This window comes from Lethenteron reissneri, chromosome 29 (assembly GCF_015708825.2).
Source record: "Lethenteron reissneri isolate LAM-NWPU_2019-01 chromosome 29, ASM1570882v1, whole genome shotgun sequence".
Classification (NCBI taxonomy): Eukaryota; Metazoa; Chordata; class Hyperoartia; order Petromyzontiformes; family Petromyzontidae; genus Lethenteron; species Lethenteron reissneri.
Genome location: NC_083807.1, coordinates 7,013,596 through 7,085,684, shown reverse-complemented (window position 1 = coordinate 7,085,684; position 72,089 = coordinate 7,013,596). Strand labels below are relative to the sequence as shown.

Genomic DNA, 72,089 nt, shown 5'->3' with positions numbered 1-72,089 from the left:
TCTCAACGATTGCTTTTGCATAACGTATACGGCCGAATGGTTTAATGACGAAATGCACATCTGTGTATGTTTTTTTTTAATATATTTGTTTTCCAGCCTGCACTATATTATTTTTGTTGTGATGCGTTTTCTCGTTATTTATAATATTTAAATTTTATGCGGTTTTGTGCATGTGACAAGATGTTCCAGAAAGGGTTCCCATCTCGGAGTTACAAAGAAATGGTACATAACATGGGAACAAATAACTCACTACTGATAGAAGGGAAAATTACATTTCAATGCATTGTCTTGCGTGTAATATTACATATTGTGCAACTGACAACAGGATGTTTTATGTTCTGGGAAGAAATAGATTTTCCAAAAGAGTTACCCAAAAGAAGACATTTATAGGAAAACTAGCACAGGTGGTCAGCCCAGTCCCAGCAGATAAGTGAATCATACCCAAGTATGGAATCAAGCGAAAGCTTTCTTGAGAGAGAGACACATAAACACTTACTTAGAGTCGCGCGATAATACAATTTTAATTTAAAATACCATGGAAAAGTAATTGACACCAGACGTAAATGTGAAAATATTCCCACAAGGGACATATTATTTCAAAACCAATCACACAGTGTCAGCATTAACAATCACATGCAGTAATTGTGTCGACATTGACATAAATTGGTGATAGGATATATAATTACATTGGGAGCAAAAGTTTCTGAGCCAATGCTTCGATTGAACAGTTGTATTTTAAAAATCCATCTTCATAAATCGTCATGCAATGTGTGTTGGCTATCCTGTACTTTAATCGCACTTTATTTGCACTGCAAAATAACAGTGGGACGTTTATATTATTGGTTCTTTCGGCAAAGTCACGTAGATAGAAACAAAAAATCAAAATTAAAAGCAAAAAACCCACGACGTTTCGATCGCAACATAAGCCGTCTTCTTCAGGTGGAAAGAAAAGGTCTAAAGAAAAGGTCTAAACGTTCCACTTTTAAGTCTAAAGTGGGACGTTTGTTTTCCGCAAGGTGGTGACATTACCCTACTTAGGAGGGTTTAAACTCAATGCAAAGTAGGCTACGATGCTGTAAACTTAACAAATAATCCATTGCAATACGTAAGAATGTTTTTCAAAATGCAAAGATCGTTGGCTCAGTTCCGTCTCGCTCACCGGTTTAACCAGACACGCTGAGACCTTGAGCATTCCACTGTGGGGTGTGGCGGACACGAGGAATACACGTCACAAGCAACACCATAAATCACCCAATTAATCCCCTTCTCACGCCTGCGAACCCGGTTTGGGCGGTTAGGCAGGTGAGCGATGATCCTGTTTACAAGGGCAATGTCTTATACAGTGTATATGTTGCCAAGGTATCAAGTATTACCAAATACAAACCAAAAACTCAATAACAATTAAAAAGAACTTGATCGTCAGCCGTGGTCAATCCACTTCTTGATGAAAGCACTGCCAAGAAACTTTTCTTTCTACTGCGATCCAGCGATTCAACGGTCCACACATCACCTGCACGCGTGTAGATTTCACCGCTCCATCTCCTCTGGATGCGTAATCTCGGAAGCTATCTAATTAATTGACTGCTACTCCTGCACTAAATTTCGATTTAAAGCTTTCGTGACTGCAGGGATTCATCTTCTTGGTTCTTTCGGTAAAGTCACATAGAAGGGAAGTAATAAAATAATAAAAATAAAACATAATAAAATAATTCTTATTTTATTATTAATAAAATAATTCTTATTTTATTATGTTTTATTTTTATTATTTATGTGACTTTACCGAAAGAACCAAGAAGATGTACTCCTGCACTATTTTCGACGACCAGTCATCATCCCATCTGGCGACTTATCCTGCTCAAGCCCTCTATTCTTCACAGTTTGAATTTCATAACTGTATTGTCTTAACCTGCGTACGTACTAAAACAACTAGCTTTCCTAAAAATATCGAATCACTGTTGTACATGGTGGTCCAGATTTCATGTGACTCCAATTTAATTCTGGAAAACTTAGTGTTTTAAGTAAGGTTTATTGAAAACAACTGAATTTGCATTGGATAAAAAATGTTAGGGGATCAATTAATTGCGGATCACAAGAAATGTGCTAAATAAAAAATAAAGCCAAAATGTTTATCTGATCATTTTTTTTCAGGTCACTAGCAAATGAGACCATCCTGGTGTCGTGAGTTCTCACCCGATTAAACAAACTACAATTTTGGTCAAATCAGCATAAAACATGGTCATTCCCATTAGCAGCAAGCATGGGGATGTGGACATTCCACATTCTCATGGTGAGAGCTCGTGTTGTGGGATTATTACTGTACTGTACTCTTGACTTTCCACCCCTGGGTGGATTATGGTCAGAATCTCCGATCATTCAGCCAATGAGCCAATGAGCTGAATGATAGGAGATGCCGAGACAGAACAGAGCTCTGCTTGTAAATGTCATCAACCATCCATCCAGCTTTATGATTGTTATGCTCTTCAACCACATCACCATCCACCAGGTTCATCTTGTTAAAGCTCATGGTTTATATGCAAGCTATTTAATCCGGAAATGTATGTACATATTTTTGAAAGACCATCCTCATTTAGGATTATAGACTGCTAACTTATGTCGCACATTAGAATATGAGTGGGGGCAGGAATGAATGCGTCGTTTGACCATCCCCCGTTGCCTGACTATTTTGTCTCGTCTTTTCTAATGTTGACCCACCACGTTCTGGACTGACATTAGGCTGAATCTACATTGTGTGAGGTTTAGATTATAATTTCAGATACTCATTTTGTTCATGGGTGGAAATAGAAGCAGGGCTGCCAAGGATCACTGCAGGCACGCAGCTGCTAAGCACTGCACGTGCATTGCCACTGTTTGAAGTTCGCCCACGGACACATACGGACATTAGTGTACCAGTTAATTATGGTTGAAGTATTCATAACGGAAGCACACTTTACACGGTCAGAGCAGTAGAACAACTAAACCTTTTGAGAAAAATGTGTTTTTCGTTGCGCATTAGGGCAGTTTAAGAGTCGGGGGAGGGCTAAGAGTGAAGAACAGGCACTTCCTTGTTTTGGAATTTAATCTTCAGTATTTGCAAAGAAGCACTGTGGAAATTACCAGGCATTGGGAAATAAATAAATAAGACATAGTGTGTATCTTGTGCTCAGAGCCGGCACTAGGGACCGAGAGGCGGCATGCAAATGTGTCAACACATAAAAAAATAACCCCCACCAGATCATTGATGAATCAAGACATTTAGAATCCTGCTTCCGTTAAAAACATATTCATATGCCTATGTTCTGACCTTCGAAGATCCTGTTTATTATGGCGACAAAAGTTCCTATTTTGGCAGACAAGTTTTCCAATCAAAGGAAGTACAAACTTATGTTCATAGTATCCATGGTGTCACGATCACTAGCCCCTTTTTAATGCACGCCTTGCTTGTCCGCGGTGACGTAGTTCAGATTTTTTTTTAAATCAAAATACTAGAGGGCAACGACCTCAACGACGTGTGTGGACACTAGTGTCGGTATAGAATGAAGGTGACTTTGTAGAAACTTGTAGGATGATTTTATGATGGCAAAATGGTAATGTCAATTGTCTCAAATCCACCATAAGTAAAGGGTTTTTGGTTTATTTCAAAACAGCACAAAGCCTGAAATGGTTCTGAGAATACATCATTGGGTAAAACTGACTGTGTTGCTTTAGACACAAATGGAATACTTGGCTCTTGACATGAAACATATTTTAGTGGCTGTTATTACCAGTACGATTCTCACGTAAGGACCATTCAAATGCGTGGCTCTGCCTTTTGTTTCCATCATCATCATTATTAGCAGCCTTTATATCACTACTGAATGAAGGCCACCCCAACTTGTTGGCACTCGTAACAGTCCCACGATGCAACAATCCACCCAGCAACTGCCCAAGACTATATTTCATAGATGCATATATGTGGTGGACGTCCTCTCAAGCACTGCATTAGCAGCCACTGTCATACTGGTAGGAACCTCCTGGTTACACCAGCCCACAGGGGATTATTGTGTCTGTCTGTCCGTCGTGCAGGGAGGGGCTGGGTGGGGAGGGAGGGGCTGGGTGGGGAGGGGAGGGTGGGGAGGGGCTGGGTGGGTAGGGGCTGGGTGGGGAGGGTGGGGAGGGTGGGGCTGGGTGGGGAGGGTGGGGCTGGGTGGGGGGTGGGGGGGGGTGGGGCTGGGTGGGGAGGGGCTGGTCACCCCGTGGTGCCCTCATGAAACTCAATGTTTAACCTACTCACGCCGGCTTGTGCCCGCCCTCACAGTCGGGCATATTTGCGGAATACACCACGTCGCCGTTGACTCTGGCCATTGACCGAGCAACCCAACGTTCCTACCAGCTCCCTCCGCACGAATGTGTTTATTCCCGACCATCAGCCATCATCTCTTCTCAACAGTCAGCATGATGTATTTAGCCTCTATATGTTCTCGAATCCACATTCCTCTTTTTGCGTCTAAATGCAATTCCAATTAGCGTGCATCTCTCCATGCTTCTTTGTGCACTTTACCTTTGTGTGCCACTCAGTATGTATTCTCACCCAACAGCTATCATCCCCTGTCGCAATGTGTCCTGCCCAAGCCCACTTTCTCTCTGCTGTAGGCATTGCTGAAAAAAAAGTCCATGACATCCTGCTCCTGCTGAATCAGTCCAAGTGCTTTATCAAACCGTGTTATAAGAATAAAGAATATTGCTGTATTTTCCATGCTGTAAGGGAAGTTTTTAAATGTGCAATCGGACGTACTGCAGTTTTTATAGACGCAATCCAAGAAACAATTGTGTGACATTTTTATTAAATTAGCTAAACAATATGAATCTATTTCAAGGTAGATATAGAAATGTGTTGCGTAAATACAAAAAAGGTGACTGATTTTGTTCCTAAATCCCAACGCCCAGATAGATAGATGGTGAACAGCAGTGACGTGCGGTAAGGTCAATGGCTGGGGAGGCACTGCCTAGTGTCAGAGCCAGATTCACACGCTGAGGGGGGCGTGGCCTCACGGAGGGGGCGTGGCCTCACGGAGGGGGCGTGGTCTCACTGAGGGGGCGTGGCCTCACGGAGGGGGGCGTGTTAGACACGTCCCCCTCAGTGAGGCAAATGTGATAGCTGCCTCCCCTGGTACTTTTTCATTGCAGTTTCATGACGAGACCAGCGAGCCTAAATATCTTTATACACACATACGTGAAATAAGTTACCTAGAGTATGGAAGGCGAGGACATGAAAGGAAGGGGTCTACAAATATTACATTGGTGACATACTGAGATAGTAGCAGGCGTATTGCCCGCACTCCATCCAGTTACTGAGGTGTTGCGCACTCAGAGGGGAGGCTGAGCTCGTCGCTGCCTCGCCTCTCGTCTCTTCTTGTATTTGCAGCGCTGCTCCGCAAATTTGGCGAGTTTGACTAAAAATGATTAGAATCGTACATAAATGACATTTATAGCACAGATCAGTGGACATTTTTTATGTTTATTTAATTTTATTCTTCTTTATTTTTACTTTTTGTAACAGCTATTTTAATTGGAGTATTACAGATGAGGCTCTGCCTCCCCTGCCTCCCCTGACCACACGTCCCTAGTGCACAGCCATGAAGGATTTCAACTTAACCTCCACGTGCTGGGCTCCATAGACAAACATAGAGATGCTCCCAGAAACCATTAAACCAACTCGAACGAGGAAGACCTTCCAGGGGCCCCTGTCGTGTCAATAGAGAAATGGGGGGGGCCTAAGGTCACGTGGCTGTTGACCAGCAACTTTTCTTTTCCTCGACTCTTTGGACATACCATGATGTTTCCACAAAACAAAAACGATTGCGTTTTCTACGTGTTGTGTCTTTCTTTAATAATGCATCTTAAAATCATATTATTTTAAAGAAGAAGAACAATTCTGGCTGGAGAGAGGGACGGATGGACAGTCACATCCAAAGTGTTGCAGTCAGGATTTCACAACAATCAGTTTACTCAATTGGATAGCAATCATCGCTTCTACTATAAAAACTAAAACTTGACAATATCCTCCTGAAAAAGTGATGAAACTCAGTGAGGTTTTCTTGGGTAAACAAACGCAATAATAAAGAAAAAAACAAGAATAATAACTACCGGATTGTGAACAAAACTCGCCCACATATGCAGTCATATTGCAAGTTGCTCCTTTCTTCATTTGGAATGCAGTTTTCATTGGCAAGTCTAAGCAAGTGGTGAAAATTCCACATTCCCATTGCAGGGGCCACGCTCCACATTCATATGGCAGAAACTTGAATTAGTACTGTATTTCACTCATAATGAGCATACAAAGTAACTCAACCATTATGCTGTGGTGCATTCCTGATGCAATGTTAGAAGAAAATATGCAAAACTAAATGGCAGGCAGCGTTAAGCCAATCAGGGGTCTTTAATGATGTAGCCATAAAATGATTGATAAACAAGTTAGCAAGCGAAGCTTGGGACACACGAATACATAAATGCTACACGTTTCAACACTCTTTACTCTCGTACCCAATAAATGGCAATAACCCAGTAAACATTACACTTTGAGCCAACGTTCGCATATGGTTGGAGCCATTGGCTCAATGTGCCATGTTTATTGGGAATGCCCACAGATTAATTGGCTTAATTACTAAACCTTAAACAACCTTAAGATTGTCACACACAACATGCTCGGCTAACTTATTTATCTAAGATATCTGGCACAAGTTACTTGACAATGTATATTCATGTAGGATGTCTAATGTATGTACAGCCCTTTGTCATTGACGTAAAGCTTTCGTGACAGCAGGAATTCATACTTTATGGGTCTTTCAGTAAAGTCACGTAGATAGAATAATAAATGAAAAAATCACGACGTTTCGATCGCAACACCACCAGGCTTGGCAGCGTATATTTAAGCTGGGTTGGAGGGGGAAGAGCGCCTTGACAAAATAATTTGCATATCAAGAGGAATTTACCTGGTGGTGTTCATTCAGACGCTGTCTTTCCAACAGACCTGTTCTTCACCTGAGGACGGCTGCTTGCGTTGTGGCCGAAACGTCGTGAGAATTATTTTATTATGTTTTATTTTTATTATTTTATTATTTCCTTTCTACGTGACTTTACTGAAAGAACCAAGAAGATTAATCCCTGCAGTCACGAAAGCTTTAAATCGAAGTATAGCCCTTTGTCATTTCCCTGCAGAGCGATGTCAATCATGGGGGGTTTTTGACCATTCTTCACCACACTTGTCAGTGTAGGTTTGTGAAGGCGGACCTCAAACTACTTCAGATATCATTCGCCACTGATTTTCACCATGGCAAGGAATTGAACTCGGGTTACTGAGTTCGTAGCGCAGTGCGCTGACCGCTGCACCACCACCTCCCCACCCATGATGCAAGTAACAGACATCACAACTTCATATAATTAAATAAAAACTGTTGCATATGAATGTCCAATGTGCATTCCAACTTTAAATTAATTACCCAGCCTTGAGGCCCATGAATGCTCCAATAACCTTTTGTTTAAAATTAAAACTGTGTTTATAAAAAAAACTTCAACAATTTTTATTCTTTGGGTCTTTCGGTAAAGTCAGGTAGATAGGTTCAAAGAAAAAAGAGGGGGAGAGCTGCTGAGACAGCTGCCTCAGCAGCTTTTCCCCTATTTTTTCTTCCTGATGACGAACGCTTGTGTAGCGATCAAAACGTCGTAGTTTTTTGTTATTTGTTGTGATTTTCTTCTGACTTTACCGAAAGACCCAAAGAATATGAATTCCTGCAGTCACGGAAGCTTTAAGTCAAGATGCAACAATGTTGTATTGAAGTAGGTGGTCTGTGAAAGATGGTAGTGTTCAGCTGATGACAACTTGTTCCGTAGCACATGAATTGCTACTTGTCTGCTACGACCATCTCTCCACATTGGAACGAACACTTTCCCATAATTAACACAGTCACATCTGTATAGCATACAGTACTGAACTTAATTTATGTTGTGTATGCATGTATTTGTGTAAGAGATTAAAATGCATCTTCTCACACATTCTAAAAGTGGCATTGGATTGTATCTCTCGTAGCAAAGTAAATCAATCATTCGTATTCTTAATATTCAACTGTAACTACAACAATTATCTATATATGGTGACCAGACTCTGAACACCAACTCACGAATTTGAGAACCGAGTCTGATTCAAACCCAGAAACTTAACAGTGCTGGCTCACTGCTTTGACAGTATTAGGACCCTAAGCCACCCAGCCAACCGTTGCGTTTAGTATACCTTAATCTGTATTCGTCTAAACCTTTGTGCCTCAAACTTGGCTTTTATGGCACACTTCAATGATGTGGTCAGATCTGTTGAGCATTTGTATTCTATCTTGTGATGCATATGCAGACGCTTTAAGACATTTATTTGTAGTGGATGAACAATGTATAGATGCTTGAAAACATTTCCGTTGTATTCATTTGCTTTTTTAACATTACCGTATGTATGTAAGCCGATATATAATGGCTGAGCATTCCACATGACTCCGCATGCTCAGTGACTCCATCACTTACCGGCTAAGTATGAGCCCCTGTTATTTTATCACATTACAATACAGTTTTTGTTTTTTTATGAATGCATTATCGAGCATCAATCTTCAGTAAACGTGTTCACCATTATGTGTTGGGGGACATAGACCCACACTGTGCTGCTGATCCTCGAATGGCTTGGGACCGTTCCTGGGCTGCTAACAGTGGTCTTTTAAACGTAGCATCAGTGAACCCTTAGATCAACGGCAATGTTTCCCTTATAGTTTCCAAGGTCCTCTGATGTTTTACTTTTTATAAATTTTTATCATGGCTGGAGCAGGGAAGTAATGTACTGATATGATGTGAGCATGTCTCTAACAATAAAAAGGGCATCACTTATGGAATCGCTTGGTATCTTATTTTTATAGTTTTTCTTACGACTACAGTAATTCTGATTGTGCTATATACATGAAATTGTGTTGTGAAATAAAACATACATTCTGAATTCTCACCACGCTGTGTGAGGAAATAACACAAAGGGTTTCTTTAGCCTAATTTGTAAGATGTATATTTCCTGCAAAGCAGGCTTGTTGCATGACATGTGCATGCGCATGTTCAGCCCAATTCTCAATCCACTGCTGAAAGAGGACCTCCCTATGGCACGAGGGTCGTTAGGGTTATTTGACCATACTTCCCCACACTGGTCAGTGTAGGTTGGTGAAGGCTATGAGCATAGAGCTACAGTATGACAATTGATGTTTTGCTGCCCTGTCTACAGTGTCGCTCACATCTTATAACACCTAGTTTATGTATGGCAGTCACTCATTCAATGACTGCTTAACTTCTGAGATCTGATGAGATCGGATTTATACTGGGTTAATCGGTCATGGACTAATTGCATATCCATCAAATCAAATTATTCAACTTTCAGAGCTGGAATACGCCACATTTTGCAGAAATTAGTGACCTGGCTGAGACCATAAACATGATAAACTGACTCATTTTGAGAACCTGGTCTAGATTCAAACCCAGGGCTGTAACGGCGCTGGGACGGTGCTGACACCGTCTCTTAGTCCACCTGAGTCACCCAGCCACCTCGAGTGTTTGCTATACTGTAATCTTTATTTGTTTGAACCTTTGTGCCTCAAACTTGGCGTTTATTGTACACTCAAAGTCTGGAGTCAGATTGATTTACACTTCAGAACCACACCCACCCGTTGTTTTTCTTCGTCTTTACTGTAAAGCATGCTGCAGAGCATCTTACCAAGCACATGCAGACACTTTGAAATATAACTAGAAACAGAATATGCTTTAAATATTGTGACCACTCACCACTCCCCCTCCTCCTTTCCTCGTTTAAGCTCTTTGCAATGTGGGGATGAATGACCCATGAAGTGCATGTCGAAACCGGTCCATACTTTTGCTTATACAGTATTGAACCAAATGCCAGAGGTGTGGACTCGAGTCATGTGACTTGGACTCGAGTCAGACTCGAGTCATGAATTTGATGACTTCAGACTCGACTTGGACTTGCATAACAATGACTTTGTCCCACCTCTGAGGTGTGGACTCGAGTCATGTGACTTGGACTCGAGTCAGACTCGAGTCATGAATTTGATGACTTCAGACTCGACTTGGACTTGCATAACAATGACTTTGTCCCACCTCTGAGGTGTGGACTCGAGTCATGTGACTTGGACTCGAGTCAGACTCGAGTCATGAATTTGATGACTTCAGACTCGACTTGGACTTGCATAACAATGACTTTGTCCCACCTCTGCCAAATGCTGCTGAAATAATGCATTCCAAGCAGGTCCTGTGGTTGACTGGAAGTGTAAAAACACTTTTTGTTTCATGTGAAGGGAGAGATATATGAAAGAGACGTATTGTCTGCGTATGTATTGTGTTACTCCACAATGATGCGAATGATTATTTTGTGTTATATGTTGTATAATTTTGTGGTGTAAAGAAAGGGCCAATGCCTGTAACATCTCGAAGTTCAGCAGAATTGGTTCAAGCAAGCCTGACTCTGCTGATGAGACACTGTAGGTCAAAACCGGTCCAGAATTTACTTGCGTTGAACCAATGCCGGTGAAACTATGCACTCCCAGAAGGCCTTGTAAATGACTGGAAGTGTAAATTATGCTTTCGTATGTTTTTAAGCGGAGGGACTGGTATATGAAGGAGATATATTTGCTTTTTAGATATTTTTTTTATTACTTATATTATCTACGCAAACAACAACACATTTTTGTGTCATGAAGTGGGAAGGCACCTGTCGTGGCTGAACAATGTATAGAGGCCTGACAACCTTTCTCTTGTATTTATTTGTTTTTGACATTACCGTATGTCAATAAGCCGAGATGTAATGGCTCAGGACCACACCACTTTGCGTGCTCAGTGACTCCATTACTGATTGGTCAAGTATACGCCCCTGTTATTTTATCACATTACGAGACTCATTTTTATTATTGAGCATCAATCTTCAGCAAATGTAGCAAAGCTATATTTTTTCCTTAATGAAGGTCAAACATTTATAAACAGTTGTAAGGGTGCCTCGCCTCATATACAGGAGGGTTCGATCCCGATCCCGACCGTGACACCAGTATATTTGAAGTGTGCATGTTCTCCCCGTGGTCACGTGACTTTTTATTCGGGTCCTCCGGGTTTTCCCTCCACATTTAGAAACATACATTTAGAGTATTTGTCTGCTATAAGTGTAGACATGATAAGCCACTTGGTTGAGCTATTGGTTGTGGCTACGTCTCTTATGAAAAAGAGCTATATAGCTCGGTGGGCCTTACTTGGTAACATGTGGTTCATATTTTTGTGTAAATAGTATCCCTGAATACAATTGCATTCAAAATTACTTTTCTTTGGGTTGGTTTACATGATTGAGCTTATTATGACATCGAGAAAACTCACTATGTGGATAGTCCTGGTTAAACGTAATGTGGAACCTGTCCCGTAGATTAGGGTTGATTTCTAAGATGTTCATTTTCGTTTCGAAGAGTGGTTTTATATCCGGTTTATGTAATCGGTGAGTGTTTTTTTAATCATAGGCCTTTGTATCTCGAGAGACAATTCTTTTGCGCCTTACGAGGTCAGCTGTAGGGTTTGTAGCGCCTAGAATTACTTAGTAGGCCAATTCTTGAGTGTCAATCCTTGCCACAGCACTTGCAAGTGAATGCGGTGGCAGCTCCAGAGGTGTTTGTTGCTTGTTCTTTACGTCGCTCCCTCTTGGTCTGCCAAGCGGTGTGTCCTTTCTCCTCGCCTCTCCTGAGGCCTGTTTTCACAGCCTGCTGCCAGCTGAGTCAGTCGCCGGCAGTTTTCTCCCAGTCATTTGGGTTGATGTCGCAACTCTTCATGTCCCGTTTACAGACATCTTTTGAATCACTGCGTTAAATACCACCCCATGTTTCTCAGAAGAGCTGAGTAGATACAACGTATGACATTTTTTTTTACATTTTCCAGAAAACTTCACAATTGGGAAAGTTGAGAGTTAATGCGAATACATTCAGCATGTAGGATACATTACAATAAGTACTACTAGGTGGTAAACAACAGTCAGTTAAATATAAAGGGTATCCTTATAAATACATTAATATTTTCCTCGGGCCCCAACGTCATTGCAGAGGACTCAGTAGACATGAATAAAGCAATTGCTTTACATCCACGTGGTTATACAACAGCACCTCGCCTAACCTCCACTGCTATAGTTTGAAAATAATCAGGGTATTAAAATGAGACCATTGTGGCATTGCAGACTACGAATTAAAACCGCGCGGCTTGCTGTCACAATGGGTAGGGGAGCTCTAGTAATCTCATATGGATATGTATCTCCACAGGTGCGGTGGCTCTAACAGGTAATATAAGAATACACACATCATGTTGTGTTCTGATTTAACCTGCTTAGTTACTTGGCTTGGTCATAAATCTACATTTATTTTTAAAGGAACATTTTAAAGTATGGTGCACAGTAGGTTTAACTGGTTCATAGGTCTAGAAAAACAATTGTTATGCAACACTCTACCATGCCTGTGACTGATTCACAAGCTCCATTCCAACTTTACATGTTCACCAAAAAATAACATCATGGATGCTTTATGTGTGAATGGAGATGATGGCTAAACGTAGACAAATGGACAACGAGCCAAGGTCTGGTGTTTGGGGAAATAATCGACGAGATTTACTCCCAGACTTCAGTGATACTCTACATATTTGGACTTCATGATACGGGGCCCTGTTTTGTGTTTTGGCAAATATTGCTGAGATGTTTCGTGAAAAAGCACCGATGTCTCCGTGCCAACAATGGGGCAAATCACCAAGGCAACGAGTTTTGACCGATTCTTCAAGATGTGAATGGAGCCCATAGACTTAAGGGACAATGTGTGACATAACGAGGATGTGGAAAAGCTTGACATGACCAACTCAGACAGGATACAATTGTTTAACAGAAGGTGCAATCATAACCATAGGTGGGCAGTGACGTAGACTGGAGGAATACAACTGCCTTCACGGAATTAACCGTAACATTTTTGTGATCTTCATCCGAATGCTGTGCTGTCATCCTTTTCATTTCGGATTTCCTATTGTAAAAATACTTATATACAAAAAGAACATCCCTATGCCTTGCTGCATGATATAGAAAAACAATTCTCCGTGAGTGGAATTAAGTGCCGTGCCAAGTCTACTTGTCTGCTCATATCTCTGTAAGACTTGAATTGTGGGGCTTGTTAAGCCAGATATATGCCACTTTGGGAGATGGCCCACGTAAATACAGAGGCGGAAATTAAGCCGCACCCTACTTCACTCAGCCTGGGATATTCATTAAAAATGTGCTGCATTCGCAATCTCATTTGACTTGTGAAATAAAATCCCCTACGCCAGCTGCCCAAGTTTGAATACAGAACTCCATATTCATTACCATTTACACTGTATTACCTATTGTAAAATAAGTGGGTTAGCAATTTGAAAAAAAACACGCCCATAGTGTTGCAAAGTTGATGTTAGTATTAAAATTACCAGCCTGTATTGTCATGATTAACATGATCAAGCCTCGGAAAATTGGGTCTGTTTCAAACATATTCAATGATGTGGAAGCACATTTTGTTCCTGACGTTTGTAATAAAGCAAAGTATTGATATACTGTACTGCGGCTCTAGTTACACAACTTTAAAAGTGCTGGGACTGCATGTTCAATTAGGTCACACCGGTCATAGTGTTGGACTTTGGAAATACCTTTTTTTTGTTCCAATAATAAAGTTTGTTAAAGTGTATAACCATTCACGGTTTTTGTTGGAGCAGTTTCTGCTATTTGCAGAAACCTTAAGGCTCTATGTTAGCCAGTGTGCTTTGCAAAAAAAGATCCTAAACATTAAGACTGACAAAACAATGCAGTTATAATCATTAGATCTCTGCATCAATGTGACCTATATGACTACCGTACTCTCGAAATGAATTGAGCCCCTGCATGGAGATTAGTGTGCCCTTTGTGTTCGACGAGCATCAGATTACAACTGCATAATTTCATTACGTGGTTTTGTTGAAGTCGAATACATTGCATTCGTTGACTGTTCCCTTGAGTTGCCCAGGTTTCCAGTATTAGAATTTCGGTGGCACTGCAGCCGCCGAAAGTTTAGCTCAGGAGGAGGGCATCTTGGCAATACGCGCCTCGCTCGTCGACCTCACTGATGCCCGCCCCATGTGTGCAGATACAACTGACTATTGTATGTAGGATGTGTCAGCATACATAGAGTCAGTAGATACTACTGATATTACTGACTCTATTGTATGTAGGCTGTGTAGGCATACATAGAGTCAGTAGATACTACTGATACTACTGACTCTATTTTATGTAGGCTGTGAAGGCATATATAGAGTCAGTAGATACTACTGACTCTATTGTATGTAGGATGTGTAGGCATATATAGTCAGATACTACTGACTCTGTTGTATGTAGGCTGTGTAGGCATACATAGTCAGATACTACTGACTCTGTTGTATGTAGGGTGTGTAGGCATATAAAGTCAGATACTACTGACTCTATTGTATGTAGGGTGTGTAGGCATATAATGTCAGATACTACTGACTCTATTGTATGTAGGATGTGTAGGCATATATAGTCAGATACTACTGACTCTGTTGTATGTAGGATGTGTAGGCATATATAGTCAGATACTACTGACTCTATTGTATGTAGGGTGTGTAGGCATATATAGTCAGATACTACTGACTCTGTTGTATGTAGGATGTGTAGGCATATAATGTCAGATAATACTGACTCTGTTGTATGTAGGATGTGTAGGCATATATAGTCAGATACTACTGACTCTATTGTATGTAGGATGTGTCGGCATATGGAGTCAGATACTACTGACTCTATTGTATGTAGGGTGTGTAGGCATATAATGTCAGACACTACTGACTCTATTGTATGTAGGATGTGTCGGCATATGGAGTCAGTGATCCTGTTGACTGTTGGATGAACTTTTAACCTTCACATCTGGGGGGTCCAATTCCTATAACTTTTTGATTCAGGCCTTCTGAAAGACTCTTATAATGCATATTCTTGGGTTTTTTCGGTAATGTCACGTAGGTAAAAAATTAAAATTAATAAAAGTATTTTACTTTTATTAATTTTAAATTTTACATTTTTACCAGTATTAGAATTTCGGTGGCCTGCAGCCGCCGGAAGTTTAGCTCTGGAGGAGGGCTTCTTGGCAATACGCGCCTCGCTCGTCGACCCCACTGATGCCCGCCCCATGTGTGCAGATACGACTGACTATTGCACGTAGGCTGTGTCAGCAAACATAGAGCCATTAGATACTACCAGAGGTGGGACAAAGTCATTGTTATGCAAGTCCAAGTCGAGTCTGAAGTCATCAAATTCATGACTCGAGTCTGACTCGAGTCCAAGTCACATGACTCGAGTCCACACCAGCATACTACTGATATTACTGACTCTATTGTATGTAGGCTGTGTAGGTATATATAGAGTCAGTAGATACTACGTGACTTTACCGAAAAAACCCAAGAATATGAATCCTTGCAGTCACGAAAGCTTCAAATCTAGAATCTTATAATGCAGTTTACGGACAAACGGACGCACTTATCGGAACGCCGGGCTTTTATTAGAAATGAATGTCAACTGAAATAACCAGTTGCGCGGCATGTGACTCAAGTGAGGCATCAATCAATCCAAGATTGACAACGCGCCACCTGTATTCAGCAAAAAACAAAGCTAAGACGAAGCGACGATGGCACTGGGAGAATTAAACTACGTGAAACTAAACAAAACGAGAAAAGACACGTATTTAATTCGGTCCTATAAGGCAGTGATTATCACGGCTCAGCGGACTTCTGTTTGGCAGAGACCACGCGGGTGCAGCCGTAAAAGCTCCGTTCTGCTGTCCCAAGCAGAGTGGATTTCATACTCAGCAGGTCCATAGCAGATTGAGCGTGGGTTTCTTTTTTGTGTGACGGGTACGTATGGGTGGATGGCATCGCTTAGAGAGGCTAGCTGACCGGGTTTTCTGTGCCATGAAAGCGAATAACACTGCGACCTTCAACTGGACTCTCTAGTGCACTGGTAAGCGGGTGCAGCTCCTGTACAAGGCGTGAAGAGCTCGTGGGAGATGGAGCCGGTGAAAACGACTCTGTGGAGGAGGGTATTTTGGAGACTCTGGAGTCGTTTTCTGTGGCCATCGTTTCTCATTGTAATGGACTAATGACGAATGTTGAATGTGTTTGTTGTTTCCACGCCCTTGTAATGGCTTTCCATGTTAGGGCGCTATGGAAATTGATATTTTTTGTATCATTACTGAACACGAGCAAGCCCTTCATAATAACAGGTTCATAAAACATTATTTAATTACTGTATATATACACATACATAGAACTGGCACTGACAGAAAAGTAAGATAGTGATGTTTTGTACAACTGCCTTGGGGAAATCGTGCTTTACAGAGGGTCACAATGACAGTAAAAGTAAAAAAAGAACATATTCTAATTTTTAATTAACTTGTTTTTATGTCAAGGTTCACTGAATTCGCAACTTGCTAACACGCCTTAATAACGTACATTTCCACATGTAGTTTTGTATTCACGAAAGCCAAGATTGTTTTAACATTTTAGAAATCCAGAGACTCAATTATCAATGACAATTTTGGTACAATTTATTTTCATCTTAGAAACACGACGTTTGAAGTACAAAACTTTCAGTGTCTATGGAAATCAAAAGAGAACATATTTATTAGGCTATAATAAATGCTTATATTGTGAATATCCTTTGGTCTAGTATTAAATTAGATCATATTAAGACTAGGAATGTATTTTGTACAAAAAATGTGTACTTTAATATGCAATGCACCACCAACTGCACATATGAACATTGCTCAATTGTATCTGCTCGTACTGACCCAGGATTGCATGGTGAGTTCTACAAACATGCTCATTTGCATTCAAATGCACACAAACTCTACCATCTGTACACACAAAGCAACATATCTGTTGTTACATTTTGGTGTATTTGCATCAGTACCTCAGCATGTATCACCCATTCAGTAAATGTGTGAAACATACGCCATCATGTTCACACACACACGTGAGCCAAAAACTATGTTTGTAGCGTCAGGTATGGAAACTTGCTTAATATACTGTCACAGCTGAACATCACTCACAAAACCTGTACTTGACAATGGCACTCCCTGTTGTGTACTTCTCAGGCAGGTGACATTCATCTGACTGGAATGTTGAGTTTTTTCTTTTTAAATGCCATCAACCTACACATACTAAAATTAGCGATATTCTTCAACGAGACAATCATACAAAGGCAAAACAAAATCATTGAAGCTCTGAGAAAATATTCAGTCTTTGATTTAAATGCACTTAAGACACACACCTGACTTATCTTGCAATATATCCTTAGTAGAGAATTTAAATATTTAGTTACAACGGAAGCCTGAGACGCATGAGTAGCATGAGTAGACGAGTATGATCGAGTATGTTAATTGAATTAAGTAACTGGTAGGATCTGCCTGTGCCAAGTCATGTTTGAGTGTTAAATGTTCCGTCCCAATTCATCCCTTTAACCCAATGGACAAGTTAAAATGTGTAACCTTAGGTTGCACACGAAACGTTTGGGCTTAGTTGCACAAAAACATCTGCAGGCGAATACATTCGTTTTGCAAAGTATTCTCACGGTGACTTTGTTTTCATCTCAGCATGTTTTACTTGAAAGCAAGTTATTCGTTTTAAACGTCAACAAGTCCAAGAAAACAAGGCAATGCACCCCTTTACGGAGTATTCTTTGTTTTAAAACAAAAATGACTCGTGGTGGTTGCAAAGTTTTCAAGAAGTTGTAAAATTCCCCAGGGTTGATGTAAGCTGTCGGCATTTGCACAAAAGCATGCAGTCATGTGGGGGGGGGGGATTCTAAACGAAACACGCTTAAAGACAAATTCTGCACAACAGCTATACAGCGCATGCTGTGTTTGCAAATGCCAAAGGTTTACAAACTCCTGTCTCCGATATGTAACATAGCTTCTACGCATCCACTGGATCTGTTCATAAGACAATTGATATTCGATTAAACAGTTCTCGAGAGATTACCTACTTAATAATCACAAGTACCTATTACTGCGTCTGCATACATTGCAGTGTTATTAAGTGTATTTTACACAAATGTGTCGAAATAATAACTCTAGGTTTTGTTTCACTTGGGCTGCTTAAACTATATATTTGTTTTCACATGATTGCTAATATAATGGGAACACACACATTTACAGTAAAGTGCAATCAGACGTGCTTTCGTGTTATTGGATGTGGCCCCCACACAAAACAGGTCCATTCGAGAGTGACTGTGTCCGTGACCTCAGCGTCCCTGCTATTTTGTGTTAATAAGAGCACCAACTACATTCACATCGCGGTGTTTCTTTTGTTGTTTAAATTGATATGACATTTACACAGCAGAGATATATTCAACACTACAATAAAAACAAGACAAATATAGAAAATATAATTCTTTGCAGCTATTCAAATAATGAGAGTACTGAATGAAAACTACTTAAATAACTTTATTTTTTGTTTGTTTTTTGGACACTGTAAATACCAGCGTAACAAGCAGAAATGCTGGAAATTATAAGACATTCAACATATAGAAATTATTCTAATTAAAATGAACAATCGGTATAAGTTATATGTTAAAATAATCCCTATTTACATAATTAATAGATTCCTGTATCATGTTAGAATAAAACATGTATGGGTTAACATTTCATGAAGGCAATATAAAACATCAACAAAAACGGGCCATTGTGTTAAACCCTAAATGTCTATGTCAAAGGCTACGCACAAACAATCCAGGCAACATGTCAATGTAAAAAAGAATATGGTTTTAGGGCAAAGGAATATTTATAAAAATCCTTGCATGCTACACTAGTCAGTAGTACAATGACTGCTCGTTGGCTTTATTATTACAGGCTTGCTAGCTTATGTAAATTAGTCTTCAGTAACTGATAATGCACCTGTTTAAGTGTTTTGTGAATCATACATTCCAACCAGTCAGAAGATAAAGTCAATAAATGACTTCATCAACACCAGTTAATTTCTGGCAGTCTTTGCTTAAAAACAAAATGTCCCTTAATCAGTCTTGTCACCTGTTGGGTCAATAAACGATTAAAAAAGCCGGGTAAGTTTCCATCCTTTTTAATGTATTGCCAACCCTGCACGGTCCCCTAAAAACCAGCACACTTGATTCATAACCTCTCAGCAACAACAGCTTAATATAGGCTGATATTTTACAACTTGAGGAACGTGTATCACATTACATGTTCCAACTTTTACTTCTTAGATTATTATGATCGTGATGAGTTGCGGGGTTGGTTAAAACAGTCGGTTTGCGAGCCCTATGCGTAGATCTCTTGGTCGCTGGTGCGCTGGTATGGCTGGGCAGCGGGGCGCCCCAGCATGTAGCTGCCCTGGTCTTTCTTGCGCATGCGGTAGACGAGGAAGACGATGAGCAGCACGGCCAGCACGAGGCCAGCGACACCGCCCGCGATCACCGCTGCAGGCAAACACGACAACAAACATGAAAACAACGATTACAACAACGGTGACAACAATCGTGTGTCAGCTTTATTTTTGCACCATCGTGACCATGATGTTGGTGACATAGGAGGCACATCAATTCCCACGTTCACTGCTACTCCCAAGCACGCCCGGCACTCAGGGGTGACGTCCAACAAATTACTTTTGATGTGTTTCCAACAGCTTCTCGTGCATCCACCACGTGGATGCTCCGTTTCATGTGGTCTTCAAGGGAGTCATGTGATAACAATATATATATTTAATAATATGGCCTTTTTTGTTTGCTCGTCATTGCTGACTGAGAACTATTGACATTTTGGGTGACTAATATTTGACTGAAATTTGAACTCAATGTCAGTGCTTCTGACTCAGTCAGCAGAGGCAATAGCCCCCAGACATTTCACACGAGGAACATTTACAATCTTGCAAATGACCCTTTTGTCAATACACTGCTGGATTAGTATCTCCCCATGCTGGTCAAGTGTGAGTTGGAAAATCGCGCAGTGCAGAAGTACAGCGGAACAATGGATTTTGCTGAACTGCCATCTATTGCCCACAACTGTAAGTCTGCAGCCCATAACACCTGTTATCCATTGTGGATGCCCTTCCAAGCACTATCCAGGCTCAAAACATGATTAGCTTCCATGAACTGATGTGATCAGGCATACGAATAGCCTAATACATAGAGAGTACAAAGAAATACAATACTACTAAAATATAACTTGATGAATAGTAATATTGGTAAAATAATCACAAGTAATTTTTCGTATTTCAACGAAAAGCTGAACTGTAACATATATTCCGATATGTAGAAAGTTCTGAATGGTGAAATTGCGATTTACAATGTATGTGCATTTCTACTCCATGGTAAAGAGAGACACACTATACGAAGATATGAGGACACAGAATCATTGTCTAAGTTGCCAGAAATATAAGTGTTGTTTTCGGTCGAGATTTATAAAAACACAGTCGAGCAACTCTAGCACAAGCAGTGTGGCTAATGCCGATTAGTAACGATGCTGCATAAAAGTGTAACAAAGCAAAACGCGCACTAGTTGGGACAGCACTGGAGGAATATGCCAATAATATGTAACTACAAACTTCAGGTTCCAAGTCCAGTGTCTCTTTCAAAGTTATATATTTTTTTAAACTTTGAATTAGAAAACAATTATTAAATACCTGACTTAATTGGTAACTGTTTAAAGCCATAATCTATTAAATTCCAGACAGCTGTACCAAAAAGCAATCGGCTACACTGTCTTGGTTATCACTTTAATGATGATCATCTATTACAAAAATAATAGTGGAAATCACACTATGTGGAATTATAAGTCTACGAAAACTGTAATTTGAAAGGAATTATGCTAAACACTTGACATTTAAATCAATAGGTTGTCTTGTTAGATGGTGATGTATATCTTAATGTGTGACCACGTACAGGGACTGGGATAGCGATGTTACGTCTCAAAATGGAGCTAATTTCGAGAGGATGTTATTACATTTTCTTAGGTTTTTTCGGTAAAGTCACGTAGGTAAAAAATGAAAATTAATAAAAGAAAAATAAAAATAAAATAAAAAATACAAATCACGACGTTTCGGAGACAACACAAGCTTCTGTCTGTGTTGCCTCCGAAACGTCGTTATTTTTTTACTTTTATTAATTTTAAATTTTTACCTACGTGACTTTACCGAAAAACCTAAGAATATTAATCCTTGCAGTCACGAAAGCTTCAAATCAAGGATGTTATTACGTACAATATTCCCTCGCTATTTCACGGACTTACTATCCGAAATTTTGGATATCGGCGAATCACATTGTTTACGTGACAAACCTTACCAATCTTTTTTTATGATGGATAATATCGGTCATGAAAGCCTACGTGTTAAACTCGCATCTGGAACTCTACACGACTGCATCGAGAGAAGGAGAAATGGAGAAAGAAAGTGATGAGATAAAGTGATGAGAGAGAACGACGAGAAACTTTTATATTTATATATATTTTACTCATGTTTATGTATTTAATAGCTTATTTATCTATTTATTCAAGGTAATTTATTAAAACGATAGGTTTACATAGGCAAATATAATTATCCGTCCTATTCACGAGCATGTCCGGAATGTATCGCTCGCGAATAACGAGGGGATACTGTCGTTAAAGTTGGTTAAACAAATAAGGGTCAAGACGAGAAGGCAATTTCGAATGACTAAGTGAGCTCGCGGTGAAGGGCGTGATGCGTGCACTTGTACCACAGCACTACTGCTGCTGCTTTTATAGCGGTGTAGTTCATAATGAATTAGCAGGATTATTTTTTTCGGAGTCAAACAGATTGAAAATGTCGCTACAGAAGCGTGTGGCGTGAAACATTTACCTGCCAGGACCTCGGTGCTTTCAAGGGGATTCTGGGAGCCTTTCTTCTGAGCCATGACGTATGTCTCAACTTTGTTGTCCATGTCGGTGCTAATGCGTGGCGTCTTTTTGGGAACGCTGATTCCGTTCGGCTCTTCCTCATCGTAGTTCTCGCCAAGATCATTTTTGGACTCCGTCTTATCTTCTTCCTTCTCGTCATCATCTGGGATCGTATTCAGGTCTTTACTTTGTTCCACCTGCAAGCCAGATCAACCGGTGTTCTTTATAAACACAATAAGAAGATTATAATTGACTTAACTATTCAAAATCCATCCGCATTTTCCCCTTCAACGAATGAACTTGGAATTCCAGTTTTTACATAATAGTTTTCGTGTGTTTTATAATATATATGACCTCACTCTCCAAGCTGATGTCTGGGTGCATACAATATTACAATGTGTACCGTATTAAGGAACAGTGTGTTATGATTTATCATGCTGCCTTGCATAAAACACGTGCTTGCAGTTTATATTTTGGATTATGGGAATGAAAACAAGAAACACCAAAGACTGTCCAATTACTCCACCAAATAATCGTGGTGCTCATGTCTGTTGGTGGTCCTGAGCGAGCTGTGTAAATTGCATAAGGAGAGGTTTATCCACTGGACAACCTATTTTTTCCTCCCACAAAGTGGTAGCATTTTACCAAAACTGGAGGGGATGATGGGCTAAATTAATCGCCGACGAGGATTCGGTCACCCGACTAATTTTACAGATTACAGAGAGACGTGTGTGGTTTGAATGGCTCCGAATGTTGCAAGCATGGCTTCTTGAAGGTAGAAACTAAAGTTGAATGTGGCACTTGTTTCTATGCTCCCTATCTGATGAGATTTAATACATTCTTCCGTGTCAACTGCAGTGAGAATATTTCATTCTGCATTGCGTTCCACCAAATCATTTGTAGACAACTTGCAAAAAACATTTTCGCCAGTGCTTTATGGAAATCATTAAGTTATACCTGAAGCTCCTCTTCCTGTTCACTGCTGTCGGGAGTCTCATCCTCCTCCGATTCCGCATCAGCATCACCTGGACATGAAAAAAAGCGAGCATAATTTAAATTAGTCAAGAGAGTCGTGCACTAAAACATTAATTTCTGCACGATGATCAGTCAATGCATACGGAAAATAAACATTGAGCTCAACTAATGTGCCTTCATAAGGGTAGTTTCCACTGATATTCAACATAAAATGGCCAAATTTTCACAAATTTCTGCAGAAATGGCTGTTTTGGAGGAAAATAAGTTTTTCTGAAAAGAATAACCTCTCATCTGACTTATAACTAGAAAGGAGCTGTGAAGATAGTTAAACTATAATGCAGTATGTGTTTAAAAAGTGTACATATATTTCTAGCCAATTGGATTAAGTCGAATGGTTTATCGCTAAATACCCACGAGGCGAGTACACTGAACAAAATAAACTTGAAATATAGTACTGTACGGTAAGTATATAACTGGGGGTGTAGTACGTTGCAGCGAACAGATAATATATAACGCAGAACACCCACACATCAGAGTTATATTAGCAATATTGCATCATGTCTTCTCATTCAGTTGAAACTATAAAAAAGCACAGAGGTGAACAGAGGGTGTGGGGATATAATAAACCAGCTCCTTGTTTCAACTGCTGTATTGGGAGATCGAATTGAACCCGTGACATTTGTATTGGATGTCTGGTGTGCTCACCCATTACACCACCACCATTATGTCTACATTTAGAAGTTGCTGGGAATACAATTTGATTCACAGCAATACACCTTTGTCTGTGCGTGAGTGACTGTGTTACGCTTAGTCCTACGAACTGGGCAACCTGAGTTAGATTCCCGCTCACAGCAAACACCTGTGACAATTATCTGAACTCTTCATGCCCCCCTCCCCCCGACCTACCAGGTCGACTCAGCTTCACATGAGTACCTAGTGTAGTGCGTAAACATTACCACTGGGGAGATAAAGGCGGCCGGGCATGGTGTTGGCAACCCACCCTCTTGTGTGCCGTGCCAGCCTTCATAGGTGCTCGCTAACAGCCCTTGCCCCAACGGTCTGTTCAGGCTATGCGGGGGAAACTTAGTTTTTTATTGTTGTTACGTTTAGTACCTGAGCCTGAGCCAGACCCCGAGCCAGAGAAGTCATCATCTTCACTTGAGGAAATGCTGCTATCTTCGTCATCCAAGGTAGATTCTTCCTGAACATCCCAGGTTGGGTCTTCTCCACTTGACATTCCCGAAGACTCATCCGTGTCGATTGAGTTTTGGGCCAAGAAGCGGTATTCGGTGGCCTGGCGCCTCTATGAGAGAGCACACGCACACACACACAAGACCTTCAGTTCACTTGCTCGTGTGTATTTATGGTGATTACACCTTGTACAGCATTGACAGACATTTATTTAGGGGTAATACAAGCAATCTTGCTTTTATTGGTCAGCAGTAATATACGAGCTTTAGAGAGACACATTGGCAGTAATAATAAAGCTAAGAGTGAAGATACCACAACTAAAGTATCCATTAATGCATAGTGATGATATTAAGGTCAACTCAGTTAATTCCACCGTCGCCACCACACCTCACCCTCATTCTGTCAGGCCAGTCAATGCCTGACTTTCCTGGTCTGCTCTTTAATGTAGCCCAACATCTGGTTTTGGATTTATTCCTTGGTCACTGTCTTATTAGTTTCACTGTCACTAACCTGCCCTCCATCCTGCACGGCACGTGGTCCACCCATCACCACCTCGTTTTACATTCCATTTACAAAACTGTCTTTCCACATCTACTCCACGCATTCCAATTGCTCATGACGATGACATTCCAAGCATTCCTCCGCAATGGTGGATGATTTCAAGTGGATAAAGTAAGGGATTCTTTAAAAAGTCAAGTTTAAGTTTATATGGCATAATCAGCTAAGAACTCAAGAGACCATGATGTTCTCCCTTGCAAAAGTGACCTGGGGCATTAGTCTGCTAGGAGGGGACAATGATCGCACATGCCGAGGGGTGATGATATTTGCCACTGATGTGAATTGGCCCCTATTGAGGCTGGGTCACTATGACTGTGTGTTAAATACTCCGTCAACACAACAAAAAAACACGACGTGTGAAACATCTCTGGGGGGGGGGGGGGGGGGGGTACGTGACAAAACGATCTTATGAGGTATGATTACACAAGGTTTCTAAGCATGCTGCTGCTTTGTGTTTTTTGCACTTTGCATTTTTAAAGCTATGCACTCGTCAATTGTATGGAATTCGTTGAACCATCCGCATGCTCTGCTTTAGCTCTTTATTGCTAATGACATTTTATAAATTTTTATTTTACCAATAATACATTCTTCAAACCGATCGTAACAATATATTCAGCCTCCCACATCACAATAAGCATCAGCCTTCCACCTCTGCTACATGTTGATGTAAAGTGTTACTTCACTTTAATGCTACAACGACAGTTAACAGGACTTCTGGGGGTACACGTCAAGCACAAGTTTAAGAGCAATCATATATATTGAATATGCCTTAATGCACATGTCACTTTAAGGTGTTACTGCATTAAAGTTTAACATTAGGCTCGTACATTTCATGAATTGTTGGCATATCCCAGTAAAAATGCAACCTTGGGCCAACGTTAGTTGACGTTTGGGCGAACGTTGGTTGACGTTGTGCCAACATTGGTCTGATATCAGGAAACGTTAGTCAACGTCTGCACATTTACTGAAATGCGATTGGCAAATCGGAGTACAGTAATAATTACGATAAATTGAGCACAGAACAAGGTGTGCTGCATTCAATTGATAGGTCCTTCCACTTCTATTTCTTCAATTCAACCCAAGTTTCACCTTGATTTGACAGGTTGATTTCATTTCGATTCCAAATGCTCTCAGGGTCACTGTCCAACTAAATAGATGATGTGTGCTTAGGAGGTTGTGAAATGAGAAGTCCCTAAATAAATAAGATGTGCAACCTGTTGTTGCCAGTATTGATCGATTGTCACACAAAGATTAATCATGTGTTTTGGTAATGATGAACTACAATGTACACGAACAAAAATCCATAACCCACAGTTGGTTACAACAGCGAATTCCCGTAGACAAAAAATTCAAATAATTTGTAACCTAAACCAACAAATGCCACAGCAACTAACCATACTTGGCACAAACAACGCAAAGCATGAAAATACTTAAGTCAAAAAACACCACCTTTTCCATTTTAAAAGTATTTCTTTTAGTAGCTTTTTACATTACGGACACGGTTTTTTTTTAAGCTCTGAAAGGACATCTTCATGACTGGGCCAACTGCGGGTACTTTTCATAAAGCTCCACGGATCGTATTACAAGAAACACTGCGATGGCAGTTGAAAATAAAGACATCCGGGAACCACACAGCACAGAGATGTAAGTGGGAAATTTACGCCACAGTACAATGAGGAAGAGGGGGTTTCTCACGGCACAAGCAGGAAGACCGCAGCGACGTAAAGGAATCGCTGTTCATTCTTTTATAGTTTATAGTAGTATTTTAATTCACAAGGCGGCCACGTGAGCTTCCTCAGGTTGCTTTTCCTTTCACTGAAAATTCTCAGTAGGTTGATTTACTTTTTTGGTAATCGATTGTCGGGGTTTCCAGCGAAATTTGAACAATCCAAACACAAGGACCAGGATGTCAGTTTCTCTTTCACAGCCTGCGGTTAACCGCATCTCTTACTTAAACACACCTGTTTTAGCACACGCCATGGTCACGATCACTGCACGAGTTCAAATGCCCTCTGATGTTGATTACTTCACAAATTGAGGGCGCTTTATAATCTACTGTGCATACCATGTGAATACTGTAGAGTAATTCAAAAATAATGCACACAATTATTTGAGGGTTAATTATTCAGGGACTCCAATTAATCATGATTGGGTACCATTTGGTGCCAAATGTTAGTGGTAAGCCTTGTAGTTAAAGCACTCTCATTTTCTCCTTCATGCATTGTAAAAAAATACATTCCTGAGCTGTACACGTGAAATGGGACGTTCAAAGCGAAGCCATATTTTCCCCGCCTGGGGGTTACTGTGGGTCGATATATTTGAAACGTATGCACACCCATCATGTGAAAATACTTAGCGTTTCCCGGCAGCACCTAATTAAATATATAAATCACACAAACTTACAAAAAAACCCACAAACAGGCAAATTACATTACAAGGTGCTGTTTATCTTGAAAATGACCAGTTCATGTAAAAAGCTGATTGTGCTTTTTCTTAGTCAAATCAGATTCCACATGTATACATTGTTCGCCAGGGATCATTTCCTGAGGATGACGCCATAAAACTACTTTCGATGGCTCACTAACGGTTTACCTTATAACACCCAACAGATGCCCCATCACATGCTGCCTTTAAGGGAGGCGCTGCCATGGCATCGCCATCCAACAAAGGCCCTCAATGCCAGGCTTTGCCCAACGAAGTGCACAATAGATTGTATATGCGGTTAATGGTGACCGAGCTGAGACCATATTCTCACTCTGCCTGCGAAATTGGTTATCTCTGATGAGGAGCCAAATCCAGAACCTCAGCTGTGTCAACTGAGTGCCAATGTGTGCCTTCATCAACCTGACCACCTCGGGATATATACAGTATATATAAAATACATTAATGAGAGGAGGTAAAACGTTGATTAAGCTCATCTATAGCTCACATTTATGTAGACGCATGCGGGTCATACCAGCCTGATTATGTAACAAAAATTATGTGAACAATTGCATGCTGCACACTCTGTCACTGCCATGTCCAATGATGCCCACCTAATTATGAGTGACTGACACTCATTATAGCCATTTTCAGGTTGGGCTGCAGCCAAAATACTTTCTATTCATGAGTTATGCAGATTGAGATTGTTTTTTATTCAAGCTATTCTTTATGGTTAAACACAACATTTCTCTATGATCACTTCCTATATTGTAATCTGGTCCGATAAACATAACAAAAAGAAGGTACAGTACTATAATTTAATTGCTTTTTTAAATTGTTGACTGAAAAATATTAGAGTGAACACTAACTTCATTTTATCAATTAAACATATGGTCTAAAAGAAATGCAGTAGAGACAATACTTGAATTGCTTAATTATTGTAAAGCTAAACTTAAACCCAATTTTTTCCAAATATCTGGACAGGACCAACGAGAAAGAACTGTAAACTCGGCGAAGTTTTCCCTACATCAGTAAAAAAATCCTATTTATCATTTATAGGACTGAAATTACCATATTTAATGGCTTTACTTTATGTATGCTGTATAGACATAGATGCGTTTGATTATAATGTCTGCACAGCGTACAGTACGGTACATTAATCGTCTTAAAGTGAGCACTGGACAACCAGTGTCATACACTGCAGCAGTACGTTCCCCAAAGTTTTCAAAATATCCGATTACATATGATGGCTTGTGCATCTCATCTGGGAAACAGCTCTGGCAGGCAGTAACACATTGGTAGGCTAAGTACTGTGTGTAGTCGCTACAGAGTCAGCTTATGCCAGATATTGTGCAACAAGCCAATGAGTCTCGTGGTTTCATGGTTATCTGCATTCAACATCAAGCTAAATATTTCAGCAAGAAAATACTTGAACACTGTGCCAAACAAACTAAATTGAAAGAGTACACACGCCTCATTTTAAACACACTCTGAGAATATCAATGTCCCGCCATATCAAACAAGAACATGACTCTGGTCATCTCTGTTGGAAATTTTGAGCTATTGGTGTAAATTCCACATTCCTATGGTAGAGTCCATCCTCTGCAATGCAAAATAGCTTCTCAGAAGAAAATGGAGCCTCACCAAAAGGGGCTTATTGTATCGATCTGGAGGAATGATGGGCTGAATTGACCCTGACTGGAATTAAAACTCACAGTCTCAGGATTTGGAGCCCTGCTGTTCTTTCAATTGTAGGCTATATCCCAGAAATGGGGTGTGGAATGTATAATGTCCTGTACCTAAAATAATTATACTGCAGCAATGTCGTGTGTGGGAAACCCCTCTACTCATTCACATACATGAGTACAAGATCAAACAGTAATAGCTTTTACAGGGACTTTCCGTTCACCATATGCAGATAATCATTTACGGAAAGAATTACTTCAACTCTTGACTTGATATTCATTGTTCCAGAACGGTAACATATTTGGCAGTGGTATAGCTTAATTCATAAAAATATTGTCAAATATATTTTTACCGATTCACTGGTAATGTATTATTAATTATCATTAAATAGCACAGCCTATTAAAACAAATAGGTGCCACTCTCTATCCACTGCTGAATGAAGTCATTATTATTGTGACATTAATAACGGAATAAGTTCACACTGGGCTCTAGTGGTGATTAAAGTGTAACTCACCGTCGATGATAAGAGTCAAAGAACCCATCTGTCGAAGTACACAAAGCTCGCCTTCAGCAGTCAGAATTATGATGCAAGAAATGCGGTTGCCACAGAAATTTGGAATTTTGCACACAGAGGCCAATATAGCCGTGCCCTTCTAAGACAACTGCGGCTCAGTAGTACAGGGACACCAGAAAAACATCCCCAGAGATTTATTAACTGCTCCCACCCCAATCTGTGCCTGTGCGTTTACTCTTTTTCTTCCCCTCCAAACACAAAAACACACACAACCGCCATTGACCCTGTGTGTCCACACTCCACCACACCCACCACCTATGCATATACTGCGTGCAGAGTGTATGTCACGACGGTGCATGGTACATTACACAGGGCGCAATGTGTGTGAAACTATACACTGACGCTGCGTGTGTAGACAAATATTAACTCGGCATGGCAGGTGTACCAACAACACTTTACTTTTATGATGCCAGCGATAAAGGGCTGTGTGACCCCTGTAACAATATGGGACAGCCAAAACTGGGGCAACTGTCAGTGAACAACCATTTCGGCTGAAAAATAGAAGATTACCCTTTCCCACCCCCCCCCCCCCCCCGTATATTACATTCAATGGCTTACCAGCTCAGAGTTCGTTCGCTCATGCAATAGCTCCAGGCTCCCTTTTCATCACCGCCAGCGTATTGAGCACACAAAGCCAGCGAGGCTCTGAGACCTAATACTCGCCACAACATCTCCATCTACTAATAATACCTCGAATGACCCATTTCAACGCTCTGCACCTTTTGTTTGTAACTATGTCAAACAGGACCCAGTGTTATGAAACCTTACAAAGTCGAAATTTTCACTTTGTGGCGCACTCTCTCTCTACCGTAGCTTTGCTTAAAATGTAGTTTCTGTGCTTTTGTTTCCCAGTCACATTTGTATTTGGCATCTTGGCACACGAGGTGAGCGGAGGGAGAACATTGCACGCAGCAGCACTACATGTTGCGCACACAGCGAACAGCGGACACACATATGCAGTATTTTGAAGCCAAAACGAGTGCCTTGGAAGTGTTGTTACAGCGTGATTTGCAAACCTAGCCTAGCAGCTTCACTCCTCCCCAGCTCACTCCGATCATGCTGAAAGGCGAGTGTTTCTCCCGTTGGCAAGGGTTGTCATAGGGACCGGGCCTGGTTGTGTGCGTGGTAGATGTTCCTGGTGCGGGTGTCACGAAATTCTTTACAAATCGCTGAGGATGCTGTTTGTTCGTCCTCAGTCCGTGTTAATGTCTTCTTAACAGTGATAGGGAGTTTCTCGGTATAATTACGGTGACAATGACGGTGAAATAACAACTCTCCATGTGAGCTAGTTTGTAGTCTTAAAGCTTTCGTGACTGCAGGAATTCATATTCTTGGGTCTTTCGGTAAAGTCACGTTTGCTTGTGTTGCGATCGAAACGTCGTGATCTATTATTATTTTCTGCCTACGTGACTTTACCGAAAGAACCAAAGAGTATAGTATTCAAAGAAAATATAACAAAAATAACAAAAAAACCTGGACGTTTCGATCACAACACAAACGATCATCAGGAGGCAAAAAAAAGTGTTGTGATCGAAACGTCGTGTTTTTTTTGTTATTTATTAAATATTTTATTTGAACTTATTTACGTGACTACCAAAAGACCCAAGAATATAGATTGTACAGTGTTGACTTTGGGTCTGGAGAACGGCAGAGGGGTAAAAGAAAACGTGTTTCAACAAGTGACACGGGGCTCAAGAATGTACAGAAGAAACAGAAATTGCATTCCATAACACAGCCTAAACAGGACCACCCATACGTGAGCCCCAAAGGAATATTTTTGTGGCTTTCATCCAAAAGCAGCTCAGACTTGAAGACATTTTAATAACCCTTGAATTGATGTGGTCGCGATATTGTTTAACTACACTGTAAACAGGGCTTCATCCCAGTGTGTCCACGTTGGCTGGCAGCAACATAAACTTATTTTTTAGCTCAGTAGGTCAACTGTGGGACATGTGGCTCACAGATGCCAAAAACATGCGCCAGCCAACAATTGATGAATTAGATGAGGAAAAAAAACTTGAATTTAAAAGCAACCAGCGCAGATGGGAAAAGGCACTCGGTGTGTTTTTGCGGTCACACAAAAAAAAAACAGCAGACACTTGTTTTGTGAATTTATAAACTTGGAAACATATCAGTGGAATAAATGTGAGGAATGTAAGGCCAGTTGAGTTCTAGACACGAGTCAGAACATAACAAATAGCATCACTGGGTGAGCAGTATAGCATTCACAGATGATGATGCGTGCCTGTGAATAGCCACAAAACCCTTTAAACTGAGCCCACAGTAACATTTAGCTTACATGATAGCTGTTTACCATTTTCTCTGAGGGGGAATCCCTCTTCTCTCCATGAATGCGTCATTAGGGGCATTCCCCCTGCCACCTGCACTTCCCAGTAACATCACAGGCAATTGCTGTGCCAATACAAGCTCCAACGCCAACGAAATATATCTACAATGGGCAACCTCAAAAACTTCCGCAGACGCTGAACCTATTTTTCACGGATGTTGAAACCAGATAAGCTTCGACTTCTTTAGTTCCACACTGAGACGTGCTCCGATTGAGCATGACGACAACAAACATGTTTGACGTTTAAATCCACGAGGAGCATGGGACAAGTCATGCTCACCGAAGATACGCCACTGCAGTGTGCGTGCCTCTGACTGATGTATTCGTGCCATTGCTGCTGTGAGAGATACAATATTTCTCCCACGTTGGCAGTGTGACATGGGCACCGTGTGTTAATGTATGCCTAGTTTTTTGGAAAATAGCCAAAATATTACTCACATATAACCCATACCACCCAGTCGATGGCAGTCGATGGCACACACGTTCAATCTCTGTGCCATTCAGTCGTTGATTAGATAAGCATAACTCCCGAGGAAATTCCTCAGCCAAGTGTTGACCTCCAACACGCAGGGAGTTGGCTGATGTTATCTTTGTTAGTTATTTAAGGACACACCTCTTAATGTGTGCACAAACTACTGTAAAATACACAACGGCACTTTCATGTCCTAGCACGCAAATGTGTCTTTCTCTGCCGAGCGGGGCGCTAACACAGAGGACAGGCCACATGCAGGTACGATCTCTCCCCTCCTCCCCCGTGTTCAACTCCTGTGCACCCTATGAATTCTTAATCGGATCCTGCCATCTGCAAAGATTAATTATTGGACATTGCCACAGCTACTGGTGACTTGGGCCCTTTGGGACAACCACCCCCCCCCCCCCCATAATCCGCCACCCTCATAAGAGGATTTTGCTCCCACACGGTTTTTTATATATGTCTTTTTTATTTTTGAAAACACACTAAGAGCAGCTTTTGCATTCCACATGCTTCTTAAAGCCTGGTGACAAACCCGTACACATACGGTAAAGGGGTGGGCGACAACTTTATACTTTTAAGTAATAACTTGCACGCATCTTTCCCTGCAAAATGCTAGTTATTAACAACGCGTGCATCTGTAAACGGATGTGGTTATATTGATTTTGTTATTATGTGATGCTTGCCAGTGTTTGCGATATTGCTGATGTGGTCCACTGTGTTTAAATGTAAATGTTGTATTATTTTTTATTTAATTTTACTAAGTATGGCCCACTGAGGTTTATAGCTTTTTTTCAGAATTTATATCGCTTTTTTCATAAGCGACCTGGCCACAAATGATAGCCCAACGAAGCGGCCCATCACGTGGGAATTTATAGCGGCTCAAACGCATGGTTCTAAACGTGGAGGGGAAAAACCGGTGAAAAATCCACTCGACCACGGGGAGAACATGCAAACTCCAAATATACGACCTCCTGTATACCAGACGAGGTAGCGTCTCAGCCACTCAGGGGGATGATGATGATGATGTCGCGTGAGTCCACGTGTGTTGTCCTGTGGGGGGGGGGTGGGATGCCGGGGTCACCGGTGACGGCCCCTACCAGTGCCTCCATCTCTCCCCACACACACCACGTAATTTTGCAACACTGGGCACCCACGCAGAGCAGGGGTGAGTCAACCTGTGTGTGGGTGGTGGTACACTCACTTCAGGCTGAGTCAACCTTGGGGGGCGCGCAGCGGGGAAGCTTCCCCCCCTAAAGAATGTCGAATTATAAATAAGGTAAACGTATTCCTGACTGGTCATTCTTGATAGGAATCATTCAATCTCCCCCCCCCCCCCCACCGAAATGTGTATGTGCGTGCGCCACTGGCGACGATCATCCCCACCTCCCGAGGCTGATCGTGTCGGAAAAAATCAAACTCCCTCTGTCCCACCACTGTAGTGATGTGACTTGTATTCGTGAGATTTTAACGACACGGTTCTGGAATAACGTCCCGTGACAGCGTAACCTCTTGCAATGACCAACCAAGCCAAGGTACGCTGAGTAGGCGTTTGTGTGTAAATGTGACGCTGTCAGGGAGTAGGACCCAAGCTCCCAAGGCAAAAACGTGAACACGTTCCAGAGGATCGTGCCCTTTGCACTCAGCTGTCAGACTTGGACCAAGGTGGCGCGAGGCAGTGATTGTCATATACATTATGCATGACGCAAGCCTGGTCACGTCAATAACGCAGAAGCCAACTTTTTGTACGTGTAAGTACTTAAATACTTTACACAAAACCACACAGTCAGCATTCAAAAAAATGTTCTTCATCCACTGCTCGATTAAGGCTTCCGCTATACACCGTGTCGGTCTTGGGGGTTATTTAACCATACTTCACCAAACTGATCAATCCGGATTAGTGATGACGGGTGGTGTATATACCAGGGCAGGTTTAGATATCACTCACCACTGATATTATTCATGAAATAAAACTAAATGATTGCTCGGTCCATAGTCCAGTGCGTTAACCACCGCATCTCCTCTGTATGTATGTCGCAGTGATTTGTTTGGCACCCATACCATGCATTCTACGAAAAAGTCATTCAATTTTTTTGCGAATGGCAACATGTTACAGGAGCTCAATGGCAATGTCGATGCCTGATAGAAACGAGAGTGCTTGCGGGAGGTACGTCCTCCTGTATATACAACATTGGAGCCGCTTCACAACACGCGCCTACAAAAACACCGCTGCCGCTCACTGGCAAGGCTCCGTGCCCTGTGGAGGCAGAGAGAAGCGAGAGAGCGCGAATATACAACCGCGCAGTTTGTTGCAGAGGTGGGACAAAGTCATTGTTATGCAAGTCCAAGTCGAGTCTGAAGTCATCAAATTCATGACTCGAGTCTGACTCGAGTCCAAGTCACATGACTCGAGTCCACACCTCTGGTTTGTTGTGCCAGAAACTAGTCATGCGACGGCGTTTAAATGGTGTAAACTCTGAATAAAGGCCCCATAAAAGCAGCCAGCCTCCAGCAAGAGCAATCCAAGCGCAATGTGGCGAACTGTTCTGTGAAAAGTCAGCTTAACGCGCGCCCGTTCACAGCGAGTCACACACGACCACGGCTACTCCTGTCCATGGGACCCCTCCTCCATCTCCCACGTTGCCAAACACCCTCCCGGATTGAGTGATGCGTCGTCAGATGAGCGGTTGAACTCATGGCACACACACACACAACAAGAGTTGCTGGCTATTGGCTACGGGGACTCGATCGCAAGACACGTACGTGATTGTATATACACATGCGCGTACAGAAGCTAAAAAAAAACCACATCACGTGTTCAAGTCCCAGGTGTGTGCGTGTGCGCGCTTGGGTTGACGTGCGTGCGCAAAGTTTAGGGCAACTTGTTTGCGCAGTCACAACAGTGCGCGGACTTTGAGACGCAAGTCGTAACCTCAAGACAACAACACAAAAACGACAACAGCCAAAGCCACCACCATCACCACCCCCACCACATTACACGCTGCTGCGGATTTGTAACGCCTAATGTTCAGTTGATTTTATCACTGCCCCACAGCTTGGCAATTCGGGTCTATGTCATCATGAACACAGGAGCAGTAACCCTGCCTGGACTGCTGAGCTCCCTCGCAGGAAGGGGGGGGGGGATCCTGTAATTTGGTGGTGGTAATTCCACGTTCCTATGGAATGGACTAGTTTAATTATAATTACATGTTACTTCAAAGTTACTTGTTGATTTTTTTTTTCACACAAAACCGGAGGGGAACACACTTGGCGTGCATTACGCAAGACATTGTTTGGCATTAAACAGCGCCGATGGTGATGATGAAGATGACACCGACTTTGTCCATGTCTGTACCGTAACGTGCGAATTATAAAAACTCACCGTTTCTCCTTTGGCCACCGTCGCCAGGCAAGCCAACACGAGGAAGCACACCTTCCACATCATGACAGGTTTGTCGCTTTTATAACAATAACAAAAACAAGCCTTTTCGCTGTTGTTGTTGTTGCGGCAACAACAACAAATATCACTCGGCAACAACAGAAAAAAAGAGGCGAGAACGAGAAAGCAGAGATACCGGGCTCGACAAGTGCTTCCACAAACAGACGGACTAAGCAAGAGCGAAACGACGCGACGTGGACCCCTTCCTTCGTGTCCCCGCTACCTGCGCTCGAGACTCGACAGAATGCGGCGCTGCGTGAGCGCGTGGGGCTTATAGCGCGCGCGGTGGCAGCAGCAGCAGCGGCACCAAAGGCCCCCCCCCATGTCCCCCCCTACGGCTTCCACTGAGCACTGACGTCAGCACCACATTGCTGGGCGCTGACGTGCACCACCACCCCCTCCCTCCCTCCCCTCCCTCCTCCCCCGGTACCACAGACCTCTGAGCAAAATGGGAATTTCCACAGGGCAGAAACTACGAGTTATTCCGCAACCACCGCGAAACTCAAATGCCCTACCGGCCGCCGCTCGTGGATGAGCATTGCTTTGCTTGCTAGCTGTTGTTTGACCGTGGTGGCCTTTCGCTTCAAGGTGTTTACCGTGCCATGAACTGGCTTTCGCTATCGACATTCGAGTTTCTCTTAACGAGGGAACAGAAAGCGACCTGTTCAGTCCCGGTTTTCAGTGTGTAGGCAGCAATCCGTACGGGGGTCAGCTTTCGGCCTGTGGGAGGAACGGGGACACTTGATGGAGCTCCACAGCGCCTGCAGTCGAGAGATTTTGAGTCAAGGGTTGGTGGGACACGTGTATTTGTGAGACTAGCAACGCCGCTGCTGCAGTGGTTATCCTCTTTGAAGTGCGGTGGGTTTTCTCCGGGTACTCAAGTTTCCATATTACATAAAGAACATTACAATATTGAAAGTTGAATTGTCCAAACATCTCGAATGTAGGACCCTCCCTAAATAAGAGTAATGAAACTCAGTATTCACTGGATACATAATTATAGTTACCAAAGGACCCTGTACCCCTTGCTTATACAGGCGGTGGTGGGTTGGTGGTCCTCAGCCGGCGATGGGAATTCCTCGTTCCTGTGGCAGGGACCATAGTATCCATTAATTAGTTAAAGCTGACTTGGCGCACACATGATGGTACTCGTGGGGTAATGATTAGTGGTATTTTTAGTCGACGGGGAAAATTCCTAGCCATAATCACCATTATCAGGTCACAGTGTCATCATCATCAGCCATGAAGGTCTCTTATCAATCTCTCACGGTCCTATTATGATGTTACAATCCATCTAGCACCTGTGAACGAGCTGATTTTTTCGCTCCATTTCCACGGTATACATATTTATCGGGTCGTCTCTTTTTCCTCCGTTGGCTGCCACCCCAGCGTTAGTCTCGACCACCTGCCGTCATTCCTTGCAGTGACGCATGTCCTGCCCATGCCGCACTTAACAAACTCACAGTGCATCCCTGCGTGCTCCAGTGAGCAATGGGTGACATTCAGCACATTGGTGGCCCAGATTTAGCCGTTGGAGTTCCACATTATTCTGGCGGGGGCCATTCTGTCCTTAATGCAACTGTTTATCACACATTGGTACTACAGGATAGCTACTGAGCGCTATTGAGTGAGATGTAGCATATACATGTATCTTTGCATGTAGTTTTGGACAGACTAACTAATCGATTATATTTGTATGACTGCATTACAGCCGTTACTGCAAGATTAACTTGTAAGAAAAACATTATTTCGGTTGAAATCAAATGTATCTGCGTACAGCACTGTACAGTACTGTGTTATGCTACATTTATAAATGATTGCAGGTTTCAATCATGTCTAAATAGGCTACATTCCTTTGATGTTTATGATTTATTTTTTCAAAGGAAGCCTGGCCTTAGTTGTTAAATATCGCAGTAATAATTTACAGCCCTATTTTAATCTACAGCTCGATGAAGATCATTCCACGGTGTGTCTGTCACGGGGATTGTACGACCATACTTCACCACGCTGGTTAGTTCCGAGTTGGCGAAGGGGATGGAATGAGGGTGGGAAGAACCTGTTCAGATATATCTGGCCACCGATTTTAGCCGTAGGCTGGGAATCGAACTCTGGTGGCTGGGTTCTAAGCGCAGTGCGCTAACCACTGCACCACCACTCCAACCCCAGACGCATACGAGGAGTTTCTTGTAGTGGTTTTTTTCATTACTGTTTAGTCGGGGATAATTTCACATACAGTATTTGAACAGTGGAAATGGATTACCATTGTTATTTCACAGGGTATTTAACGTCAATTTTAGAACTTCGGAAATTCTCAGCAGAATTAACCAGGAGTCATGATCTCGAGGACGTAATATAATATGGGGATATTGCGTTGGTAGTGATGCACTAGCGCAAATGACAAAACACTCAGCACATTCATCAATAACACTGGCCAAAAGAGGCACTGCCCAAAACGTTGCCTATTATATAATTGTTCCTTCAAGGCAGTGCTATTGATGAATTCTTTGGAAATGTTTCACTGCATAAACATTGCCTCGGCTATTAACTATCAATTCGGTTTTGCCATTGTATGGGCTGATATGCATGTTATTGTTCGGCAACACTGTGTGTAAAATGTCAGTGTTTTTTTTGTTCATGATATAATAACAATGTCCTTGTAAAGTACTATAAATCATACCACAAACACTTACATTGCTTAATTTAAATGTGTTGGGTCATAATACTGAATATTAATGATTGCGTTTTTATCCACGAGATACGTAGCAATTGGAAACGGTTGGCGCTCCACTGCGCCGAGACATTAATTCCTATGGGGAAAATCGAGGGAACTTCCTTTCGACAAGCCAGATCGAGCAAAGTGATGCTAGTGAAGTATGGTCAACCAACTCCTTTGATAGACACGGCACGGGGAGACCTTCGTCCAGCAGGGAATTGGCTGTAATATTATTGCAAAAGCACATGCATGATGACAATTGTTTGCATTCTGACCACAAGTATTGTGGTTAATGCAGACATGATTCCTTGTAAAAAAGGTTTCAGTTTGGTGTTTTAACATCTTAACACATGTTTTTTGCCAGAAAAAATGAGAAAACCTATTCTCATGATGACAATTATTGCTGTACTCTATGTTAAATAGTCATGTTTTAATGAATATATTCATGACTATATTAATAAAGACACCTTACACGGTGTGTTTAGTTTCATTTTATGTATTATTCAATAAAAATAAAGACTATGTTTTCATTCAATGCTTATTAAAAGAAGGCCCGTATGGGACAATGGGCTACAGACCCACTAGAAATAGATACTTTTGTAGGCTTTTATCGCCAGCATAAACTCTGCCATTGTTCTGTCCTCTGCTGAATGAGGCTAGGAGTTAACTAACTACTTGATTTTTTTTTACCAGTTAAGGCCCACTGACGCACTGAGCTATATGGCTCTTAAATTTCGATTTAAAGCTTTCGTGACTGCAGGGATTCATCTTCTTGGTTCTTTCGGTAAAGTCACGTAGAAGGGAAGTAATAAAATAATAAAAATAAAACATAATAAAATAATATAATAAAATAATATATAATATAATAATATTATGTTTTATTTTTATTATTTTATTACTTCCCTTCTACGTGACTTTACCGAAAGAACAAAGAAGATATATGGCTCTTTTTCAGAAGCAACATAGCCACAAATGATAGCTCAACAAAGTGGATTATCACGTAGAAATATATACCAGCCAAACATACTTTAAACAATATACGTAGGGCTATATTGTTGTCATTATAATTATTAAATGTATAAAGCGCACAACTATGGTATAGGCAATCTCCACGTTGTGCCATTTCCGATTTATCAAAAAAATTCCAACATGCGATAGCATTTGGCAGACTTGCGTGGGCTTGAACGGAAAGCCACGTCATAGTCAGGCCAGGAAACCCCAAAGCGCAGCGTGGGCTGCCTCAACCGCGCTAGGAGCGCTCGAGCGAGGAGGGCTGTCAAGAGAGCCGCCACACCTGGGCATTGTGACCGCACGCGTGTGCCTTGGTGACATCTTCATTCAGCTGAGACCACCTGGCATATACGGTATACAGCACGGCGCATGTGGGGGGGGGGGGCGATTACTGTGGAACAACATGTGGAGACGTAGAGCAGCGGTTAGCGCGCTGCACTACGAACCTGGCCAACCGGGTTCGATTCTCGCTCCCGGCCAACACAAGTGACGACTATCTGAACCGGTCCTGGTCCACCCTTAGGTCGACTCAACCTCAAATGAGTACCTGCCACTCGGGAGAGAAAGGCGGCCACCCACCCCCTCGTGTGCCGTTCCAACCTTCATAGGTCCTCACTAACAGCACTTGCCCCAACAGTCTGTTAAGGCTATAAGGGGGATCTTTGTCTTGGGGGATGGAGAACACACGTTGAGACGGAGAGCACACGTAGAGCCCTTGTCAGTTCACTGTTGGACGTGGGCCCTCCCCTGCCCACGTCGTGTGAGTGTAGTCGTGGGAGGTTATCTGACCATACTTCACCACGCTTGTCCGGGTTGGTGAAGCCGGAGAGCATTGTCGTGCGGTATAAGAATGGACTTAGCCGCGCCGTTTTCTGCTGCCCGCCAAGTAAGCCCCGCAGTAGTCTCGTGTTGGTGGGTATATTTCATGCTCGAGTGCAAAGGGCATTGTAATGAAAACTCCTTAGAAATGTGTCATTTAATTTACTGTGTGGGATACAATGCATACTGCAACTCAGTGCGCTTCCACATAAAGTATGCACAGTGTACGGTGGTATTCAATATAGTAAGTACATGGTATTTGGTGCAGTTAATATTAATAATGACATAATCTCCTGAGTGAGTACATTATTTCTGAAACCGGTCATATGTAAAGCTTTGATTTAACAGTGATAGTTCACGGCTGGTTTCATAGGTCATCATCTCCCCACTTCCACGTGTTTTCTCGCATCTCCAATGACATTTTACTCACGGTGACACTTTCCCTGGGTGGATCAAATTCATTGAGACGTAAATCACCCAGTCAGTTCCGAGGTGTGATGTCATTTCACCTTTAAAAATACGCAAATTCAAGGCTGAAGAAAATAAATGAATTATGCAAGCAGCATTATTATTTAACTATTCTACACCTTTAACAAAAACTGTAGCCGGGCAGTGGCGGCTATACACGTGGCCTGTAATCTGGCATTTTGGAGGCAGCGAGGGGTGATGGGTCGCACGAATGTTGTGAAACTCCCTTCCTGTGGTCGTCGAGATGTTATACCCTAACTCAGGGGTCGGGAACCAAAACAACAAGGCGAGCCATTTTTCCCGATTTAGGTAAAAACAAAAACAATATTTCAAGAGCCGCAATGCATGTGGTTGAATGCGGGATGGTGGTCCTTAATACATAACGTCACGAAGCAGTCCTTAGTGAGCCGCATGCGGCTCCGAAGCCGCAGGTTGCTTACCCCTGCCCATGGTGAACTGGACTTCCATGGTCACAGGGGTAAGAAACAAAAATTACAAGCAGAGCCATTTATTTCGAATTTCAAGAGCCGTCACTGCAATCCTTTAAGAGGTAGCATGCCAACCCATGTCCTAGCTAGAAGGGAGTACAACAAAAATGTAGACTCCACCTGATCCGTCTGTAGGGGATATTGTTGCCCCCTCACATGCCGTGAGTCTTCTCCGGGAGCTCCGTTTTCCTCCCACATGTATAAATACATGAATAGATTGAGGACCACAGAGCGTGGGCAATTGTTGGTGCCAGCTCACAGCGTAGCTGCTGCCTTCCTGTTCATCTGTGGTTCCTCTTCACACCTCTGAGTCATTATTGCTCTACGAGATTGGGCGGATACTGTGCAGTGTGTTACAAGTTGAAATTATTATATAATAAAACTGCACTACATATATAGCCCAGTCACGAATGTCTGCACACCAAAAACTAAATTCGCCTTACTTTAATATGGGTTCTGCTTTTTGGCTTGATAAATTTGAGCCCTGATAATTAAAATATTGGATTGACTGTCATGCAATGAATCTCACTCTCATATGCAGAGTTAGTGGGAATGTCTGCCCTCTAATGTGTGGACCATAGGTCACTTTCAGGGATCTCGGAGTTGGCCCTGTGATATTCACGCTTGGAATCACACTGAGAAACAGAGGGATGAACATGGATTTGAGAGCACGTGCTGGTTAAATACATCATTCAGAAAAATTATGGGGCATTTGTGCAGGATCCGTAACTGGAAGTGATAGTGGCCAGTGGAGATGGAACTATGACATCAACTTGTGTGCAGGCGCTGGGTGGATTGTTACTACATCTCCGGACCATGAGAGATGGCTACAGTTTTGGGAGGCCTTCATCCAGCAGTGGATTTATCTTTGATGGTGATGATGGTATTTGGCTGCTATAAAGTTCCACGTGATAAGCCACTCCATTGAGCTATCATTTGTGGCCAGGTAGGTTCTGAAAATGTTCTACATAGCTTAGTGGGCTTTACCTGGTAAATAGAAAAAATATGTTAGTTTGTAGTTTACGCTGTGAGGATGTATGGTCCCACTACCGCAACAGGGCATTTTTTTTTTAATTAACACGTTCCTTCGGAGTGGGCAGGTAGGAACTTGGTTGGACAGCGCATTCGTGCACGACAAACAAATATGCACGACAGACAGACAAATAATCCCTTTTGGGCAGTGTGGAACATTGTTCCTACCTATATTATTTATACTGTCACATGCAGGGTCAGTGTCCTCTAACTCAAGTGAGAAATGGGTGTCCGCAGCTCTTCTCCATTGGCAACCCAGTTGTAGTTGAGCGTCCACATTCTAACGAGAGCTTTCCACATTGCCGCCCAACTACATTGCCACCAAACAAAATCAACACCCAACCACATCACCACCCAACTACATTGCCACCCAACCAAAACGCCACACAACCACATTGCCACCCAAACAGGATGGCGCTGTGTACACAACAATTGTGTGCCACAGTTTTAAAGCAGTGTACATTGTATAATATGACTCACTTTCCAACCGGATTGGCCATGATCACACGTACTGACTGTGAAGCACAAATACAGCAGCATTGTTCGAACCGTGGTGGGCATTTATATGAGACACCATTTATATTCATGCCCAACTATGAAACAGCGTGACAGAAATCCAATGACATCATTAAATATAAAGTTCAATCTTGTGACGTGCATGACAGACAACCTTATATGATGTTTTTTTCTGTCTCTGGCTTCCCATCAAATATGCACATTTTAATTAACCGAAGCATTTATTAAACTAATAATTTGTATTCATTTATTCATTCAAAAGTAACCTCCCAACATTCGCAAATAAACAATATCAAAATAAGCAGCTATCATGGCCAATTCAGAGGTTTCATGATTCATATTCTGCATTCACACGCACACACCTTGATGCATGTGATTCAGATTGCTTGCAGGCCTTCACACTTGGCAGGTAATAGCATACGTATACTGCCCCTGTGGCTTTGCGTGTTTCACGGAAGCAGGATAGTGTTAGCTACATGCCGACACTATTTAGTAGGCTTTAGGGAGCAGCCCCGATATACATTTTAATTGGAGTTTGCAACAATGCACCATAAATACACAGATGGTCGCGTGGATTATTTCTCCGGGGCCTCCGTTGCTGCGTATATATGTCTCGATATAAAATTTGTGTTTAAAAACATGTCTCCATGACAAGGAGCGCTATAACGAATCAGTGTTTTAAGGGCTCGCTCTAAGCAAGATCTGTCTGTACTGTACCGCGCTCCAACGTCCCAATGGTCCCCCTTCACCGACCGGCACAGATCAGCGTGGTGGACTCTGGTCAAATAACACCCAACAGGCTGCACGGCTTGGGAAAGCCCTCATCTAGCAGTGGATTGACAAAATGACTAAACGTGTACAGTACTTGTACCCATCGAGGGGACGTGGGATTTCCTCATTCACCCAGGTTGTCTCCCACATGCAATAAACTCAACGTGGAATTGGCCAACTTTACAAACAGAACCGTGTTAAAAAAAATCGTTAACACGCAGGTCTCTTCTGGAAAAACAAAAATGTAGAATAACTGAATTGTGATTGTAATTAACTCATAAACTGTCAACCCCGAAGTAACTATCAGGGATTTAATGGTTCATTGCCATAGCAATTCGATAATTTGTCGGAATAGTCAGTCGCGATTCGAACTCAGTATTTATTTTCACAATGTAAAAATAGTGACTTCAAAGGTGACACAAAACCATTGACCATTCTTCACTGAGATGACCAATTCGCTTATCAATCGCCACTGACATTATTAGCTTGTGGTGAGCAAACGAACTCACCCTTTCGGGGTTCATAACACATGACGTAAGTCACCTTGTCACACTGCTTTAAGCCATACGTTTTGTACAAATACATCACCCGCACACGTAATGCATGTGGCTTGAGCTTAGGAATGATTCCACCCTGTTTTTACTACCGTCTCTACTGTGGATACCATATGTATTTGCTCGTAAGGGGCCGCCCATAAATGACGTCACGCACCTAGGGGGGGGGGGGTCAGATATTTGTGACGATGTGTGACGAGGGGGGGGGGGTTGAGAAATGTGACGTCACATCAAAATGCGCAACTTTAAATAAATACAGAATTGTTATAACAACACTAATTGTTTTAACAACACTCCTACAACATCAGAGTGCAACGCCACATTAAATACGCACTACAATGACAATAGTTTAAAGCGCTTTGAAGCATGTTTTATTTTTGAAATGGAAATATGTTTTTTTTGGGGGGGGAGGCAGAGCTTTGTGACGTCATATATGAGGGGGGGTCTGATTTTTTGTGACGCCGTGTGACGAGGGGTTGGGGGGGTCAAAAATCGTCCAAGATCGCGTGACGTCATTTATGGACGGCCCCTTAAGTAATAGACATGATCAAAGTATTTCGGAGCTGCCGTCATAATAATCCCTTAACACGATAGCGTTCTTCATTCTATCTATATATATAAAATCGTGCATGTCTGTCTGTGTGTGTGTGGATTTCGGACCATACGCACTTTCATTGGACGGCGGTTGCCCCTGGCAACGGCTAGCGACGCCTTCGCCGCTTTCATTGGACCTGGCAACGGCTAGCGACGCCTTCGCCAATGGCTGCAGTTTCATTGGACGGCGGTTGCCCCTGCCAACGGCTAGCCACGCCTTCGCCACTTTCATAGGCTCCGTAAATAATTAAATAATAGCCATTACACAGTATTGTTGGAGCGCTAGGGGGGGGGGGGAAGGAACGCCACCCGTACCCTGCCTCTGCCGGGTGGACAATTTTGGCGAGGCCGCAGGCTCTGCACGCTACTAGGCCTCGACACCCACCACGCCACTCTGAGGTAAATTCATCAAAGTTTTTCCTACTCTTCACTCCACCCCCACCACAATGTGTGCAATTTATATTACTTTTAAACCCAACGCGCCAACAATCGATTACTTAAATGTTCACTGTACAAAGTCATTAAGCTGGGTCAGCGTACTGCCAGTCTATCATGTAGACTGTAGCCTGCTTATTAAACTCGGTGAGCGTACTGCCACTCTATCATGTACACTCTAGCCTGCTTATGAAGCTGAGTGCGTGTACTGCCAGTATATAATGTGGACTGTAGCCTGGTTATTATAATCGATTCTTTATATGTTCTTTGTACAAATAGTCATTAAGCTGGTTGAGCTACCCCAGTTCCATTCCAACTCACGCCCACCACCGCTGACGATTATTTGAAACGGACCTGGGCCTCCCCTAGGTCGACTCAGCCTCAAACGCGTAACTGCTGTCGTGTGTGAACATCGTCACTGGGGAGACAAAGGCGGCCGGCCATCGTGGATCCAAGTCCCGGGCGAAGCCGGGTCATGTGTATGTGTGTATGTGTTTATGTGTATGTCTGTGTGTCTCTATGTATGTGTGTATGTATGTGTGTGTATGTGTTTGTGTGTATGTGTGTCTATGTCGGTTTTTTTGTATGTCTTTATGTGTATGTCTGCGTGTCTGTATGTATGTGTGTATGTACGTGTGTGCATGTGTTTGTGTGCATGTATGTGTGTGTGTATGTATGTGTGTGTATGTGTTTCTGTGTATGTATGCGTGTGTATGTATGTGTGTTATGTGTGTGTCTGTGTGTCTGCATGTATGTGTGTGTGTATTGTGTATGTGTTTGTGTGTATGTATGTGTGTGTTTGTGTGTATGTGTTTGTTTCTGTGTATGTATGTGTGTATGTATGTGTGTGTATGTGTTTGTGTGTATGTCTGTGTGTGTATGTATGTGGGTTTTTTGTATGTGTTTATGTATATGTCTGTGTGTCTGTATGTATGTGTGTATGTACGTGTGTGTATGTGTTTGTGTGTATGTATGTGTGTGTATGTATGTGTGTGTATGTGTTTCTGTGTATGTATGTGTGTGTATGTATGTGTGTTATGTGTGTCTCTGTGTGTCTGCATGTATGTCTGTGTGTATTGTGTATGTGTTTGTGTGTATGTATGTGTGTGTTTGTGTGTATGTGTATGTCTGTGTGTATGTATGTGTGTGTATGTGTGTGTATGTGTGTGTATGTATGTGTGTGTATGTGTTTGTATGTGTTTGTGTGTTTACGCTCGCATTACAAAAATGTGTTGCAGGTCTAAGGCGTTCCTCGCGCAGCATTGCCGCTTTATTATTGCAATCGTTTACTGCCGTGCGCACCCTGAAAGTCGTGTGTGTCTGCAGCAAGCGCGTGTATGTGTACCTATGGACGCGCGCGCGTGTGTTGTGTAGGGGGAACGGTAGTGTAGTGCTTAGCGTGCTGTCTGTGTGTGTGTGTCTGTGTGTGTGTCTGTGTGTGTGCGTGTGTGGTGTGTGGGGAGCGGTAGTGTAGTGCTTAGCGTGCTGTCTGTGTGTCTGTGTGTGTGTCTGTCTGTGTCTGTCTGTGTGTGTCTGCGTGCGTCTGTGTGTGTGTCTGTGTGTGTGTCTGTGCGTGTGTGGTGTGTGAGGAGCGGTGGGTGTAGTGCTTAACGCTACGCTGCGCTACCAACCCGGCGAACCGAGTTCGATTCCCGCTCACGGCCACCACCGGTGACGATTATTTGAACCTCCCCTAGGTCGACTCAGCCTCAAACGAGTAACTGGTGTGGCGTATTAACATCGGCACTGGGGAGACAAAGGCGGCCGGGCGTGGTGGATCCAAGTCCCGGGCGAAGCCGGGTCATGTGTATGTGTGTATGTGTTTATGTGTATGTCTGTGTGTCTGTATGCATGTGTGTATGTATGTGTGTGTATGTGTTTGTGTGTATGTATGTGTGTGTGTATGTATGTGGGTTTTTTTGTATGTGTATGTCTGCGTGTCTGTATGTATGTGTGTATGTACGTCTGTGGATGTGTTTGTGTGTATGTATGTGTGTGTCTATGTATTGTGTGTATGTGTTTCTGTGTATGTATCTGTGTGTATGTATCTGTGTTATGTGTCTGTCTGTGTGTCTGCATGTATGTGTGTGTGTATTGCCTATGTTTTTGTGTGTATGTATGTGTGTGTTTGTGTGTATGTGTATTTCTGTGTGTATGTATGTGTGTGTATGTGTGTGTATGTGTTTGTGTGTGTGTATGTATGTGTGTGCATGTGTTTGTATGTGTTTGTGTGTTTACGCTCGCATTACACAAATGTGTTGCAGGTCTAAGGCGTTCCTCGCGCAGCATTGCCGCTTTCTTTTTTCAGTCGTTTACTGCCGTACGCACCCTGACAGTCGTGTGTGTCTGCAGCAAGCGCGTGTATGTGTACCTATGGACGCGCGCGCGTGTGTTGTGTAGGGGGAACGGTAGTGTAGTGCTTAGCGTGCTGTCTGTGTCTGTGTGTGTGTGTCTGTGTGTGTGTGTCTGTGTGTGTGCGTGTGTGTGTGCGTGTGTGGTGTGTGGGGAGCGGTAGTGTAGTGGTTAGCGTGCTGTCTGTGTGTCTGTGTGTGTGTGTCTGTCTGTGTGTGTCTGCGTGTGTCTGTGTGTGTGTCTGTGTGTGTGTCTGTGCGTGTGTGGTGTGTGAGGAGCGGTGGGTGTAGTGGTTAACGCTACGCTGCGCTACAAACCCGGCGAACCGAGTTCCATTCCCGCTCACGGCCACCACCGGTGACGATTATTTGAACCTCCCCTAGGTCGACTCAGCCGCAAAACGAGTAACTGGTGTGGCGTATTAACATCGCCACTGGGGATACAAAGGCGGCCGGCCGTGGTGGATACAAGTCCCGGGCGAAGCCGGGTAGTACAGCTAGTATATATATAAAAAGACATCTGTTCATAACCCGGGTATTGTATGTCAACACAGTAGGCCTGCACAGAAGTGATGCCGTGTTCCTCTTATGTCTCTTCATCGCAGGGCATGCAATGGCAGGTTGCATTTGAAAGCAAGTGACACGTTGCTGATTGGCACAGTGATGAGCACTGCGTGGGATTGTGAACTACCAGCCCTTCTGTGTGTGACTAAGCCGGACCGCATGCTTTGAGAAACCTGTCCGCTCCACGGTCTGAGCGTGCGTGCGTTACTGAGCGGTTATGTAACGCATGGAGAAGCGCACTGTATTGCAAACCCGGTGACCCGAGTTCGATGCTCGCTCACGACCAGTAACAGTGGCCTAATATTTGAATCGGTCATGGGGCCGTCCCCCAGGTCGACTCAGCCTCAATCAAGTACATTGTGTTGTGTAAACGTGAGCACTGGGGAGACAAAGGCGCCGGGGCGCGGTGTTGGCCACCCACTTCAACGTTTGCCGTCTCGGCCTTCATAACAGCAGATGTCCTAACAATCCTTTAAAGGCTATACTGGGACCTTTGAGTTGTTATGTAACGTGGCCAGTTGTTTGAATGTGTTCGGAAACGACTGAATAATTTAACAAATGAGGCTGAATATAAGTATTAGAAAAAACAAGTTACATACAGCAAGTTTGGAAAAAAATATTTTAAGATCAAGACCTGAAAATCTAGTAAAATGTATACAAGTCCATAATACAGTTTTTTTGGGTTAGATCGCGTAAATATATAAATGTGTCGTGAAATCCGCCACCATCCTACACAGCCAATTCGTTTGTCACGTAAACAGAACGTGCCAATTCGTTACTAGTACAGCACACCGGTGTGATGGAGAGCCAAGCCACAACATTTACAATCTGAGTACGACGTTTCGCCAGTAATTACAACTAGCTTCATCACAATCTGGCTGTTGCCTGAAGCAGCATGGGTGTCTGGACAGCCACAACATTCGTGTGCATGGCTAGGATACATCCTTAAGATGTTGGACACAGACATCGTGCTATTTTTGAGTTTGTGTTTTTTTACTCTTCAACAATGCACCATAAATACACAGATGGTCGTCTCTGTACTGAGTCACGGATCATATCTATAATCTAACCAAATAACCACCGGGAACCATTCGGCAAGTGAAGCTACCCCCACTTTCCAAAGTGTGGTGGCGCTCATGGAGGGACGAGCTCAAGATATCCCTGCCTTCCATTGATGTATAAGGGAGAACGAAAAAAGTCACATTACCCCGTATTATAGTGCTTCTCAACCTTGGGGTCATGACCCAAAGTGGGGTCACTGCACATGTTGGATGGGGGTCATGAGCAAACACAAACACGGCGCTTGGGCAGAGGGCCGTTAATGCCACGATGCCGGATTTATAGGAAAATAGTGTGCGTCATTTCCATATCTACCAGTTTACCCTGCCCTTCCTTGGCCATCGGACTCGATGACTCTCCAGCACGTGCTTTTCTTGCCCGGTTGCTTATCCAGATGCTTACCACAACTGGTCTCAACCACCCACTCACTCACCGACTCACTTCCCACCTCGCCGGATGTCTCATATGTCTCATTGGCCCGGCTACCAACAACGCCCACAGACGAGCCCTTCCACACACATGCGATAACCCATGTTAATGTTCCTTGTTTAGCAAAAGAAATATGGATTGCTGTAGTTTTGTGGACTCTTTATTTTTTAAACAATGGACTTAATTGTGAGGTATGTGCCACGACTTAGGCAGAGTCTAGTGAATACATGGGACAACTCTTCGTTGTGTGAACATTCTCAAACATTGGTGTTGTCTTATACACATTTAACACTTACAGTGCGCTCCCCCTTCTCAAAGGCACAAGGATTATCGGGCCGTTGCCTATCAAACTTTCCGAGATGAAATCTCAAAGGTGAAGAGTAACAACAAATAATTGTAGAAATGAAAAGGGTTGAATGGTAAGTACATGCAATGTTATGTGCAGTGAAATGAATGTGTTACTTTAACTCTCAGCCTTATGGACACGTTTGTGTGTGAAAATACAGCGTGTGTCATTTGTACATAGGATAATAAACATTGAGGAAAAAATGCCAAAATTAATCATGGACTCAACTAAAACTATGAAGCTATATTTTTCATTTGTCATGTAAGGCCAACTGAGCTACGAAGTTACAGAAGTTACCTGGCCACAAATAATAGTTCAACGAAGTGGCGTATCATCTGTCCATTTATAGCAGCCATATACTCTAAACTCTAAAGGCATTGTTACTGGTAGGAACCTCCTGGTTACACCAGCCCACAGGGGATTATTCTGTCCGTCCGTCGTGCATCCAAAAATGGGAGGGGTGGGGCTGGGTGGAGAGGGGAGGGTGAGTAGTGGGGAGGGGCTGGGAGGGCAGGGTGGGGCTGATTGGGGGGTGGGAGGGGTGGAGCTGGGTGGGGAGGGGCTGGTCACCCCGTGGTGCCCTTATAAAACTCAACGTTTAACCTACTCACGCCGGCTTGTGCCCGCCCTCACAGTCAGCCATATTTGCGGAATACACCACGCCGCCGTTGACCCTGGCCATTGACCGAGCAACCCAACGTTCCAACCAGTTCCCTCCGCAGAAATGTGTTTCTAAATGTGGAGGGAAAACCGGAGGACCTGAGAAAAATCCACGCGACCACAGGGAGAACATGTAAACTCAAAATATACGGGCGTCAGGGTCGGGATCGATCCCACCAACCAGCTCCTCCGTATCAGGCGAGATAGTTAAAATCTCGCCATTGCGTCACCCAAAGCTCACATGTAATTGCACGCATGAAAAAATGAGATAGATACCATTAATTCTTGATGTAAAATATAGAGTAATTTGTGTTCCATTTTTATAAAAGTTTGGGTACTTAGTGTGGGGTGTGCTCACAACCTTCTATCTCAGCAACGCTTAGCATTCATCTCATTGAGTTCCTCTTTTTCGGGTTCAGTTTCTCAACGTTCCCCCAGATGTGTGACCACAAACGGGTAGTGTTCGAGTCAAACCTTCCTTATAGCTGCAAAATAGTATACCTTGCTTTTTTCAATCCCAAGAGTAAGCTCCAGGAGAGACGCTCTTGTGAAACGTAAGTTGAAGCTTGATTTTAAGCTTTCGTGACTGCAGGAATCCATACTCTTTGTTTTTTTCGGTGGGAAAGTGCTTTCCCACATGATGATGGATGCTTGTGTTGCGCCCGAAACGTCGTGATGTATTTTATTTTATACCTACGTGATTTTACCGAAAAAACAAAGAGTATATAAGTTTAAGGTGAAGGGCCAGACATTGCATACCCAAGTCGAGTATAATGATCGTCCATGGACAGCGATGATAGAGTTTATGTGTACATAAGTGGCTGATAAGGCCAATCCTGGAACCACATGTTGTTGCAAGTCACTGCGTGTGGAAGGGCCTCCAATAGAGGGAGTTCCAGAGAGCCCCCCCCGAGGGTATTTGGCCTACTCTTGCACGCTGGTCAGACGTATTGGAAGCGGTGGGAGGACCCACACTTTACCCAACGACATGCAACCTACCCATTGACTGTCTATAGTAAACTCCTTTTTTACTGTTGGGTGGACAGAGAGATGGGGGGGGGGGGGGTTTAAGAAACTTGTGAATGTGGGGAATATAAAAATACACTGACAGTTAAAATTCACTGATTTGAATACCATCTTCTCGGTGGTGCATTCTTCTTGTAAAATAGTAATTGGAATGATCATAACAGACAAATAAACTTGCATTTAAAAGTTATATATATAAATGATTGAATATAACATCATGTGAAGGCATACTGTCATTAGCATGGATAATTGGAATACAAATTCTCAGTAATAGAGTGTTTTTTTACTTCTTTATACCGGGGTCTCTTCTGTTCACAATACCCTGGCAACGTGTACTATCCAACGCGCCAGTGCGTAGCGCTTTCACTTTCTTATCCGTGGAAGTGTTGCCGCCTCCTGGCGGTTTTGACTTACATCAGTTCGTGGGTGACCAATATCCATAGACAAGGAGCCATCATAAAACAAAACTGCAAGTTACTCGGGGATTACATCACTACATTGTCTTCGTGCAATAAGTATTTAACGTTCATAGAGGAAAAACTCACTGGACCAGCGTTTTCTAACACCGAATACGAGCCAAATGATGGGGTTTAGCAGCTGACCTTCCTGTACCTTTGGTTAATTATACAATAATAATAAGAAGTGGGCACCTCCCCACTTTTAATACAGTCGAGTGCATTAAAAGTGGAATATTACCTGCAGATGGAGAGACAGAGAAATAGGCTAGGAGAGGTGTTGGTTAGCCATTCACTCGTGTATCACGCTAAGTAATGAATGCACCACTTCAGGAACTCCTGCTGTCTCTTAGAGACGTACATATGTATTGCACAGTCGTTTGTGCTAGAATTCATCCTTGTTTGAGCAGGCAAAGATGTGATGGTACATATGTGTTGCAGCGTTTGCCCCATCTATACATTTAACACAATATATTGAATGCAGGCCTAAGCCTGATTCGTGCTCAGATGTGTAATCATGAGCCAGGGATTGGTTTTAGGCATCGGGCTGTGGTATGGCAAGCGATGGCAGTGCTGATTCATTGCTACATCGATGCAAAAACTATAAAAAGTATGTTTCATTTTATTTTACCAGGTAAGGCCCATTGTGCTATATAGATGTTTTTCAGAAGCAACATGGCCACAAACGATAGCCTAATGAAGTTTCTTATTGCGTGGAAATGTATTACAGCCAAATACTGTAAACGCATGTTCTAAATGTGGAGGGAAAGCCATGTCACCACGGAGAGAACCCATCATCACGGTCTAGGACCCTCAAGAGAGGGATCCTTTAGACTGAGTGACGCTTTCCTCGGAAAATAATTGGCATTCTCGTAATTATCCGTGGCACTCTTTCCATGACCGTTGTCATCTCTGCTGTCAGAGTGATCCGCAATTCTTTCCATTATCTGCGGACCAACCCCTTTCTATAACCAACGTTTTTTACAAATAGGCGGAAGAAAGTGGAATAAGTCACAGGCAATAACTAAATAAATAATAATATCCATGAGGCCTGCAGTTAATAAAAATCCGACAGGAGGCTGACTTGTTCGTCATGCCACAGACACCCAGGGGAGCTGAGGGGCAAGACATTTGCACCTTACTTAGATTTGCAAGTGATAATTGGCCACTCAATGCAATATATGATTTGAGATATCCCACAGATATGGGAATGGCCATGGAATTAACCAACTAGTGCACGCAACCATGAAATCATTAAATTGTTTTGTTGTGCACATTAGCAGATGTAAGACTGATTTTTCTTATTAACTGCATCTGAGTGATTTTATGATGGACAGGAGTAATTTTTGTACCAGAAAATAAGAAGAAAATTATTCATCCATGAACATGTTTACCCATAACTTGTCCTTCCACCTCATAGTGGAAAGAGAAGTTTCACTATGCAGTCAATTGTTCATTTGTGTATTGTTTATGAAGAAACTACAGATATGCATTGCTCTTGCACTACCCTTTATAAAAAAAAGTGTCTGATATTCTAATTAGTGTACGGTGGCTGCCATCTCTGCTCGGAGCTATGAGCCAAGGGTTGAAATTCCATGGCCCTGTGGCAAGAACCAGTCTCTTCATAGTATACAAGCAAAACACTCATGAATGGAATGGGCCTAACTTCACAGTGTAGGACCCTCTTGAGAGGGAGCCTTCCGACTCAGTGAAGCTTTCCTCGGAAAATAATTTACATTCTCGTTATTAACTGTGGCCCTCTCTTCATGACCGTTGTCATCTCTGCGGTCAGGATGATCTGACAAAGTAGTATCTATTGTATCGACCCTATGGCTTAAGTCCACCCTATAACCTTCCGATTGTAAGTTGCATCTTATGCCAAAGCGTTAACCCGATGGAGAAACCGGAATGTGGAATTGCCATCACTGGCTCAAGATCACAAATAGAAATGGGGCTAAGCCTCCGGGACTAAATTAAGAATGGGGTGTTACTTTAATATTTTTAATCTATATTATATGATGACTTCATACATTATATGAAAGAATATTTAACGGTGTTAATATAATACTTCTATACTTTTATACCGTGCTGTATTTACTAAGATGAGTAGCAACATGCATAGTATGATGTCTGTCATATCTAGACTGACAGTGCACTATGCGGTATTATGTACTGCACAGCTGTATGTAGTCCAAGGCTTACATCTTCTCTATTGCCCATTCTCTTCCTCTTCCCTCCCCTTACCCATCCACGTCTTCCCATCCCTCCCCTACACTTCCGTGACCTCTCAGTATCCTCTTTCACGGTCACCCATTCCTCAACTCTTGCATGCCCCTGCCATCTCTGTAATTAAATTGTGTCACCGTGTTGTAAACTATGTTAAGTGCATTCTAGATTTGAAGTTTGCGTGACTGCAAGGATCCATACTCTTGGTTCTTTCGGTAAAGTCACGTAGGTAAAGAAACGAAAAATATAAATAAATAAAAAATCACGACGTTTCGATTGCAACACAAGCAATCATCATCAGATGTCACAACCACAGCAAGAAAATTTACTGCAGTAAAATTGGTTGTGACATCTGATGATGATTGCTTGTGTTGCAATCGAAACGTCGTGATTTAATTTATTTTATCTTTTATTTTTATTTTATTTACCTACGTGACTTTACCGAAAGAACCAAGAGTATGTTATAATGCCATGAGTGAAGGTACTGTATGAATATAAATAAAATAAGACGATATAGTGGTGCGAACAGTTAAACGATCACCGGAACCTGTAAAGTGGCTCCTATTGAGAGGCCCAAACTACAGAATTGAATGTGCAGAGAGTGATAATCTTAAGCATGTGAAAATTGATGCCTTTTCTCGTTAAGTGTTACTGCACACTGATTTCGAGTGAATGGTTATTCGTCAAGTGCCATTGAGTGAAGGTGTTAAATATAGTGGCCAGATCACGTGACAAAGCTCAGGGCCCAGAAACATTCACGTTGCTTTGATAGGAACAGAAAATGCTAATAAATTATTTAAGAATGAAAACTATATTTTGAGAAATACATTTTAAATGTCTAAATGTTTCTGTGAACATGAAGCCAGAATACGTGAACTCTGCCCAAAAGTGGAATGTATTATATCCACTCTGGAGTGATCAGGGCTTGATTTCAGACATGTCTGTCCAGGTTTGTGTCCAATAAAATACATACTCACCCTCCACTCCCCATCCCATGTACCTCTCGCTATCACTGGGGCTGCTATTGGATCTACTTGCCTGACCCGTCTACCAGGGACCTGCAACATATTCAGTTAGAAATGTAGCCCTGAATGTGAACCAAGCGCTCTGCTACAGCACCGCCAGCTGGATTACGACCTTATGTTTGCGAGATGTTAACTACCTCGCATAGTATGCAGGAGGATCATGGGTTTGATCCTGACCCTGACTCCTGTATATTTGGAGCTTGCATGTTCTCCCCGCGGTCGCGTTGATTTTTCTCCGGTACTTTCGGTTTTGCCCTCCACATTTAGAAACATGCATTTAGGGTATTTGGCTGTTAAAATGTTCCACACACTGTAAGCCACTTCGTTGAACTGTCATTTGTGTCCAGGTCGCTTCTGAAAAAGAGCTGTACAGCTCAGTAGACCTTACCTGGTACGCAAACTAGTAATGGGAAGAGCTTTCCGTTATTCATTTTTAACAGACGAGAGGACTTAAATGGCAAATTCATCCTAGCAAGCTGGTAACGTATTTGTAAGTCCCAGTGGATAACAGAAGTTACAGTTACAGTTTTAGTGTGAAATATAACTTGCGAATGTGTGCACTAGGTATGCAACTATGTAACGATTCATCAATAAAAAAATATCGACGACTATGCACACAATCATCATCAGCCGTGATATGTACACTGCTGAACGAAGGCCACCGCAAGCTGTCTCCATTCCCCATGGTATATGGATACAATCAATGATCCATCTAACTCCAGCACACGAGCTTAACGTGTCGCTCCATCTCTACGGTAGACATCTTTTCAGGCGTGTTTTCTTCTCCAACTGCCACTAGATTGTGAGGCTAGGCCACAATTGGGCGTCATTCCTAGTTCTGCCCGAGCCCACTGCTTTTCTTCACTGTAATTGTTATCTCTTCATCTTGTGTAATAGCATTTGATCCACGTGTCTCTCTCTCCGTCTCTCAATTAAATTTCCAAGCATGAAGCTCTCTCCAATCGGTGCAAACATTAATCTTTCCTTCAATAGTTTTTTTAATGGCCATGTTTCTGATGCATTTGTCACCGCAGGTAATATATACGCCGATCAAGCAACTTTCTTCTGAGGCTCATTTGAAAATGCCTGTTCGAAGGATAAAATAAGAAAACACATCAGAGGACATATATATAATTCAGTCATTGGTAGTGAACCGGGATTAACATAATGAAATAGAGAGGTGGATGAAATTAGGCTCAAGTGTGTGTTAAATACGCTCAACAAGCTCGCATCAAATTGCACGTCTTGAGAAACGATGATGTACGATTCATATAAAGCGTGCAATCGGTTCGCACAAACCCAACAGCTACTCTAGGTTGTACATGCACCGCATTGGAAAACAAACTCAATTTTGACATTTCGATTTAAAGCTTTCATGACTGCAGGGATTCATCTTCTTGGTTCTTTCGGTAAAGTCACGTAGAAGGGAAGTAATAAAATAATAAAAATAAAACATAATCGTGAGAATTATTTTATTATGTTTTCTTTTTATTCTTTTATTACTTCCCTTCTACGTGACTTTACCGAAAGAACCAAGAAGATCAATTTTGACAATTCATTGAATCACGGAAGCTTGGAGGGATGAATCACGATGTTGTCTCATGGGCGCTTTTCACAATATGCGGTTTTTGGTTTTGTCGTAAGACCAAATGGTAAGTTGTTGCGCAATGAACATTTAAAAACGCAGTGTTTTTTAAGTCTTATGCACTTCACAAGCGTTTTGTAATTCATGTCAACCGAGAACAACAGGAACGGATAGCATGATACCAGGAGGAGCTTTATTCCATATCTGTGTACTTTGCATGTTTAAACAGGCGAGAGAATGCAAACGAACATGATTTAACAATTATTGTATACACCTGATGGCATTCACATCGGTAATTTCAAGGACATATTTTTTCATGTTGAGTGTAATTGCTATCTGGGGGATCATATACTATATCGTGTCTTGAATATTATGCTCATGCTTACCTTTTTCATTTTTTCCAAAGTAAGTTGAAATTTTAGATGTAATCAATGCTCAACTTCCATTATCATTCATTCACATAACTGTTTCAAGTTTAACACTCACTGCATCAGTAGTATACTAAACTCAATGTGAATGCCAGAATATAAATACTTTTTTTACAATCAGATAAATAGATGAATGAATAATAAACCCATATGAAGAGTCAATGTGAAACTTGGATTGATCACAATAAACACATTTCATTTTACGATAAATATATGGTACAGAAGATTGTCGTAAAGCACACGTATTGCTTACTGCTAACAAACATGCCTGTTGCTTGCATGCATTCTTAAACAGAAACATGCAATTGTTGCACAAACCGATTAATCGAAATAGATGCATGGATACAGCTTCAGACTAGTGGTCAAAAATAAATGAAACACTACTCAATATTATGTTATCCACTCTTTTTTTAAGTTTACGCATCCCCTGCAAAACTAAACAGTTATAACAATACCAACAATAACCTATAGCCCTTTGTCAATGGGGCTGCTGGATTAAGGCACTGTGTCATTCATGGTGGGTAGTTTGTCCAGACTTCTCCACACTGGTCAGAACGGGTTAGTGAAGGAGGCAGTGGGGGGGGGGGTCCCAAAACTGATACAGATATCACTCACGACTGATGGTAGCCATGGCTGGAGTGTCGGAGAGTGGGGGTGAACCCAGGTCTCATCACACGTGACAATGCATTCCAGGCATATTTGCCTGCTATCGATTTCTATCTGTTTGTATGTATGTTGAACTTCTTTTGCACCTTACTAGCCAAACGTTTTAATCGGAGTTGCTAATCTATATGGCCCTCTGGGGGGTGGGGGCAAATATTCCACTAAGGTGACGAAGTGAAGACTAGTGTCCTAAAATAGTTCAGGTAAAGAGGGACTTTCTCCTTCTTCTTGGTTCTTTCGGTAAAGTCACGTAGAAGGGAAGCAATAAAATAATAAAAATAAAACATAATATATTATTATATTATACTAGCTGTACTACCCGGCTTCGCCCGGGACTTGTATCCACCACGGCCGGCCGCCTTTGTCTCCCCAGTGGCGATGTTAATACGCCACACCAGTTACTCGTTTTGCGGCTGAGTCCCTCCCTCACCACTGTCCCTCCCTCACCACTCTCCCTCCCTCACCACTCTCCCTCCCTCACCACTCTCCCTCCCTCACCACTTACACACGGCCGCCTTTGTCTCCCCAGTGGCGATGTTAATACGCCACACCAGTTACTCGTTTGAGGCTGAGTCGACCTAGGGGAGGTTCAAATAATCGTCACCGGTGGTGGCCGTGAGCGGGAATGGAACTCGGTTCGCCGGGTTTGTAGCGCAGCGTAGCGTTAACCACTACACCCACCGCTCCTCACACACCACACACGCACAGACACACACACAGACACACACACAGACACACGCAGACACACGCAGACAGACACAGACAGACACACACACAGACACACAGACAGCACGCTAAGCACTACACTATCGCTCCCCACACACCACACACGCACACACACAGACACACACACAGACACACACACACAGACACACACACACAGACACAGACAGCACGCTAAGCACTACACTACCGTTCCCCCTACACAACACACGCGCGCGCGTCCATAGGAACACATACACGCGCTTGCTGCAGACACACACGACTGTCAGGGTGCGTACGGCAGTAAACGACTAAAAAAAGAAAGCGGCAATGCTGCGCGAGGAACGCCTTAGACCTGCAACACATTTGTGTAATGCGAGCGTAAACACACAAACACATACAAACACATACACACACATACATACACATACATACACACACATACACACAATCACATACACACACATACACACACATACATACACACAAAAACATAGACAATACACACACACATACATGCAGACACACAGACAGACACATAACACACATACATACACACAGATACATACACAGAAACACATACACACAATACATAGACACACACATACATACACATAAACACATCCACAGACGTACATACACACATACATACAGACACGCAGACATACACATAAACACATACAAAAAACCCACATACATACACACACACATACACACAAACACATACACACATACATACACACATGCATACAGACACACAGACATACACAAACATATACACACATACACATGACCCGGCTTCGCCCGGGACTTGGATCCACCACGCCCGGCCGCCTTTGTCTCCCCAGTGCCGATGTTAATACGCCACACCAGTTAATCGTTTGAGGCTGAGTCGACCTAGGGGAGGTTCAAATAATCGTCACCGGTGGTGGCCGTGAGCGGGAATCGAACTCGGTTCGCCGGGTTGGTAGCGCAGCGTAGCGTTAAGCACTACACCCACCGCTCCTCACACAGACAGACACAGACAGACACACACACACACAGACACACAGACAGCACGCTAAGCACTACACTACCGCTCCCCACACACCACACACAGACACACACACAGACACACACACAGACACACACACAGACACAGACAGCATGCTAAGCACTACACTACCGTTCCCCCTACACAACACACGCGCACGCGTCCATAGGTACACATACACGCGCTTTCTGCAGACACACACGACTTTCAGGGTGCGCACGGCAGTAAACGACTGCAATAATAAAGCGGCAATGCTGCGCGAGGAACGCCTTAGACCTGCAAGACATTTGTGTAATGCGAGCGTAAACACACAAACACATACAAACACATACACACACATACATACACACACATACACACAAACACATGCACACACATACACACACATACATACACACAGACATACACATACACACAAACACACACATACATACACACAGACACACACATAACACACATACGTACACACGCATACATACACAGAAACACATACACACACATACATACACACACACATACATGCACACAAACACATGCACACACGTACATACACACATACATACAGACACGCAGACATACACATAAAGACATACAAAAAAAACGACATACACATACACACAAACACATACACACACATACATACACACATACATAGAGACACACAGACATACACATAAACACATACACACATACACATGACCCGGCTTCGCCCGGGACTTGGATCCACGATGGCCGGCCGCCTTTGTCTCCCCAGTGATGTTCACACACGACAGCAGTTACGCGTTTGAGGCTGAGTCGACCTAGGGGAGGCCCAGGTCCGTTTCAAATAATCGTCAGCGGTGGTGGGCGTGAGTTGGAATGGAACTGGGGTTGCTCAACCAGCTTAATGACTATTTGTACAAAGAACATATAAAGAATCGATTATAATAACCAGGCTACAGTCCACATTATAGACTGGCAGTACACGCACTCAGCTTCATAAGCAGGCTAGAGTGTACATGATAGAGTGGCAGTACGCTCACCGAGTTTAATAAGCAGGCTACAGTCTACATGATAGACTGGCAGTACGCTGACCCAGCTTAATGACTATTTGTACAGTGAACATTTAAGTAATCGATTGTTGGCGCGTTGGGTTTAAAAGTAATATAAATTGCACACATTGTGGTGGGGGTGGAGTGAATAGTAGGAAAAACTTTGATGAATTTACCTCAGAGTGGCGTGGTGGGTGTCGAGGCCTAGTAGCGTGCAGAGCCTGCGGCCTCGCCAAAATTGTCCAGCCGGCAAAGGCAGGGTACGGGTGGCGTGCCTTCCCCCCCCCCCCCCCCCTCAGCGCTCCAACAATACTGTGTAATGGCTATTATTTAATTATTTACGGAGCCTATGAAAGTGGCGAAGGCGTGGCTAGCCGTTGGCAGGGGCAACCGCCATCCAATGAAACTGCAGCCCTTGGCGAAGGCGTCGCTAGCCGTTGCCAGGTCCAATGAAAGCGGCGAAGGCGTCGCTAGCCGTTGCCAGGGGCAACCGCCGTCCAATGAAAGTGCGTATGGTCCGAAATCCACACACAGACAGACAGACATGCACGATTTTATATATATAGATTATTATATTATTTTATTATGTTTTATTTTTATTATTTTATTACTTCCCTTCTACGTGACTTTACCGAAAGAACCAATAAGATGGATCCCTGCAGTCACGAAAGCTTTAAATCGAGACTTTCTCCTTGTGCTGCATTGGCCATTCAGGCGCCTCTGCATGGGCAGGTCAAGTGCTGTGGTGTGGACCGATACACTATTGATGAAGAGGGGAGATCTGCAATGGTTGTGGAATTAAAACTCTCTTTTCTGCCATCAAAAGTCTGGGAATGTCTTAAACCACCTTCGTATACTGTATATTTATTGCGACAAAAATAAAATATTTGAAATGCCTTTGCTGCAAATGTTAATTTGAACACCATAACCACGTATAATTATGATATTCCAATTGGAAAAAGCATGTGGCTAGAGAACCAGCATTTAATAAAACACAGCATGTTGTCCTTCCCACGCACATCCGATTAGCACGGTTGACTACATGTGGTGCAAACAAACGTTCAAGATACATACGTACAAGTGATACACGTTTATTAAACGTGTATTTAGAATATAATTGCAGAAACATCGCCAGTTATATTTGTTTCTTTTCAGGCAGTGTTGTTGACGAGCGTGTTGATTTTTGTTTAAATAATCAATTTGTGTACGGTATTGCTCTTTACTTTGAATGGGATCACACGTTTAATGGAGTGCCCTTGTCAATAACATCGGGCAATACATTGTTTAACACGCCTGGCTGATGAAACGGTACCAGAGATTGTTTGATTAAACAAAAGCTCCTTGATATTGTTGGTGTGGAAAGCAAATGTTAGGCTGATGTATGAAAAAACAGTATGTGTATTGATATATGGAGATGCAGAATGCAATTCTGCTTATATTTGTTTTTGTATTAAATATAGCATGTTGTGCTTTGGACTTGTTTAAATGTTTTATAAACAAGTGATGCAGTGCTCTGCAGGCAGGGCTGGCAGATTGTACAGATTTCAACAAGCACTGTAAAACACCAAACATGAGGTGCAGCCAGGTGGCCACCTAGAGACGAGAATACGACAAGCGTGTGCTAATAACCGATACACAGCAAGAGGCAAAGGTGCAGCCCTGCAATTTCATGCTCACTCCAATACTGGTGGAAGATCCCCCATTTGAGCACGTTCCAGAGGTATTCCCGAGAGGTTATTTGGCCAACATTTCCACGCACGCCAGGTGTTTTAAAAGAGGTGGGAGTATTTGTATTACCCCACCACACACCACCAGCGGATTGACTAACTGTGGTGTACAACTACTCTTAGGTTTTTTCGGTAAAGTCACGTAGGTAAAAAATAATAATAAAATAAAATAATAATAAATGAAAATAACTCAATTAAATCACGACGTTTCGGAGTCAACACAAGTCTCCGTCTTCAGGTGGGACCGTCACAGCTAAATTTACTGTATCAAGTGAAGAGAAATCCAAGAGACAAGATCTTAAATACTGGTTAAGGGGAGGGGCTTATCTAAATGTGGCAGTCAGGGACTGGGAGGGTGGGGGGGCTAGAAGGGAAGGTACAAGTGGAGAACCTCCACCGGGGTTACGGCCGATGTTGGCTGCCAAAACCAAAATAGCAGCACTGTTAAACGCTGGGGATGTCAACACTCGGTAAAATAGACTAGTACCTGTCAAATAAGATGGTACAAATATGCGTAGTTAAATCTTTTGTAGATGGTTAATAACATCTTTCCAATGATTGCTCAATTTGTACCCATCATCACGGTTGAAGTTAGGTCTGTGTTTGTATATCTGGATGGCTTCGTGGACAAACCTTTGATGGTAGCCAGAAGGTTTGCATGATATTGTCTTTTCCGAGACCAAGGTGTTCTGCAAACCTTTTGGAATTTCACGAAGAAGGCTGCAAAGTTAGGCTCAAAATAATTGCGAGCAACACAAATGTCGCATACACTGTCCTTGATAAACAAAATAATATAATTATTTCAGGTACACAGCTTAATAATTTGTATATATATGGCTGTTCGAAGGTGGATCAATATATTAAAAAAACAAATACAGTTAATAGGAATATGCCTTTTAAGAAAACGTAAAGCCTGAAGAAACAAGTTTTTAATGAGTGGATATTACCTGGCGTGAGATGGATCAGCAACATGGACGACACTGACAAATAATGGGGGAGGGAGAGGTGGGGGGGATGCTGGCAGAACGCGCAGAAGCATGGGAGAAGATGCATGCTGAGAATTACAATGAGACGAAAAGAGGAACACGTGGATAAGGGAACAAATGCAAATCAGAAACATCGCATCGACTGTTAAGGAAAGCGAGTGGGCTTGGGCAGGACATGACCAAGGGCATGCGATGGCCGACGGGCAAGACTGGTGATGGAACGGCAGCCCAAGGAGAGAGGACTCCCCAGAGTGTGGCTCGATACGACGAGCACGAAGGGGTTTTAGATCTCAAAGTTTGGTGAAGGTGATGTTTCTGCTTTGTAAAATGTATAAAATGCGACCAGTTGTGGTATAAATTGTCTATTTCCCGTTTGCACGCTCAATTTGATACCGTGAACATACAAATTAAATGCTGGGTCATGAAAATAACATTACATGTAATATCATATGCTGGAATAGTTTTTTTTTATCTGTAATAGTTTTGTAGAAAATACTTTTCGGACAAATGAAACAAGTACCTTGAGCAAAATGCATTGTAGATGTACATATTTAGAAATAGATTCACAATTCATAATTGTTAGGCAACACATATGAAGTGTGATGTGTTTTGGCACGCACTCATACGAACGTGTCATTACAATGGCACATATCTGTGAAACTACGTTTAAATAGGTGGAAAAGAAACAAAAAAACCTGTTTGTGTGCTGTGCTTTGAGTCCACACAGATTTTAATTGGCCTCAGTAATCCACTGTGCAGCCAAAGTGTCTCACTGTGGCCTCTGGGATGTGTTCTCATATTTCCTAGCCCGACATTTCCACCCCTTTTTCTTGCTCCTTAAGCCTCACCCAATTATGGATAAAGCACTGATACTATAGCTACAGGGACGGTTGAATGCCCAAAGATGTTTGAGCCAACGTCATCAAACTATAGCTCCTCTATAGTCTGTGGCTCTTTCGGTAAAGTCACCTGATGGCTTTACTGAAAGAACCAAAGAGTATGGATTCCTGCAGTCACGAAAGCTTCAAATCAAGATCGTAGCTCCTCTCTTTCGAAGACAGAGTGAACAACTCAGCGCCCTCGAGAGATGCCAAGGATGCTTGATTGAGACTGCGGCAGCCTCAATCCACCGGTCCTGTCTCGGGCGACCCTTTTTGAACTCGGAGTAACGTGATAACGATCGCATTGCATGCAATGAAATAGGATAAATAAATAAATGACAGCATAAATAAATAAACACGACATATCGCGCTGTGGAGTGAGGGGAGGTGGGGGGAGAGTATGATACCCTCTTAATGGTGTAGTTTTCTGTAAATGTTTCACGACAAATGCGATAAGGCCGGCTGGAGTGCTCGCGTGAAGATAAGGGAGGGCGTTTAATGCGTCGAAAATAAGCCGTGCGCGCGTGTGGCAAGAGGTGAGCCGGGAAGGTCTGTGATTGGGGTATGACGGCCTGTTAGCGTCTTAAAGCTTGGCACAAAATCCATCTTGTGCATAATTTACAAGATTGAGCAACTGATGCGTTTTATCGCGGTGGAAGCTGCTGGTGCCTCGCCTTTGCCGCGTAAAGGACAACCCATCAACGTTAAGACGGCGATTCAAGTGCGCATCTGCGTGCTGTGCGCGCAGTTTTTTTGCTTGTGCAGAGGTCAATTTGAGTGCATTGCTCGGGCTCTTGGCCTGCTGGAAGTTTGTTTGCGCATATAAAAAAACACATCTTAGCAAATTGTCTAATACCTCTGAAATTATCCACGTAATGGAATTTCACTCTCTTGCTAAATCTCTCCTTATTTTTCCCCAATTCCCCCCAACTCGAAAAAGCAATCACGTTCGCCTAAGCTAATGCATTGAAATTACCACTAAACGATGCGAGTGGGTATTTCTACAACACTCAAAGTGAACCCCGTTACAGTGTAATAAGGTGTAAAACAACACAACTAGAATAACCGTTTAAGGACTGGCAATATTTATAATAATGGTTCTATTTCTCCCAGGTTCATAAGCAATTTTACGTCATTCTTCACATAACGATAATTGCTCACCAGTCCAATGCTTTAAGCTCACTGAATTCGCCTGTGGAATTTCACTGTCTACTTCATTTCAAAACCAGACAGGTCTGATGTGGAAAAAATGTGCATTATTTCAAGTTGGGAATTTAAAATCTATCTTCTTTTTTTAAATTAGTAATTTTAAATATGAGCACTCTGACTGAGGAAATTGGTTGAGCCATTGTAACCACTGCTTCGGCTGGGTTAATTTACCAGGTGAAACATGTGTGGCAGCTGAGCAGTATGAACGATGTCTAAAGATGCACATAGGGTAAGTAGCTTCCATCAAATGTCAATGACAATATGTATCAGCCCAAACGCCTCCCTCCACGCTGATGGCTGCAGCAAAGCCCCTAAAGTCCAGGCGTTTTAGTTTTTGGTAAGATGTACACCTCGGTGACCACCCGCGTCGAGTGACGATGCATGCGCAGTGACGCAGGGCTGCACGGTGGCTTCCGACGGATCACGGACAGACGCGCGATAAACCTCCGATTAATGGCCCCGCTGAGCTTTTACATTTGTTTTACTACGGGCTGCAACGTGATATTTAAATACACTAAATAATTCAATGCGTGTGTTCTATTAGTTTTACCTCTCTTACATTCTTGCTGATATATTGCTAGAAGTCTAATTATAATTGTTTTTATATCCCTAATGGGTAACAAGTCACGAATAGTGACATTTCATTTAAATGAAGGAATATGTTAATCACATTAACTCCCAAATGACATTACATTTTTAATGGCTGCTGCAAGCTAAATTGCTTTTTTCTCTATTGGGACACAGTGACTTGTTGTTTTTAAGGGAGCCTGCGTTAAGGAAGGGGACTTGTCACAAATACCCTAACACGTGCACATGTTCGTGTGTGTGCAAGGGTGGGTGCGCTCGCATAAGAATAACACCTTCCCTATGAACTACATCTTATTAGCAACCAATCTCTTTGAAATATAAAACTCAGCACAAATGTGAGATTGAATGAAAACGTTATGATTAAATGGATGAATAAAAAGTAGTTTTCAAGAAAAAAAAACTATTGTCTGAATTTGAGGAACAACGCGTCGAGCACACGGACAGACTGGTGTCTGGTGTCTCTGATGGCGGGGAAGACCATTTGCAACGCAGTGATTCAAGTGCATGTAGGGTCAAACTAACACCGTAACAATCAACAACGTGACACATCCAGCTCCCTTGAGGACTGTCGTGATCAGTGTGTTCCTCGCCGCATTGTGGCGGTGTTAATGATATGATGGCAGTTACCACATTAACAATGACAGGCGATGAGCCCCACATCATGAAGCAGAAAATTGGCTTCAAACTCCCAGCAGAAATGCAGAAGTGGATTTGTTAAACATCGCAACATCATAAAACCGTGGGCATGAACGCCGTACATTGTGGCCCATGTGTTGTTGGAAGTCATATCTGTAAACATAGTGGAATTATTTCCACCTAATGCTGGGATAAATGCATCGTCGTGGCTGTACGCGTCCTATCGAGTCCCTCGTGTGCCGCGTGTCTACGGCTGAGTTTGCGAGCTTGTTGCAGTGGCACGTCTATAGTATGCCTTGCACGCAATTATCAATACGCACAGTATAAGCATACCTGGATTACTCTTGCAAACAAGACGTTCCATCTGCAGGGATTATCCACGTAAACTGTCGTAATAACAAGTAAGCAGCAGGGGAAGACAGCGATTTAAGTACATGAGCAAATCGAACCAGTGGATGCAACTGGGAGAACCCAATGAAAAGTTGTTGAGTAAATATCATGGACAGATCTAAATTGGAAGGAAGGCCTCGATCGCCGACGTCTTTGAGAATAGGCGCTGCACAGAGAAAGAGAGAGATTATGTTACGCAATTTGAACGTAAACTGGGCCTCCTTTAGGTGGACCCAGCCTGAAATGAGCACCCGGTAGTGTGTGACCATCTGCAGTGGAGGGCGAATGTGTGATGCTGGCCACATTAACCTCGAATTTGCTGCACCAGCCTTAATAGGTATTCACTAACAGCAGGTGCCCTAATAACCTCTGGGCCATATGAGGCTACATGATGGTTTTTGCGCTTGCCTGCCTCCTAAGTCTGACTGCACGTTGCTTTCTCTGTGGCCACCTCTATATTATTCATACAAGTGATCATCACAGCAGCGTCTTGTATAATTAAAATAGTTCTATTAAGGTCGGCGGTCAGCACACTGTGCTCTGCAGTCATTCACATAAGTTTTATTCCAGGCCATGGCCAACATCAGTGGAGAACAATAACTGAACTGGGTCTAGCCACTACGCACCAATCCACACCTGACCAGTGTGGCGAAGCATGGTTTAAACAACCCCCATCGCCGATCAGGTGTGGAGAGGCATTCGTTTTCCAGGGAATTGATGAAGGAATGTAAAAACATATGTATTTTAATTGTTGCACCAAAATAAAGAGAGTACAATTGGAGTTTGTACTGACTGTGCTTTGTTGCTGTATATGTCAACTCATTTAATACACATTTTGGGAAGTGATTGTTAGGCTGCATGATCATGATGTCGATGAATTAAGTTTTTTTTTTTATAGCCTATCACCATTCACAACCGTGCCTGATGCACTCACTATTTTACCACAGAAATATGGTGGCAATTATAAAATTCCATAGCTTTATGTTCACATAGAGTGTGGCCTTGTTTCTAAATGTTTGGGAATATGGAGTCTATCTCGAACCTAGATTAATAAGCAAACGTGCAATGCAGACCAGACTACACAATTTTACTAAGATGCCAATTCTTGTCCCTAATGTCATATTTCAGGATCAGAATATGTATTTATCCCGGAGGAATCCGATGATCTGGTCAACGAGCTACATCAACAATACAAAACACGATATAAGAGCAAGACAGAGAAAAGGTTAGTAATTCACTAAATATAAATTCATACTTGACCAAACCACGATCCCATGTGTCCTGTGTATATATTCTGTGTGATTATTTGGATATGCCTTGGAGTAAAACGAAATAACAACAAACTGTGTGTTTCAAATGTCGAGTAAAAGTGAAATTGACTGGAGGCTTTCTAAACATAAGCAGAATAAATAGGTGGCCTTGTCCACATTTCTGGCGAAAATTGGGAGTTACAGGATCACTGATAGAAGCCCCGCCGCACAGCACTGTCCAAAGTGCCACTTAAGAGCTGTGTGGTTTGTTCGATTCAAGATTAGGTCGCAACAGTGAAGGCGGGATTTAACCAGAGCATTACCAGCGGCGTTGGAGGCCGAAGAGGTGTCCACGCAAACCGTTTAATTAAAACCGACGTGGAGATCGACGCGACCGTGTTCACCTTCAATTGATTTTGATGAGACCTTGCGGCAAGGATAATGTTGTGGAATTCCTTGGTTAAGAGGCCTATTTAATTAACTTAGCGAACTATTTCTATTTTACCAGGTAAGGCTGACTGAGCTATATAACTATTTTTCTAAGCGAACTGGTCATAAATGATAGCTCAACGAAGTGGGAATTTTTGGCAGTCAAATACTCTAAATGTGGTGAGCAAACCGGAGGACCCGGAGAAAGATCAACGTGACTACAGAGAGAACATGAAAACTCAAAATAAACAATAGGCGTCAGGGTCGGGATCAAACCCACGACCTCCTGTATTTCCTCATTTTGATTGGGGGCGCAGCAACCCATGATTTGAGTGTCATTGTTTGATATCCACGTAATCGCTACTTAGTGGTGAATTTGAGAGCACTACATCCAACTACTCTTGTGCTGCTTTCAGGCAGCACAGATGCTATCATGCAAGTCACACTCATAGTATATTTAATTTGTTATCATGTGAAATCACAGTTTTGCTGCAGTTTGTTGTTTGGTTTAGACGTTTATCGGCCGTCAAATTTAAGATATTTTGATCCACGCTCAATACTTGCTGTTCGCACCCATGTCAACCCATTTAAAGAAGTTTTATTTACGTCTCCTCTGAAGTATTTTTTTAAATTCTAAGTACATTTTTGTTGTTCGTTATGGGATTTATGTCATCCGTCTAAAGATACATTTCTTCCACACGGTGGCAGCACAGCTCAATGTAATAATAGCGCACACAAGCTTTAAAACGCGTTTTTAAAGGTGCCCTGTATGCTTTGGGAATTATTTAAAGTGAGTCCAACATTTTGAGCTGTTGTTTGCAAAGAATTACCCCAAGGATCTACTCTGAGCAGTTGTTTATTACTCTTTGACATATATATCATAAGCCCGTGGATGGGTACACTCAGCGGTTGTATTCATCTCTCTTTCTCGTTTTTTTCAGTTTAAAACTTTCTGTTTTCACTGATGTCACTTAGAATTGCTGTTCATGCCAAAGACACCTGCTGAAAACTGCACAACACATCCGAGCGGGGAACAGCCCCACACCTCCTCAGCACCTCCCCACCCCGTGTATCTACCAAAGGACCTCTCCCCCTACTGGTGTGGAAGTAGTTTCACTTTATCTCTGGTGTGTATGTCCTCACAATCTGAAGGTCATACTGAAAAAAAAGGAAATTCCAGTAAGTCAAGTCAAAGTGTTCCTTTTTGCTCAAGTGAGCCAATGGGACAATGACCATTTCCCTTGTAGGCCTTGAGCTAGCCAGCCTTTGCTGGTGGCCCGATATTGCAAGCGCCAGTCTCTGACAGGCTAAGTGGACCCCAACCCAGCATTGAAACTCCCAATCTACTGAATCAAGTCCCGTGGCTTGGGTGTAAACTGGCTGAATAAATTCACAACGTATATTCCAAGAATTGTGCTTGCAATGTATAAATGCCAGCTATTTGCTGAGAATTGAGGTAGCCATGTGGCTCAACTGGCTAATAATGATCACGTGTTTTAATGATCTCCACGGTGAGTCCGTAGTGTCTGGGAGCTATCTCTGTTTTCATCCTGAGAAGAGCAGTGACCACTTCTTTAATTGTGACATTTCACATATTTGCTGCAGAGATATATAGAAAATTATTCAACGATGTGAATCTGAAATCCCTGCTTTATATTTACATATTTTGTTGTTCAATATATTTCAATATAAAGCAGAATATAAAGCAAAAACATACGAACGCTTTTGTTCATTTATCCAGAAAATCTTCACTGGGTCTCAAAACTCTCAGGAGAGCATAGCGTGAAAACGTTTGCCCTATTTGTCTTTTTTTTTTAAGAGTGCTTTGCATGTGGGAGGTAATCGGCGTATCTAGGACTAACAGTCACCCAACGGTGCAAATGGATAAGTTCATGAATCAATGAGTTGTATGGACATCTTCCTATATAGGTTTGGAGGTTTCACAAAATTACTTGATCCACCAACCGTTGCCTCCGAAGCACTCGATCACAAGCAGCGCCTCCGCACTCAGTCCAAACAGGAGTGGATACAAACTTAAATGTGCTGCTCAGAAATGTCTTGCTGTACGAAGTTGATCTTGAACTTATTTCGCACTAGACGTAGCCAACTGTTCTAATCGGAGGTGTGGGGGAAGGATAACTGCTGGTAGAAGGGCCTCCACTGGAGGGATGTCTAGAGATCGCCTCGAGTGGGTGATATTTGACCTGCTCTTCCACACTGGCTAGACATTTTGGAAGAGATGAGAGTACACACCTTTACTCCACCACACATCTCTGGTAATATTTCTATCCTGGTTCCGTTCTACTTCCCGTAGAAATCATCTTTCTCTACGTCCCAACCTGTTTTCAAATGTGAACACCTCATATCTCGTATATCACTTCAAAGGTTTGGAAAATTAAGGATCAAGGCCTGCCCACTAACCTCCTCACCATTTCCCCTCCGCAAACCGCTGCTCGTCACGCAAAGGACATCGCTCGAATTATCTATAACGTCCTAAACTCGTCCATCATTGTCGAGCCCAGGGGTCGCCAACCTGTGGCTCCGGATCCGCATGCTGCGCTTTGGCTTCTACCTTGCGGGCAGCCGTTAAAATAAAAACTGAATTTAACTTCGGGATACTCAATTAAATATGGCAGGGAATGGATAACGATGGAATGGCTTGGTGACAATTGTTACAGTCAAACTGTATTGTTGAATAATGACTAAACAGAGGTAGTTTATTCCATCCTATATTGTTTAAATTTAAGTCAAAAATGTGTTTGCTGTGTTCCTGCTGCTGTGTTTGTGTACAAGTAGCTCTGCGTGTGATGCCACTTTGGAATGATTTCGGTCAAACACAAAAGCCCAAAAAAATGGCTCTTCTTCTTCTTTGAAAGGTTACCGACCCCTGGTCTAGCCACTGTAGCATCCTATACTCTCAGCTTCATGAATGCTTCAGTTTGTAATCCATTCTTCTTCTTCTTCTCCTTCCATCAGTGTAGACACCTTTCCCTCCACACTTAAGTTTGTTGAACAAGGTAAGAACTCTGGTTTGTTTTTCTGCACAGACCAGCTGTGCTGATGCAATGTGATTAGTACAAAATATGTTTGACATTTTTAGACTCGGATATCAAGTCTGGAAGTGAAAACAATTCATTTTGCGTAGATCATTCTGGCAGATTTGCATCATTGGGGTCTTTCATAAACTCATAACCTCATGATCCATAATATTTTCACGGAAAAATAAACCTGTAAGTCACGTGTCATGCTTCCCAACATGTTTTTCTCGATTAATGGAGCCTCCTGCTAATTCCTCCCGTAATCCGTGGCACACCACATTGGCGTCACTTTTTTCACGGATTATCCCCATATCA

The 72,089-nt window shown here is 42.6% G+C and overlaps 1 protein-coding gene across 1 annotated transcript; it reads right to left on the bottom strand.

The window, feature by feature from the left end:
• Nucleotides 1-18,557: 18,557 nt before the first annotated feature.
• On the bottom strand, nucleotides 18,558-35,916 carry LOC133349213 (syndecan-2-like). Its single transcript, XM_061562516.1, has 5 exons — nucleotides 35,600-35,916; nucleotides 24,081-24,270; nucleotides 22,950-23,017; nucleotides 21,955-22,189; nucleotides 18,558-19,561 (listed from the first exon to the last, which is right to left on the bottom strand). The coding sequence occupies exons 1-5, from the start codon at nucleotides 35,660-35,662 to the stop codon at nucleotides 19,404-19,406; spliced, it is 714 nt and encodes a 237-aa protein (XP_061418500.1). The 5' UTR covers nucleotides 35,663-35,916; the 3' UTR covers nucleotides 18,558-19,403.
• Nucleotides 35,917-72,089: the final 36,173 nt, after the last annotated feature.

Excerpts from the sequence above, each read along its gene's own strand:
- LOC133349213 (XM_061562516.1), bottom strand. The coding sequence starts at position 35,662 with ATGATGTGGAAGGTGTGCTTCCTCGTGTTGGCTTGCCTGGCGACGGTG. Across the intron at positions 23,018-24,080 it reads GGGGTCTGGCTCAGGCTCAG|GTGATGCTGATGCGGAATCG; the intron begins GTACTAAACGTA and ends TTTCATGTCCAG. Across the intron at positions 19,562-21,954 it reads AAGCACCGAGGTCCTGGCAG|CGGTGATCGCGGGCGGTGTC; the intron begins GTAAATGTTTCA and ends GTTTGCCTGCAG.